Source organism: Rousettus aegyptiacus, unplaced genomic scaffold (assembly GCF_014176215.1).
Source record: "Rousettus aegyptiacus isolate mRouAeg1 unplaced genomic scaffold, mRouAeg1.p scaffold_m13_p_10, whole genome shotgun sequence".
In the NCBI taxonomy this organism is placed as follows: domain Eukaryota; kingdom Metazoa; phylum Chordata; class Mammalia; order Chiroptera; family Pteropodidae; genus Rousettus; species Rousettus aegyptiacus.
Genome location: NW_023416285.1, coordinates 48,700,449 through 48,772,537, shown reverse-complemented (window position 1 = coordinate 48,772,537; position 72,089 = coordinate 48,700,449). Strand labels below are relative to the sequence as shown.

The window sequence follows — 72,089 nt, the reverse complement described above, 5'->3', positions numbered from 1 at the left end:
AATTTTTCTGACATGAGTAGAAAAATGCTTCCTACTGCTTTTCTAATAACTAGGATGTTGGCCTTCAGGCTTTACTAGGTTTTATGTTTTTGTAAATTATGTCTTCCCCAAGGGAAAAATCAAAATGTCATCATCATCAAGAAACTCTGTCTCCTGTCAATTATTTTGTGCTTTTATTCTCCTTATTTCCCCTTACTTTGAACTTACAAATGTACCTCTCCTTACACTTTCTTAAGTATTCTTAGGAAATATTTAAAGTTTCCACTTTCCTACGTATTCTTAAATGCTCTCCTTTATTCTAAGTTCCTATTAAGATTTTAGTGGATCTATCTCACCACCCAGGCCTCTGTTTATTGACCTTGGTGTAGATTCACTATGCATTGGTTTACCCATCATCTCCTAAATCTGTTCTGTGCTCTTCTCCTGGATTTATGTCAGGTTCCAATATATGTGGAGAGAACCATCTCAAAGGTCGCTTAATGATGACCTTATTTAGGATACTGAGTAGGTTGTTGAAACAACAGAGTCAAAAATACAGAGATACCTAAGTAGTGGCTCTATAACATAGAGAATCTAGCTGCCTCTCGCTTGTTGCTTTCCCATCCTTAGGGAGTTGGCTTCATTTTTGTGCCTGAAAATGGCTCACTGCCACATTCTGATTCCAGCCCACTTCAAGGGAAAAGAATGAAGGAAGCACCTGACCTGTAAGTTGCATACATCACTTCAGCTTACATTCCACTTACTGTGCTATATTTGGATCCAGCTTAAACCATTATTAGTATGGGAGATAAAAGATATTGAGAGGACAGTTAGCAAGCTGTGCTACACACTAATATGATCCAGATCTATTAAAAATATGTTTTTTAAAAGCAACAACTAGCAGTTGGTGCTTTGGCTGATACATCACTTCCATCCTAGTTTTCTTGAAGTTCTTAGTATTTGGAGCAGGACATGGAAGCAATAAGAAAAAAAGTAAAAAAAAAAACTTTTAAATCTGATTTTAGTCTACTGTGCGGTATTATGCCTGTGCTGACTATAACGGCACTCTGCACAGTGTCACAAGGAACCAGATAATGATTCTGATCACCATGCCTTGAATATACATTAATACTATACCATACTAAAGATATAATTAATATGGGTAAGACTATGAAGCTGAATGTAGTCCTTTCCTCTGTAGCTAAAATCTCAATAATTTGAATGCCCTTCACCTCACACTTTGTAGCTAGGGGGTCTTCCTGTTTGGGGTCTTCATTACCATACCTTCATGCTGGGTCGACTTTCAACCTCTTGCTTCCTTGATGCCCACCAGACTGAGCTTCAGCACTCTACTTGCATCCCAAAGGAAGTTCTGCAGTCTTTAACACATTCTACAGGATGTGCTTCCTTCCTTAACTACTCCGAAAACTGTGGCTGATAAGCACACTATTGTCTTGGCTAAGCATCTCTGCTGATGGGAACAGAAACTCCTCAACTCAGCTTTGTGGGTGTAAGTGGAAAGATATTTATTGAAGGGATTCAAGGAATGTCAGGGAATCTAATTTCAGAATATAGAGTCCTATTTCACAGGAAGTGGAATGTCACTCGAGAGCTACACTTTCTGGGATCAGATGATCACTCATTTCTGCTTCTCTGGGTATGTCCATTTGTTTCTTCTCTTGCCCCTCTATTTCTGGTCTTTCTAAGGCTTTTGAGGTACACTCAAGTATCACCTTAGGCTTCGATTTGCCATGGTGTTGTGTTTGCCTCAATGCTCCTGTAACTAAGAGCTCCTCTGCACAATATGAACAGCCTCAATCTCTGTATTTTGGTTCACCTTCTGAAATGGGAATATCTAGTTGGCTTAGCCTGAATCGGGTGTCTACTCCTGGTTCAATCAGTTATAGCCAGGAAAGTAGAGTCATCTGAGATAAGCATAACCAAAGTGTAGAAGGCAGATTCTTTTAAAATGAGTTGTGAGTGGAAAGATAACAAATACACCTGGTATAAACAAATTCTTTTCTATTTTTTGACCCCATCTCAAATTTTGGCTGAGCAGAGTTAGTCTTGGAATAGTGTTAGAGTTAAACATCTGGTTAGTTACAAAATACCATCTGACCAGATACCATAACTGGTACCAGGGATGACTCCCCCAGTGAGCACTACAGGTCAGTGCTTCTCATAACCAGATAACTTGCTTCATCCACTCATGCTCGAGAATTGCAAGATGCAGACAATTCCACAGTGATATCAGCTTCTGGAAATCTGGTGCATCTAAACCCTTGGATTCCTTCTTATTTTGAATATAGCTTCTTTACATCTCCTTTTGAAATCTTTCATGCTTTTCATCACGTTCCTTTGAATTACATGATCTGTGGGTATTATTCAGAAATGACACTACACATTACAAATCTACCTACAACAGGAGTAGATTGAAGTTTCTGTGGGTCTTGAGGCTCATACAGTTTTAGAGACTTTTAAAAAAAAATTATCAAGACAAACAATGTGAAATTGATTCTCAATTTCACATGAGAAAAGAAACAGAATAGGTATCTTTTAAATAAATGGTTCTTAAATTTCATTGGGCATAAAAATAATGTGGCAATCTTATTAAAATACAGATTCCTAGACAAGGATGCTCACTCTCACCACCTTTATGCAACAGCACACTGGAAGTCCTAGCCAGAGCAATTAGTAAGAAAAAGAAATAAAGGTATCTAAATCAGAAAGGAAGAAGTAAAATGGCCTCCATTACAGATGCCATGGTATTATATATAGAAAACCCTAAAGACTCCACTAAAAAACCTGCTAGACCTAATAAATGAATTCAGTAAGCTTATGGGATACAAAATCAATATACAAAAGTCAGTTGCATTTCTATACAATAACAATGAACTATTGGAAAGAGAAATTAAGAAAACAATTCCATTTATAATAGCATCAAAAAGAATAAAATACTTGGTAATAAATTTAACCAAGGAGTGAAAGATCTATACACCGAAAACTATAAAACACTGATGACAGAAATTAAAGGAGACACAAATAAGTGGAAAGATATTCTGTGTTCATGGGTTAGAAAAATTAATATTATTAAAATGTTCATGTTACCCAAAGTGATCTACAAATTCAGTGCAATCTCTATCAAAATTCCAATGATATTTTTCACAGAAATAGAACAAACAATTCTAAAATTTGTATGGAACCACAAAAGACCCCAAATAGGCAAAACAGCTTTGAGAAAGAAGAACAAAGCTGGAGACATCATGCTTTCTGATTTCAAAATATATTACATTGCTATAGTAATCAAAACAGTATGATATTGGCATAAAAACAGACACATAGATCAGTAGAACAGAATGGAGAGCCCAGAATTAAATCCATGCATATATGGAGAAAGAATAGTCTCTTCAATAAATGGTGTTGGAAAAACTGGATATTCATATGCAAAAGAATAAACCTGGACCCCTATCTAACACCATACACAAAAATCAACTCAAAATGGGTTAAAGACTTGAACATAAGACCTGAAACTGTAACACTTCTATTTAAAACTTGAATGTAACACCTGAAACTATAAGAAGAAAACATAGGGAGAAAGCTCCTTGATATTTATCTTAGCAAGGATTTTTTTTGGATTTGATACCAAAAGCAAAAACAACAAAAGCAAACAAATAAAATAAACAAAAACAAGCGAGATTTCATTAAACTAAAACATTGTGCAGCAAAAGAAACCATCAACAAAATGAAAAGGCAACCTACAGAATGGGAAAAAACACATGTTCAATAAGGGGTTGATATCTAAAATACATAAGGAACTCAACTCAATAGCAAAAAATCCCCCAAACCAAAACAACGACAATAAAACAACCAAATAACCCAATTAAAAAATGGGCAAAGGACCCAAATAGACATTTTTCCAAAGAAGACATGCAAATGGAGAACTGGTTCCTGAAAAGGTGCTCAACATTACTAATCACCAGGGAAATGCAAATCAAGACCACAATGAGCTGTCACCTCACATCTGTTATGATATCTATTATCAAAAAGACAGGATAAATGCTGGTGAGATGTGAAGAAAAGGGAATCCTTGTACACTGTTGGTGGAAATGAAGATTGGTACAGATACTGTGGAAAGCAGAATGGAGAGTCTCAAGAATTAAACAATAAAACTACCATATGAGCCAGAAATCCCACTTCTGGGTATATATCCAAAGGAAATGAAAATAGGATCTCAAAAAGGTATCTACACACCCATGTTTATTGCAGCATTATTCATAACAGACAAGGTCTGGAAACAACTTAGTGTGTCGACAGATGATGGATGTAAAAAATTTTATACACACACACACACGTATTACAATGCAATATTACTCAGCCTTAAAAAAATAAGGAAATCCTGACATTTGGATTAAACTGGAGGGCACTATGCTAAGCAAAATAAGCCAGACAGAGAAAGACAAATACGACATGACATCACTTACATGTGGAATCTTAAAAAAAAAAGAAAAAGTTAAAACTCACAGAGACAGAGTAGAATGGTGGTTAGCAGAGATTGGAGTGTGGGAGGAATGGAGAGAGGTTGGTGAAAGGGCACAAATTTTCAATTATAAGATGAATAAGTTCTGAGGATGTATAACATGGTCACTATAGTTGATAATACTTTATTATATAATTAGAATTTGTTTAGAGAGTAGAACTTAAGTGTTCTCACCAAAAATAAAAAATAAAAAATGTAAATATATGAGGTGATGGATGTGTTAATCAACTTGCATGTGGGAATCTTTTCACAATGTGTACCTATATCAAATCACATTATGCTCTTGAAATATATTACAATTTTATTTGTCAATTACAACTCAATAAAGCTGGGGGGGACCCCACACACATAAAAAGAGATGTTCGTAAGAGTGTTATTTGCTTGCTACATTAAAAAAATAAAACGAAATTCCTGGGTTCACTCCCAACCTACTGAATCAGAATTTCTGAGGTGAGATCCTGAGTCTACATTTTAGTACCTGCATACCCAGGTAGTCTAAACTCCACATTTTGAGATAACATAAGTTATCAATCATTATCACTATGTGAAAGAAAGAATACAAATTCTGTATACAGGTTTAAGGGGAACTTGTCATTAACTTATATTTTTATTTAGCTGTTTTACAACCAGAAACAATAAGCCATTGAAGAGAAGGAAAATTGGAAGCTTCAAAAGATAAAGAATATCACAATATTTCATAGGATATTTACATTATTTAGTGGAGAAGATGCCCCATGGATGTCATTTTTCCATATCAAAAAATAAGAAGCACATGAATACTAATTATAACTTTTTAAAAAATGAGATCTATTTTTAAAATCATTCCAAATAACACAAGGATATTTTATAAAATGTTCTATATTTGTTTAACAAAAGCTTATGATATATATATAATGCATATACACATACACTGATTTAACAATAATATAAATAAACTGGTCAATCTTATGAGTTAAGAGTACTTTTTTGAGTGAATTAATGTCTTATCACACTAATTTATTGCTAATATGAATAAACAAAACGTACATATCTGAAGAAATTACCTACAAATTTGTGATAGAAAAAAATCAGTTAATGGAGTTTACTGGATTAAATTTAAAAACTAAATTGACAGCCTAAATTGTAGTATGCAAGCAAAATCTCTGTGGAATTCATATTTACAAGTAAAACATTCCTGAGTTAAGAAAAAAAAGTAGCCTGACTTTATAGCTTCAGGGAAATACTGTTAAGTAAATTTAGGGGACTTCCAGAGGAGGAAAAATGAGGTGGGGCAAAGCACAGAATTATCACACTTTTCTGACTATTGGAGCTCAAACTCTTGGGACGTAGCCATATAATTTCTATCCGGGACCAGTTCCTCCTGAGGGTCCAGGTCCTTCAGAACCTTGAAAATAAAAGGCAAAGTCATCACCTCAGAATTGGGAATCAAAAAACAGGGGTTTGGGAGGCATAAGTCAGCCAAGGATACAGAGCTTTCTTGGGACATGAATCATGTTTATTTTAGACACAAAACTTTCAAGCTCGAAATGGAAAAAAAAAAAAGTTCTTAACTTTGTAAAAATTGTCTCTCTGCCAGAATGTTAGGAAACAGCCCTGTTGTCAGAGCCCTGAGGCTCTGTGCTCATTTGCAGTTTCCCTGCTTCACCTGCCATCAGTGCCTCTCTGACCCTGTGCCAGGCCCAGGTTCTCAGTTCTGTCATTGTGCTAAGGACAAAACCATGTCTGGAGTGTAGGCTGCGTTCATTCTCCAGTGAGTTTGATTACCTACTCCAGGTAGGTCAGTAGTCCCAAGAGAATCCTTGGGACACAGAGAGCATATTGTGCTGGATGAAAGCAGCCCTGTTTAGGCCTGCCTCACTACCTGCCATTAGACAATACCATAGCTCTGTGCTCCTGGAAAGGTTCTTACATGAATTTTAAAGCTGTAACATGATTTACAACCTTATTAATTTTAGTTGCAAACTTGAGCACATACAGAATGCTTCATTTAAAGCACTAATAAACCTACACTACAGTGAGTGGAGTTGTGGTCATTTGCAAAGTTGTACTTCTCCATAGTGTTGTAAGGTTAAATTCCACGCTCTCAAACAAAAATTTGCAAATGTGGTGCCTATTTCCGCAGGGCCTCTCTTAGACAGTACCCATATATTTAGAATTGATTTCCAATAGAGTTTGAGGCTCTGGAACTGGAATAATCTAATTTGTCTTCTAAGACACAGAAATGGAAATACACAGTAGCCTTCATATAGAACAGGGTCCCTCAACCTCAGCACCGTTGGTATTTTGGGCTGAGTTGTTCTTTATCAAAAGAGTTGTCTTGTATGTTGAAGGATGTTTAGCAGTATCTCTGGTTTCCTATAGGCCTGAGGGTTGCTAAGCTAAATGGTATAGCTCAGTCTAAAGTCTACAACAGTTTGTTTTGCAATATATATACACTTTCAAGCAGTAAGAGCTGGTCTCTGGACCCTTCCCTTAAATGGAACGCTTTGAGCCCATTTGCCCTTTAGGACCTCTAATCTAATCACTGGCAACTTCTGAACGTGAGCTTTCGCAGGGCAGGAGCTTCAACCCAGTCCTTTACATTTCTGTTTTTTATTTCTATTCTGTGAGCTAACCCATATCTAATGAATTCATTTCATGCTAATGATTCTGTCCCTCCCCCCACCCCCACTAGTTCAGTAAATAGCAACTCCATTCTTCCAGTTGCTCAGACCAGAAACTTTGGAGTCATCTTTGAGTCCTCATTTTTCTCACATCCTGTGTCAGGGGGTTGGAGACCTCTCACTGGGGATATATACAGATAGTACACCAAAGAGGTATCTGAGGAAAATTCAATTTATTATTTACAAACGTGTGGTCAGGTCAAGGGAAACTAATAAATGGTGAAGCACCCAAGAGGTAGTCACAGTAGCAAGCCATTACTACCTGTAGTCTGGAAGGAGCCAGGGGTGGGGAGGGTTTAGTAGAACTAGCAAGAGCTATAGTTATAATGGAGAAGGGCAGCCATTGCCAAACTGTAGCCTTGCAGGAATGAGTCAGGAGAACTCATATGCCAGTCTTATTCTTCTCCTGCCCTCCAGTCTCCTACTAGTTCATTTCAGTGTCTGGACCCAGCCAAAAGAGGACAGGAGAACCCAGGTGTGTGATCTGTGGAGGTCAGGCTTCTAGGATAGGCCATGGTAAGGAATGGGGAGTAGATGTGAAGGGGCAGGCAGAGAATCCCTGTGCACTTACATGAGCAAATCTGTCAGCTCTACCTTGAAATATATCCAGAATTCAACATTTACTCACTACCTCCCATGTCACCACCCTACTCCAAGCCACTATTCCTCACCTGGACAATTGCATTAGCTTCCTACCTCTAGCCCTCTACCCAGCCCTAGGAAGCTGATCCACAAGATTGCAAAAACCTGGCTCCCTTGCAGCTTTCTAGCTTCCAACTGGGTTCGGCTAATGGCTTTAGCTGAAATCTGGAGGACGAGAGTGAGTTCAGATTACTTATTCTCCCAGGTTGACTATGTCCTTTTACCTAAAGGCCACAGTTTCTATCAGGTGGTCCTCTCCAAACAGCTTTCTCTGGGTTCCAGAAAGTGCTCCTTTTGCTTCTTCAGGCCTAGGGATAGTTCCCCCCCACCCCTTACTAGGCCTGGGGTAATGCACCATCTTTGTTCTTTTTCCCAATCCTTGTTCACAACTCTATAAACTTCTCAAATTACCCACTTCAAGTGTTCCATATATTTTCTTCCAAGGTCTCAACTAAGCGTTCGACCCCATTCTCTTCCATTCACTCTCATTGTGCTTAGTTGTCCTGTCTCTTTAGTTTTCTTCAATTTAGAATAGCTCCTCACCCTTCTTTTGATTTTCATTTCCTTGATCTGTTTGAAGATCACAAATAACTATTTTGTAAAATGTCCCACACTATAGGTTTGTTGGATGTTTTCTCATGACTGGATTCAAGTCATGCATCTTTGGTTGGTATATTATAGAAACAATGTTGTATCCTATCAGGTGACACATGATTTTAATTTGTTCCATCACTGGTGTTGCTAACTTTGATCACTTTATTAAGGTGGTGTTTGACAGGTTTTTCTACTGCACGGTTACTCTTTTCTCCTCTTATAATTAATAAATATTTTGTAGGGAGATACTTGGAAACTATGTAAATCGTCAATCCTTTTCAAATAGTCAATTAGTCCATTTGTTTATAACATGTGAGGTAGTATGGACTAATGTTATTTTAATTTAGTCAATGATGTATATGTCTTTTTGAGATGTTCCCATTATTTTCTAAACTCACCCTTAAATTCTGGCAAAAGATGCTCCAGCCTCTTTGTACATTCCCAGCCCCAGCACCAGAATCAGCAATTTCTTCAAAGAGCCCTGGTTCCTTTTAGCAGAGAAGAATATTTAGAAACCAGCATCTGGGCACTAGTGAGCTCATTGCCGTTGGAGTAACACTGATTCCAGACCCCCAGAATAGACATATATATGTATACATACATGCATTTATCTATGCTTACTTTAATTTTTATATTTCTTTATATTGAAAGCCATGAGTTCACACCAATATACTCAATTCTAAGACAACACCTCATTCTTATTTTTTCTCTTTCTATAATTTTAACTACTTTTGCAGTGAGAAATCTGGCTCCCTTATCCTAAATATATTTACTTATTTGACAAATCCCCTGTAGAAAACCAGTTCTGACAGCCACCATTCTCTACCCCTGTAGATGCCCTCCTCTCCCTAATTGGGCTATGACACCCTGCTCTGGGGTCCCCTTCTACCCTCTCACAGATGCTCTCCTCTTACTCCTGGGGCTCCTGCATCCCGAGCTGAGTAGCTCCCCTGCCGTGATGCTTTTCTTACTCCAATGATATTCTGCCATCCCATGTGGGCTACCATGGCTCTTCCCCTATTCACCCATGGGGACACCTATCTTGCTGAGCCCCAGTCTAACGGGTTTCAGACTGAATTGCTCAGGAAGTAAACAATTGAATGAGGAAAGCAAAAGAGGGAAAGGAAAACAGAAGAAGAGCATTTCTAATTTTTAAACAACATATATTTCAATAACATTCGCTTTTTATACTTGAATCCTTATAATTAATTCCAATTATTTTCTAAGACAAATTTCCAGAAAGGGAATCACTAGGTCAAACGTTACAAACCAAATAACTTGTCTTAATTTTTATTTCCGCCAGCAGTACACGACAGTACATGACAGCTTTGAGTATTATATTTAATTTAAAAAATTTTTTGTTAATTTTATATATGAAAATATGTATTGTTTTATTTTCTATTTCTTTGATTGCTAATGAGGTAGAACATTTTTTTATTTTTTTATTTAGTCATTTTTAGCTTCTCTGTCATAAATTATCTACTTTCCTGTCCATTTACATTTTGGGATTTTAGTATTTATCTTAGATGGAAACATTAATGATATTACACGTAATCATATTTACTACAAGATAGATTAGTTTTTAAATCGTAATTAGCTTCCCCTGGCCACCCTCTACTTTTGTACTTGTCTTTCTTTGCTGCCAATCAATATATTCTCAGGTAAATGCAAACAAAGGGTAATATTACTCTAAGAAAACATAAAATTAGAAAAGTTAATGACCTGTTATGAAGCCATTTAAATATATGGTGTACTTTTTTAAAAGTTATTTGTAGGTCATTCTTATCTGTTTCATAACAAGGTTGTGTATGCAAAGTGGCCCTCAAATGTCCTTGGAAGGAGAAGCCAAAGAATGAAGCAAACAAGTTCAGCTTGTTGGTTTAAAGAGTTTTAATAGGGAACTTACAGAAACGCAGGACCAAATGGATCCTGGCCCCATTCCCCGCTCGCCGCCCCACCCCCGACCCCCACACACCTGTTTTCTATCCCCTAACAAATTGGAAAGGAATGCAGAGATAATCCAAGGGAGCAAAGGGACCAGATACCAGGTGCTCTTGCAGCAGGATCAATTAAAATATAGGTAACACTGAAGGTGCTGATGGCACCTGCAGTATGGACTAAACAGTGGAGGAAGGGTTAATGGTAGTCTCTGTACCCATTCCAGTGTGCACCTAGGGGAAATGGGCGGGGTCAAGGGTTCGAGAGTTAAAGTGGAGTCAGCTTTTCAAGATGGAGTCAGCTGCACGTTGTCTTTTTTACTTTCCATTAGTTTGATAGATGTATCTAATTCTTTCGACTTTTTCTACTTCATGTAATTTGAAGCTATGGTAGTAATATTACTGGTGAAGCGAACTTTTCATCATGTATCTCTTTAATCTCTAATATATATGTATTTTTATCTTACAGTCTATTTTAGTATCGTGACGTCAGCTTCTGTGGGGAGAAGGGTTGTATTTGCATGCTATAACATTTCTAACCTCTTATTTTTAACCTTTCAGTATTCTTATATTCTAGGTGTATCTTCTGTTGTGAGTCGGGATCCTGGCAGGAAATAAACAGGCTGTCCACTCAAAAATGTTAACTGAAGAGAGTTTAAGGAAGAAATCCTTAAGAGGTTCCCTTAAGGAAACCTATAAAAGATGGTGAAATACTCAGGCACTACAAACAAGAGAAAGCATTTATACCCTAGCCCTGAAGGATCGATCGAAGAGAGGGATAAATGTTACTGGAACCCAGCATAAGCTGTTGCTGGGAGAAGGGGCACCTGCAAGATCTGTGGTTTTAAGAAGAGATAACACAATTACTGAAAAAAACCTGGTGGCTACTTCTCTCTCCTCCCACCCTGTGATCACCTGCCACTATCTGCTATTGGCCAAATCCAACCAAAAATTAGAAGACAAAGGCTGTCAGAGGTTGCAGAACATAGAGCTTGGGCCCAGAGCCAGGCAGAGAAGAGTGGAGAAGAGCCTTCACACATAGCTCATAGCTGAATTTTGTTGTTATCCAATCTGATAGCTTGCTTGCTTGCTTGCTTGCTTGCTTGCTTCCTTCCTTCCTTCCTTCCTTCCTTCCTTCCTTCCTTCCTTCCTTCCTTCTTTCCGTCCTTTTCCTTCCTTCCTTCCTTCCTTCCTTCCTTCCTTCCTTCCTTCCTTCCTTCCTTCCTTCCTTCCTTCCTTCCTTTCTTTCTTTCCTTCTTTCTTTCTTCTTAATGGAGCATTTAGCCCATATCCTTACATTTATTGAGATTACTAGTGTAATTTATTTCTAAGATATTCTATGTCTCACATTATCTACACTGCTTTCTCCTGTCATAACCACTTTTTGATTATTTGAGCAATTTTTCTTATTCCATTCATTCCATTTATATTATTTTAGTGGTTACTTTAGAAATTTAACATTTATCTTTAACTTTCTCCTAAACAATAGAAAGATCTTCAGAACTCTTTGGCTCTTATTATCCCTCTCCTGACTAATATGCAATTGTTGGGTATTTTTAAACCAATAAGATATCGTTGTTTAGATGTAACAAATACATAACATGTAGTCAATATTTATTCAGATTTACCTAATTTTTTTCCCCTTCTTTTAACCTTTTGAAATATCTTCTGTTAAGATCTGCTTTCTTGTTTCTGAAAATGTCTTTACTTCACCCTCATTATTGAATGACATTTTTGCCAGGTATATAATTTTAGGTCGACATCTTTAAAGATATTATTCTACTGCCTTAGGGCTTTTGTATATTTATTGAGAACTCTGATGTCAGCATAATTGTTACTCCTGGGAAGGATTGATTTTAAAATATTTTCTTTGCTTCTAGATTGCTTCAGTGTCATTGTGATATATCTAGGTGTGGATTTCCTCTTACATATCCTGCTTAGGATTCATGGATAATTCTAAAACTGTCAACTGGTATCTTTTATTGGTTCATAAAAATTACCAGGTTTTATCTCTTCAAATATCTCTTCTACTTCATTCCCTCTCTCTTCTCCTTATTGAACTCTGAGTAGGTGTATATTAGACCTTTCCCTCTATCCTCCATGTTGTTTAGTCTCTCTTTCATATTTTTCATCCTTTGACTCTTGTGACACATTCTGGTTAATTTCCTCAGATCTATCTTCCAGTTCATGATTTTTTTTTTCTTAACTGAGGCTGACTGCTGTTTAGCTTGTTAACCGAGTTTCAACTTTTAAGCCCATATTTTTCATTTTTAGAAATACTGGTTGGTCCTTTTTCAAATCTGCTTGGTCATTTTTATAGTCTTTTTCATATTCATTTTTTTAAACCTTTTTTTATCCTTTGGCCATATTAAGCATATTTATTTTATTTTATGCGTCGAATAACTCCAATATCTGAAGGTTTGTGGGTCTGAGTCTTCTGTTCATTTTTTCTGGTGGCTCTTGCATGAAATGCCTTCTTTCTTTATGGATTGTATATATTTTATGATTCTTGTCCTCCTACTCTTTGTAACTTTATATGGGGAAATTTTGAGGCCTGAGTTGAAAATATGCTCTTCCAGAATTTGTATGTGCTTCTGCATGGTAAATTGTATGTTCTAAAGATGGTGACAACAATATCTTTCATCCTTTATGCTCTTCTTACAATGTGACTTTGACACTCTTCCCATTGAGAAGTGGAGTCTAAATTCTTGCTCCTTGAAACTGGGAGAACTTGCGACTAGAGTGGAAGAGATTCAATGTGACTTCCAAATCTGGAAGATAAAAGGGAATATAGTTCCCCTCTAGTTCTCTTGGGATGCTTTACACTTGGAACCAGCCAACACACTGTGAAAAGCCATGCAGCCACATAGAAAGGTCATAATGTAGGTATTCTCACCAATAGCCTCAGTTGAAGCCCTAGCCAACAGTCTGTATCAACCACCAGACATGCAGTTAAGTTAGCTAAAGATAATTCCTGCTTCTAGCCCTTGAGTTACCTCCTAGTCTTTAAGACTTCTCAGATAGGCACTAGACACGTGGAGCAAAGACAAGTTGTCTCTGTTGTGCACTTTTTAATTCTTGACCCATAGAATCCATGATATTTTTGTTGTTTTGTGATACTGAATTTTTTGGACCATGGATTCTTATTTAGCAATTAATAACAGAATACTTCTACCATATACCTAGGGACAAGACAAACCTAAGACTACTTGAAATTAAATTCTAGGCTTTAGGGTTTGGGGGCAACAAAAAGTAGTATAAATTCAGGTTATGAACATACTTGAGGCTGGTTTGTAGCTATGAAATATTAGAAAAAATTTTTTTTCACCCTCCAGAATGCCATGGTTCAAGAGTGGCACTGTTTCTTTGTAGTCACATGGTTTGGCAGTATGACAGGTTTATGTCTAGATCATGCTTACACTGAGTATTTATCTCTTTGGAGGAGATTTTTTAGATTCTTCACTTTTGAGAAAGTCTTGGGTTTCATTTCCTGTTCTTTGCTCTCTGTGAATTAAAGAAAAAAAAAAGGAGACTTAAGTTCACTGGGCTTCGACAGTGCCCTCAAAGGGAAATGAGTTTCATGACTCCCCTTATTTTGTTTTTGGTCTGTGGGTATATCTTTTTCCTTCTTAGCTCTTTGATGCATTTAAAAAGATGTTTTTCAAAGAATAAGCAAGCAAACAAAATAAGATGTTTTTAATGTTATATATGGAATTTTGGGTGGTTTTCAGCAGGTGGCTTTAAATAGGTGACTAAGTTAAAATGAGTCATTAGAGTGGGCTCTGTGCCAATATGACCAGTGTTTTTTTTAGAAGAGGAAATTAGGACACAAATATACAAAGGGAAGATGATGAGGAAATACAGGGAGAAGACAGCCAGCCATCTACAAGCCAAGGAGAGAAACCTCAAGGGAAACCAATTCTGTCTACACCTTGATCTTGGATTTCTAGACTCTAGAACTGTGAGAAAATAAATTTTTGTGGTTTAAGCTATCCAGTCTATGGCACTTCATTATGATAGCTGTAGCAAACTAATGCAGGAACTCCTTACCCATTTATTTGTTTGGTTAATCAGTAGTTGAGAACACCATTAATACCAATTTATTAAGGGACCGACTGTTCGATTTGTATTTTTTGCAATTTCTATGTTTCTTCTGACTTCTCTCTTGCTGTCTCCTTTTTGAACATTTCATTGTTTAACACTCCCAAACAACATGAGAGAGAAATATAGAGGCAATAAAAATACCAATTCTTTTTTTGTAATTTCTAGTTAACATCTCAGGTTACTAATGTGATTTTAGAGGAAAGGAAACTTTAGGCTAAGTCAAGATTTTGCATAACTCCATGTATTACTCCATGTGACTCTAAACATTATAATAATTCAGCCTCTTGTATTGTTTATAAATAATACTACATAGATCAATGTATAATCTGTTAAAAAAAAACATCCAGTGGAGTACATTTTAAAGATCTTATTGGCTTTATTCATTTATTCATGAATCAGGCATTATCCAATCTAGCAGATAGGAAAGAGCTTTAAGGAGCTATACAAAATGAACGATTTTTATGGGCAGAAGAGAAAGGGAACAAGAAAGTTATACTAGACAAAAAAGCAGATTGGTTATGGTACAGTCACTTTCATTTAGGGCAGGGGTCCCCAACCTCCGGACTGTGGAAATGAATGGTAGACAGGCAAGCAATGCTTCATCCATATTTGCAGCTGTTCCCCAGTGCTAGCATCACCACCTCAGCTCCACCTCAGATCAACAGGCATTAGCTTCTCATAGAAGCATTGGTACCTGGTTTCAAAAAGGTTGGGGGCTGGTTTAGGGGATGACGGGCTATCAGGCAGACCTAACTAGTGGCGATTAGGCAATTTCTGGTTGACCGATTTAAAATTCCATATCTGGGAGAGCTGAAACTGTAATTAAGTCTTGGTTTGGTCACTTGGGGTTAGCATAAGTAACTCCATTTTGGGCCTGTTGTCTTGTTTTAACATCTACAATATATTGCATGTTGCCTGAGATTCATGAAGGTTCTAAGCTACTCATATAACAGCAACAAAAGTTGCAACAGGAAATCCATCAGAGTGGCTATATTAAGATAGTTTTTAAAAATTTAAACCACCTATTAGTCTATCTAATTTTTAGAATTTTAGTTCCAAAAATAAATACTTAGAAAACTTGAAAGAACCATTATTTGTTACTCAAATTAGTTCACAATTTATAACATAGACAATGAATCAATTTTCCTCAACGGAAATCTTATGAAGCCTTTTCTAAAGATTTCGAATTATTTTTGGAGATAATAAGATGTAACACAGGAACAGATGAAGAATCAAAAAAAATATTTGTTTTTTCAAAGTAAATTGGAATTGGGTTCAAGTACCAAGTAAATCACAGTTTCTGTTCTTTTAGACCAATTTAACTTTATTATAATTACCCAGGTTTAATGAAAGAGTCCTCACAACATGACTGCAATATTGTGATTTATAAGAAATAATATTTGGTCATTTAGATGACCAAATATATATTTCTCATATATATTCAAAATTCCAAATATATATTTATATGAAATTCCAAATGTATATTTATATTTGGAATTTTGAATATATACATATATATATGTTTATATATATTTGGTCTTTATCCATAGTTCCCAGGTCACAGGTCCCAAAACCCTTGGAATTTCCTGTGTTGAGAGTGTCTTTTGTTATATTAATGAATGAATTTTGAAAAGCACCTAAGAATGGGAACTAGTTACCAATGAAGCCAACCATGTGATTATTTTAGTCAAATCCCCCCAACCCCAACTTGCCACCCCTGACCTCGGTGGTAAGAGGGGCTGGAATTTAAACCAATTGCCAAAGGCCTATGTAATGAAGCCTCCACAAAAATCTAAAAGGACAGGGTTCAGAAAGCTTCAGGGTTGGTGAACACGCAAAGATCTGGGGAGAATAGTGTACTATAAGAGGGAATGGAAGCTCCACCCTTTCCCTACACCTTGCCCTCTGCATATCTTCCACCTGGCTGTTTCTGAATTATATCCTTTTATAAGAAACTGGTGATCCAGTAGGTAAAATGTTTCTCTGAGTTCTATGAACTACTATAGCAAATTAATCACATGCTCTCTGAGGCAGGTTAGAGGCTAAGAAAGCAGAGGGTATGGATAATGGGCATAATATATGGAAAGGAACTAAATCTCTCAATGGTTAAGATTTCATGCTTGAGAAGGGACAAGCCAGCAGAAACCAATCTTCCTTTTCCCAAACCTATCTATCATCCAGCCCTATCATGGTATGATAGATGGAGTAATAGAGTTCTCCATCTGGCCCTGCCACTGCATAATAATGAGGGGTGTGCAATTTATTCCTATGAGAAGAGAATCTGTCTTCTACTTAGTCCTTGAGAGTAGAATAGATAGCAATGTAGGAAATTTTTTTAAATACTTAAGATTTACCTTTAGAGGTCTATGACCTTTCTGTTTACTTGCTTCTAAAAGTAGCCTATTCCTCTTTATTCCTGCCTCCCAACCCCAATTTTCCCTCCTATTTCACACTTTTAGTTATCCACACTTACAGTGAAAACATACACACATGCAGAGTCCACTTAGGAAATTTTCTCCCTGAGTCATTTTCTAAAGCCCGTCTTTTCTTCCACAAGTCCAACCTTTCTCAGCTCTGACAGAGCCACATGACTATTCATGAGGTAAATACTTCATATAATTTGTGGTTATAAAAAGCCTTTATTAGTACATAATTTGATTCAGATGAAATTTAGGAGCAAACATTTTAATTAGGCTATTAATTTCATTAGAGTGTATGGGTTTATATATCTTATGTAATAAGATCTTTGTACTTTCCTTATGGTCCTTAGTCCTCAATTTTCTATAATTTAATGCCTTCAGTTACATGGTTTCAATATCAAGGTATTTTGAGCAATGTATCTCCATCCCTTTTTTAAAAAGTAGGGCTTTCTTGGACATGATCCAGTCTTCTACGCTGTGTACATGTATGACTAGATGATTACAGACAGGAATAAAGGTTGGATGAAACCTAAAGGAAAATTAAAGAGGCATTTGCAGGGGCCCAGTGCCCCCTCGATTGAGGGAGAGCAATGTCCATTTGCTAGTAACCTCATTGGATTCCACCCCTCAGATCTCTCTTGCCTATCTTCTGTGTATATGCACATACAGAATGAGATCAGTTTGCCCATGTGCATTAAGGTGGATGAGCAAAGACAAGCTTATCTTAGCTCTTCTCTATCTACAACAGAGTGTGCAAGCCCAGCATCTCAGGATTCGAAGGTTCCAGGAATGTGTTTCGTAAACATCACCACTTCCAGACTTTTATCTCCAGCAGGAAGATGTGTTTTAGATAGTTCTCATTCACAATGCATAACACAAACAGGCTTAACATAAAAAGAAGTGTGAAAGATGCAGCTAATCTGAAGTAAAACAGACCATTTTAAGGATTTACTGTTCTCCTTTCCCAAAACTGGAGGCTTCGAGAAGTTTAGCGACTTCACATGGGCATTCAGCAAGAGATCGGCAAGGCTAGGATCTCTGGGTTCTCACGTCACTCTTCAGACCATAAGACCACATTTCCTTCCTCTCCTATTGATATACGGAGAAAAATGTAAAATATAGGCAGCCTGGGTAGTGAATGAAACACCATGATGTTACTTAAGGAGAGTACAAAATAAAATCTAATTTAGATGGCTCTTTTAAGAAATTGCTTTGTAAATTCAATAGAAGGCTCTCAATGTCTAATTTTAATGAATCAAACAATTTAGTAAAAACCTACCATCTGCTAGGCACTATGTTAACTGTCCACAAAATGAAGTTCCCACTGTTATGTGTTAAAAATCATTACTGAAGAACGATAAAGAGCTGTGTGATAGATATTGCTGCCCAGCCCAGATCCCCTTTGTAGGCTGAGGCAGCCATCCTTCAGCTGCTGTGAGTGCCTTGGCTAAGAGCTCATACCTGTGACTTTCTCCAGAAACTTGACCTTGGCTAAGTTCTGGAGAAACTTAGCCAAGAACATTTTCCATATTCTTTCCCAAATTTTTACTTGGAGCCATATCCTCACTCATCTCTTTCTTATCCTGCTTCTTCTCCTCCTCATAGGTTTTTCCTAAAGTGCATTCACTTAGTAAAGTTCATACACTAGAACCCCTTTCTTAGGTTCTGCATCTACAAAACCCAGTCTAAGACAACTGGTGTTGCTTTAGGTCACTGAGCAATTTCTTAGATGCATTGTTTAGGGTAGAATTAATAATATTAAGCAGTTCTACAAAAGTTTTAATAGACCCAGACATTTTCTGCAAACATTTCTATAGACATTTAACATACTAACCCACATTTCCTTTATTTTTCTTTTAAACACTAAACAATCTAGTTTTTAATGTGGACTTTTAATTAATATTTTTTGGTACTTAAGAGACATTCTTTGGGGAATGGATTATTATGTTTAATAGAACATTAAATGTGTATGAATCTACACGAATGATATATGTTTCAGCACTTTCCCACAATTGTGTGATCATTAAAGGCCATTTCTGTCAAAAATTTTTTTCCACAATCCTTACAGAATAATTGAATAAAACTAAGGGAAAACGGGTAGCCTTACTGTAGCGGCGATCATCCTTAGTAAAGCTCTAACAAGGCGTTGGGAGTTTCAGCTATTGTGTTCCTTATTCATGCATCTCAGCAAGCGAGCTTATGAGCTTGTGACTGTGTGATAAAGAACAATATTAATGCAAATGTTATTAAAATTAAATTTATTTTATTATAATACTAATTTGTATGGTGGACAATTCTTGCTCTCCATTCGCCTAAGTCTTACAGACTGGTCCCCCTAAGCAATCATAGTCTCCTTTTTTATTCTCCTATGTAGTTAAGCCTTAATATTCTATTACCAACACCTTAAATATTAATAAATTAGGTTAATTTATTAGAGACAAGATCAAAATATTAGAGCCATCTCTAAAATATGCCTCTCCTTCCACACTACACAAGAGATGACTAATTATTTAAAGACAAAGACAGGGCAGTGTTAAGGAAAAAATTATTTATGACTTGTTGAAGATGGTAAGGCAGACTTTATTCAAAAGGGGATACCTTAATGGGGATTTGTAGTAGGGGAGAAAGATCTGACTCCAACAAGGACAAGTGGGGATTTATAGCCAAGTTGGTGGGTAGAGGTCAGTAGGTGAAAATTACTCAGGGATAAGGAGGATTCTTGCTACAAAACTCAACAGAATTCCTGCTGAAGGCAGGCCAGAGTGATAAGTTATCAAGGTGGGGGATTTTTGCTAGACTACTTTAGCAGGATTCTTGCTCAAATGGATTCTACAGGGACAGAGAAGGAAGCCCAAGTTCTGGCCTTGTCCAGCTGAGAGATCACAGGAGCCTGGTTAAAATTAGGTCAAGTAGAAAGTCTTCATTAGTAGTAACCAAGAATCGATGGAGGTTATAAAGTTAGTGCAATAATAACTAACCTTCAGTATGGCCAATTGCTGTTTTAAAAGCTTTGCAATATTAATTTATTTAATCTTCATAATGATCATATGAATAGATAACATTATTATCCTCATTTTACAAGTGAGGAAATTGGGGCACGGATAACTTAAACAACTTTCCCAGTCTCCCAACTATTGACCGAAGGATTTAAACCTAGACAATCTGGTTACTGAAAACACTATCTAATCAGTAAGACATATTGTCTTTTTGTGCAGGAGATAAGGAGAATTAAAGCCTAAAATCTGGGCATAGATTTTACAGCTGAGAGAGCGAGCTGGAAATTATTCTGATGGAATAATTAATAATCTCATCTCACTGGTTACCGTAACATAGTTACAGACAGAATTTTAGATTAAGTAGTTCAGTTTCTAAAATGTTTTGCAGCCCATTAAATAAAAAGGGAGCTGAAAAATGAGTAGTACTTATTAAAATGCATGTAAACACCAATGTTTTCTTAAAAACAAACAAACAAAAACAGTTCTTACCAGATGTTTGTTTATTTGCATTTTAAGAGGACATTAATTGCAAATTTTAGAAAACTCTCATCTTTGAAAACTCTCTTAGGACTCATTAAAAACTGAATTTGTTTATTCTTTAGGGTTTTAGAATGTGTTGCACAAATGTGGGCTCCTTAGGATTTTGCATTTAGTGCCTCTGGTTTATAATATTATTTATTATGCAAAAAACACAGTACAATGGCTACAACGTGAAAACTCAGACAGCAGTTACACAGTAGGTCTGGAAAACTCCTACATTTTAAGAGAATTGAGTTGCATGGTATGTAGTAGTACAGTGGTGAACCTCTTTTCTTAAAATATCTTTTTCCCCCCCCAAATTGGCTCAAGGCTGTTGCTATCATCAGAACTCCTCTTCTAAAATATGAAATTATATCTAATAAACATTTATCTTATTTGGAATGGTTAGGATATCAGACCATTAAAGCTCTAATGATGACTTTTCTGGCTCTTATCATGGAGCAAAAGAATGTAATCTGGAACAGATAGATTTTGCTTAAGTGAAAGGAAAGGAAAAGAACAGGTCTGGACTGTGGGGATGGCTGCCCCAGGTCTAGTGACAAAGAGCGCTCTGAGATACATAGGCGCATGGTAGGTGGAGATCAGTGAAGAGAGACATTTCTCAAAATATATTTGACATCATTGCTTAGGTTCAGCAGGGTTTGTTTTGTTTTGTCTTGTTTTGTTTTGTTTGAGGGTGGTGAATCTGCAATGTCCTTTTCCAAGGTCATGAGATGGAGCCTCATCCATTTGGGATCACTTAAGGGTTGTTTTTGCTTAATATGATAGAGGTATATGGTTTGTCCTATGTAGTAGATGGACATCTTTTGGAATTAGCCAACTATTAATAAACGGCCCCCACCTGCCCCCACCTAACTGCCCCAATCTGGTGATCTAAGGTGATAGAACCAACCACTCCCCAAAACCCACATTATTACTCCACCATTTTATGTAAGGTGGTTCCTTGACTCTGCCTCTCAGCCGCAGTTGAATATTTGACCCAAGCTGGACCAATCAGAGCACTTGCCCTATGAATTTGGAATGGAGGTGGATGAGGAAAAGAAGGAAGGAAGAAGGGAGGGTAGGAAGAGATTGATTCAATTTCTCTGTGAGGTAGCTGGCCACCTGCAAATTCAGGAATTGTGGGGAGCCTTATTCTGCCAGACACAGACAGGAAAACAGGAAGCTAGGGTACATGGACCAAAGAACGCAGAGATTACTCAAAGTCACAGAGACACAGAGGAAATCTAGGTGTGGCTCTTTCTGAGGTTGAGCATTTCTTAATGCTCCTGTGTAGTGTAGACTACCTTTGTAGTCTTACAATAAATTCTCCTTGTTTGCTTAATTTGATTTGACTGAATTTGCTTTTGTAACTAAAAGAATCCCAATTGGATACACCCTTTTCTTTTATGACCCTAATGCTATGTATTTTGTTTTTCTTTTTGAACCAGGAATTAAAAAACAACAAAATTTTTAACTACACAGTTCTCTCTGGCTGTGGTCTCTATATTATATATATATATCATTTGGCTTATAGAACATGAAAATCACATCCACTTTGTCAGTTCCCATTGTACCTGTTTTGTGGGATCATGGTTGATATAGATGCTTAAATAGAGACAGTTAAAATTTAGATAATGCCGCAAAATCACCTAGCATAATGTCTTCCTGAGTAGTTAGGAGTTAATTAGACCTCATTGGATAGAAAGAATAGAGACTCACCCAAGCTCCTTTTTGTTTTAAAAAGTGGATTTTTGGAAGGAAAAAGGAACCTCAGCTAAGAGCTGGGGCCTAGCAGGGCAATTCTAAGAATCGGATTTTCTAGTTAGCCTTTCAGCAGAAGAAGTTTGTTGACCCTCCATCATCATGGTGACTTGGTTCCTCTTTGTCTCTGCTTTTGCAGCTTCTGCTTCTACTAACCAACTTGCTCATACTCTCTTCAGCCCCCTTCTCTAACTCATTGTTTTTCCTAACTCATTGTGTCTCCTTTCTTGTAGCTTTAGCTTTTCATGACTTTTGTGTGCCTGTGATCTATTAGAGCCCTGCTTACCTCATTTCCTATCTGGGTGTCATTTTCTCTCCTAGACTCTATGTTGCCTATACTTGACAGATTCTTCTTCTTCTTTCTTCTTTCTTCTTTCTTCTTCTTCTGAGGAGGAGGAGAAAGGAGGAGGAGGAAGGCAGGAGAGGAGAGGAGGCGGAGGCAGGAGGAGAGGCGGACGAAGAGGAAGAGGAGGAGGCGGAAGACGGAGGAAGACAGAGGAAGCAGGAGGGTGGAGGCGAAGAAGACGCACAGAAGAAGAGACGGAGGTGGCAGGACGGAGGCAGCCGCGGATGCTGACAGAGGATCTGAGTTCTCTCTGCCGACGCGGGAAGAAAGGACATGGAGGCCTCGCCTACGCTTCTTCTTCTCTGCTTTTCTGTCCGTTCTCTTCTTCCTCCTCCTCCTCCTTCTTGGGCTCGCGTCCTCGTGGCGGCTCGCCTCTCCCTCTCCCTCTCCCTCTCCCTCTCCCTCCTCCCTTCTTCTTCTTCTTTTGTAATTTCTTTTAAATTTGGAATGAAGAAATCTCATTTCTCTAGTTACTCTTTGTTTGAGAAGAGCTCTTGCATTAATGTCTTCATAATATCTTTATTTCTATGAGCCTCTATATTGGATGCCCTCAGTCCAGATTCAGAGCTGGATGGTAACAGGGATGGTAGGTGTTATGAAAGAGTCATATGGGCTCATGGTAAATTGAAGGACTATGGATATGATTTACTTGTTTAATATAGCTCTCAATAAGTCTTTCTTTTCTTTCTTCCTTTTCTTTCTTTTCATCTTTTTTTTCCAGCATACTGACCTGTGAAAATATCTTTCCAGAAATGTTCAATCTTTCACATTTGTATGGTCCATATATATATATGCAAACTTCCCAGAAGAAGACTTGGGACTAGATAGTTTTTCAGTTATCTTGTACAGCACTTCTCAAAGTATGATCAATGAACTCTTGGGGAGATCCTCTTTGGAGTCTGTGACGTCAAAATTATTTTTATTATAATATTAAAATAGTACATTCTTACAACACTGTTTCTCTGTGTTGACATTTGCACTAATGGTGTGAAGCCATGGTGATTAAATTTGCTTGGCATCTCAGTACAACTCAAGGCAGCGACACCAAATTGTACTAAGAGTCATTGTATTTTCTCGATGTCATTCACTTGCAGTAAAAACCAAACCATGGGGGAAAAAGCCAGTTTACCTTAAGAAAGTCCTTGATGGAGCAGTAAAATTATTAATTTTATTACATCTTGACACTTGATTATACATTTTCATAGTCTATGTAAAAAATGGGAAATATGCATAAACACTATTGCTGCATACTAAAAAGTACAGTAGTTGTCTTGAGTCAAAGTACTTGTATGATTGAGATACAAACTGAACTAGCAACTTTTCTTGTGGAACATTATTTTTACTTGAAAAAATGGCTGACAGAAAACCATAATTATTCATACCTGGGCATTTGGAAGACAAATATCTTATTAAAAAATGCATGAAGTGAAACTGTTGCTTCAAGGAAAATAACTGACAGTATTTATTGACTATGAAAAAAAATTGGAGTGAAAATTAGGATTTTGGGAAACTTGTATCCATCACTGTCAGCTTGATAGTTTCTCAATACTTAAAAGACTTTACTGTTGAGATTGATGGTGATATTAGTGAAAATAATTTTTGACATTGTATAATGAAGTATGTCAACATTTGGAAGATCTGCATAAGTCAGTGAAGCAATACTTTCCAAATAACCAATGTTTTATGTCACGAAATCATGCTGGTAAAAGATCCACTCAAAATGCAATATAGGCCAACGGGCTTTATTGTAATAGAATTTAAATGTTCATGATATGCTTTCAGATTCCACATTATAACTAATTTTTAAGAAACTACCACTTTTTGAGTTTTAGTGTAGTATCGAAGAAAACTATCCACAATTATCCAAAATGGTAATTAAAATACACACTCCTCCCTTTTCTAATAACATATCTGTGTGGAGCCAGATTTTCTTCATATACTGTACTTAAATCAAAACAACTTATCACAACAGAATGAATGTAGAAAGAGATATGAGAAGCCAGTTGTCTTCTGGTAATCCAGACAAAATGTAAAATGATGCTCCTCTTCTCACTAACTGTTTTTTGTTTTGGAAAATATAGTCATGTTTTATATAAATGTTATTTATGTTAATGAGTAGTGAGATTATTATTGTTATTTTAATAGAACTAACAAATCAAATTTTTAAGAATTTCTCAGTTTTAATTTCTAATGCTATAAATATTTATAGATATAATCCACATAAACTAAAGTTCTTTCAGGTCCTCAATAATATTTAATAAGGCAATAGTGTGTTGGAGCTGCCTGGCACTGGCTCATGAGAACAACTGTGTGGATCTCTTTCCAGCTTTGTGTTCAATGACATCAAGTTGATGGGCACACTCCAATGTGGTATATATTACCTCTAAAATCCCAAAAGGCCCACCTAGTGCTTCTTCTTTAGTGGTAGATTGTGCAACGTGCAGGAATTTATCTCTCATGTTGGAGGAGATATCTTGAAAGGTTCCAGACTATTTGATTCCCTTGAATTTTTATAGGGTTTATTGCCTATTATCTGGTTCATATACATCTTCCTAAATCATAGAAAATACGACTTCCTGTTCAATTCTTAATCATCAATAGGACATTGATTAGCACAACAAACCCATATATGAAAGGAAATACATTGTTTGGTCTGAAATAGAATGTGAGTGTATATTTTAGAGTCATTGAAACCCAAAGGTCATGTTTCCTCAGTTGCATTAACAGATAAACAGGTGTTTGATTCCTAATACTTATGCAACTGGCTGGGAAAAGATCAGAAGTTACCATGATTCAGTGGCTTCTGGGAACACACAGTGCTATGTCCTTATGGAGAAATAAAACAATTCTACTTGGTTTACATTACTGTTTTTCTATGTGCCACACACTGCAATGCACCAAAAATTTTATACTTTTCAACTGTGTGTCACTTTAGGGTTTTTTTTTTTTTTAATGGAATCACATAAAAGATTAGCATAATTTGGAGCAAGAATTATCCCATACAGCTGTCTGGTTTTCCTGGCATGTTGTCTATCTGAATTTGCGTCATCAGCATTTTGGAGATGTCTGACCTCAAGGGCTGTGGGGGAAAGTGATGTAAGCTTGTGAGAGGTAGCACATCACTTTTCTCCATAGTGACCCACTTTATTCACCTCTCAAAAAAACATGGAAAAAAAGACAGCTGGATGGAGACAAAGGCATCTAGTTGTAGAAATGAGAGATAAGGAAGTACAGAGTATAGATTTTCAAGGACAGAGTGATATAAAAACCAAAGCAAAGAGAGAGAAATAGGTCATATGATTGAAGGGGCCTTGTAAGAAATAAACAAGTAATGTTAATTCTTATTCAAACATTTTATGAGTGCAATATTCATCAGATTATACTGATGCTGATTTTTGGGCTTTGCAGCAATATTCTTTGCATGTGACATTTGTTTATGTAATTTGTGTCCAGGTTGGTTCACCCAGAGGCCTAATGAGGACAAGGGTCAGTTTTCACATTAGCTCTATACAGAGAAAATACTTGTTCTTTTGCCATCCAGTTCCATTCTCTTCCAAGTTTGGTATAATCTATTATCGTTACTGGAAGAATGACTTAAAGCATTTTTTCTTTTGATGCGGGTAATAGTATAAGTAACAATAAGAAATAATAGTTACCCTTATCAAGTTCTTGCCAATTACTCTGTGCTTAAGCTTTCTGTGTGTATTTTCTCATATAATTCTCATAAACTGCCATTCTCAGATAAGGGAAATAAAATTTAAAAAGTTAAGTAGCTTACTATATAAGCCATATAGATATTAAATAATAAAGCTGGACTTTGAACCAATGAATAATAATAATAAACATCTGCTTAGCTTCTTATGGTTTACTAATGGCATTTACATACATTCTTTCCCTTAATTTACCAGTTTTTAGAGACAGTCAGGATGCGGGAAAAAAGGCTTTAAGAAGTCACTCAGCTGGTAGGTATCAGGGACAATATTCAAAACTAAATGTGCTGGTTCTAGATTTCCCAACTATTACACAATTAAGGTCAGGTTTATTTGTATTTATTGTGAAGTTAAAGTCTGTACAGTACAAAAAGAAATATAGATTTCATAATTATCCAGATTATTCAGGCCTTTCAGGGCCCGGCCACTTCATTTATGCTTATTAAATTAAATCCATAAGTATTATCAATAAAAATATTTTAAATATGAGATGCAATAGAATACCTCGGATATGATACTAGAAAGCTTATATTCTCTGCTACTTATTTCCTTGTGTTTTCTAACTGGTGGAACATAACTTCTCAGCAATTGAAGTATTTGAAAATAATTATTTACTAATAATTCTCAAAATTATTAGATAACAAACTCATTTGTACTCTTTTTAATGTACTATCATTTAGTAACCATTTAAATTTTAGGTAAAATTATATATTTGACTCAAAAGAAATGACTTCATTCTTCTTTTAGAACCTTAATTTAAATGTTTATATTTTGCTGATTTCGAAATGTTTAAGTTGCACAAATACATGCTTTTTATTTTTAAGAATCTCAAAGTTTCTCTTGAGATTGCATTGACAGATGAATGAAAGGTTTATATTTTATAACAAAGCTGAAAATCTGTCACAGATGGAGAAAAAGGTAAATTTAGAGTTTTAAGTAATTACTGAAGCCCTATTTCTGCTTAGATGGGTGCATATTTAAGCTCACTTTAAACTATGTGTTTTTAATTTGATTTTTGCACAAATTGGCAACTGAGAACCTCTAATCAGTGGTTCTGAATGATGAGTTTCTGAAGTGAATTATTATGTTCAGGTGACAGTGTTTTAAAATCCATTTTATTCTCAGGTGAAAATATCTAAAGTGGTACACACAATCATACACACACGCACACACATATGTCCACACACCATATGGGTGTGTGTGTGCATGTAAGGAAAACTTTTAGGATATCTCTTTGCAACTAAAGAAATACTATTTCCTTGCCCCCATTTTTTGTGTTAATAAACAAGTATTATATATTTATGTGTTTCCATGTGTGCGCTCATGTCTGAAAATGTTTATGTATGTATGTATTAATTGTTTAAAAAAGCAAAGCTTTCTCCTGTGTTCGGAAATAATAACTGTATGTTTAAGTACATTACCATCTTTAACTTTATAGAATATAGTCTTCAAAATCAAGCGACCAAAAAATTTTTACTGAGCATCTGCTCTGTATTTAGCTTTATATAAAGAGGATGATACAGCGGTATGTCATTCTGGCCCTTGTTTCGAAGTATTATGAAAATAGGTAATGTGTTGGTAAGGATGTGTTATTGTAAGACTTCTTACCAAGAGCTGATGGGAGTAGAAATAGGTTCAGGTGGCCTGAAAACCAATCAATGCTACTCAGTCCAGTAGGTCTGAGACCCAGAAGTTCCATTTCTAGGTATCTACTAGAGAGAAACTCTTGGATGTGTATACAAAAAGGAGGGGGGAAAACATGAATTGCAGCATTTTTTTTTTTTTTTGTAATAGTTAAACTGGAAAGATTTCCAAAGTCCACCCATAGTAGAATGGACAAATAGAGTGTGGTATTTTCATACAATGAAACATTAAATAACAATAAAAATCGCTATGGCTATTGGTAAAGACGAAGGAAGCTCCAAAATATAATGGGGAGCAAGGGAGGGCACCAAAAGCTGACAGCACCCGGTTTTGTCAGGTGGCTCTCATTCAGGTCCTCTCCCAAAAAGGAAACAAACCAACAAACCAACCATGAAGTTGGGGGGGGGGGGTCACAGAAAAATAAATTCAATATGATTTCACTTATATAAATTTCAAACACTAAACAATATATTATTAAGGGATACATATAATCTATTTTTTTAAAAAGGGGAACAATTAACTGAAAATTTGGTACTAGGGCTACTTGTAAGGAGAGAGATGCGATCCAAGAAAGGCATCCAGAAGTTTCGAAGATGTGTATTACACACTATTTATTAGCTTGGGTAGTGGATATATAAGCACTTGTTTTATCAATAGTCTTTAATGTACATATACTATGTATTTTTACTTGCTTATATGTATATTTCGCAATACAATTGAACAAAATATATTGGAAAAGAGACTAGAAGATATTATATCACCACAATAACATTAGTTGTGTTAGATTTCTTTTTCCACATTTTCTGTAATGTGTTTTTGTTATTTTCATAATTGAAATTTATTAAAGTAATCCATTTATAAGGAAATGGCAATATTCTGACAGCCTAAATAAGAAAATATAACTTAAAGTAGTTTTAGTTAGGAAATAAATTTCCACAAATCTCTGAGAAACACCCGTGTTAAAAAAATGTCCTGAGGTGGAAGTGCCAGTGACATATACTCTTAAGTGGCTCAGCCACTGCTAATCTGTTCTCAGGGCAGAAGCTGCTCACTTTAAAAAATGAACATAACATTCTGAGTTGAAGAGAAAAGACATAGTCACACAGTAGAAATAACTTTTTTAGAAGAAGCCAAGAACTACCTCTTCTGTACAGATTTCCCTAATCTCTCTCCCCATCCTGAGATAACTTTTCTCTCCCCATCTTTCTGCTATACTTTGTACTCATGCCTGTAGTTGCACAGATCACATAGTAATATTGCTATTTGTTGACTCAGCTCTCCCCATCTAGGCTCTGAGCTCCCTATGGACAGAGTCTGACCATAGTCACTTTGTATCTCCTATTTCCACAATTGTGACTCAAATGGAGTCAATGTTTATTAAACTGAACAAAAGAGGCAGCAAAAATTTCAAGATGCAATGTGTGTTGCATTTATAAAATACATAGCTACGGAAACCTGAATATTCTAGGAAGCTAATGATACAGAGTGATTCAATGTTTCTATAATGTTTAAATATAAGATCTAGAGATAATATTGTGTACATCATAAAAAGTTACAAACATTGTGCAACACGATAAGCACAATAAATTAGTAACTTCTGAGTAAAAACCAAGAGAAGGATATTCCACATATTGTATTTGTGCACCCCGCCCCCACCATTTCCACCTTCCTTCTGTCCAGCACAGGCTGTAAAGCTCAAACCTGCTATTTTTAGCAGTGAGCATCAGAGGGCTCTGACTTCCACTTAGCATGATGGTGTGCAGGTTCTGCCAATTGGAGAGCAGGACCAGCCATCATAGGGCAATCAAGAGTATTTACTGATTACAATATTCTGTTATAAAGACAAAAAAGGCTTCTGTGTCATCAGAAAACAGCTCAAATGTCTGCAAACAGTCTTTATCAGTGCTATTAAGAACATAGCAACAATTTCCCTCAGGCATGTAAATATTTGCAAACTACTGGTATGGCATAATCACATGATGTTTCAAAAGTCTTTAAGATGTCTCTCTGTGCTATTTAAGGAAAAGTAGAAAAGAAAGACTCCCTTTTTTCTCTGCCGCTTTCCTGGGATTTGAGTGGTGACACTGGGCTGAAACAATTGGCCCGCTTTGTTAGAAACACGTAAATAAATCCAAAACTTCAAGGAAAACTCAGTTAATCCTCATAGGCCTGGTCTGGCTGGACAATTTCTTTTCAGACTAGTTTGATAAAGAATATACTTTTTCTTAAAAAGTATATTCACTTTCTATGGAAGAAAAAACAAACAAAAGAAAACACACATAAAAGTATGCAAGTAAACAGTTTATTGATGAAATTTCCTAATGAAACATCCAAATCCAAATTACTTTGGTTTAGGCCAATCTAAACTACCCATATAACCATTTTCCATGAAATTAATGGAAAGAATAGCCAAATGGATCAGGCTTATGTCCAGTTTACAGTTTCATTTTCTTTCTCTCTGAATTCTAGAATCATTACAGCCATTAAGAGTGTGGGTCCTGGGGTGAGATTGTTTGCTATTGAGTGGTGATTCCACCACTGTCTCTTATGGGATCAAGTTACTTACACTCTCTTCATCTGTGCAATAATAGTACTTATCACTTCCATGGGTTATGGGCATTAACATTGTCAATATATAAATCACTTAGTACAGTGCTTGGCAGTAATTATTGATTACTAAGTGTGGATTTATTGTGAAACCAATAAAATTTAGTTTCAGGGCCCCTCACTCACACAGCATCCTTCTTAAATCTCAAGATGGCCTTGGCAGAATGTTCACATATGTGGGTTTTTTTGTTTTGTTTTGTCTTGTTTTTGCATTTTGTAAAAGTAAGACATTTAAACTGTAGTCAGCTAAGGCTGCTATCTCTCTCCACGTCAAATTCTATTGTACCCTTTTCCCTTGTGTTTGGAGGTGCTTGAGTGTCCACCATTATTTTTGGGATCTGGCCAAGGGGAAGTTGACTTTGGTGACTTAACATTTTACCTGAAATTTGGAAACACAATTTGGGATGTTTCAAAAAAACCACTGAGAAATTACTGACTCCTAATTAGGATGTAAAAGAAAGGTACATTCTTTATCATTTATAAATGCATTTATTAAAGAATTAAGAAAATTCTGGTAAAAATTAATGATATCAAATAAAAGTGATAAAAATACACATGATGAAATCAATGGAATGAAACAGATTTTTTTTGTAACAGATTTTTTTCCCCAAGTCATTTCAAAAGAAAGAAATTTTTAGTAGAACTAATAGGCTTTTCGATTGTTAGCTATTCTAGTTAGTAGAGAGAAAGGAATCATAGTATTTGGGAAAAAAAATAGAGATTTCTTGATGATTTGATACCAAATACTGATATTGAAAAAATAACATAAAACTCAAAATATGCTTCTGCAACAGACAACTAGCTCACTAATGAGTATGGCTAGTTTTCACTGATGCCCTGAATTTTTACAGGTCTTACATGAAAAACACTTGATAACATTTTTTACAAATCAGACATCAATCCTAAAATGTTAATAATAAGTTGTTAAACCTAAATAAAAAATTTTAAATATTAACAATTTAAAAAATTGATCAGTGTTGTAAGAAGAAAGATTAAATTAAAAAAAATTTATCTTTAGAAACTTACATTACAATATTATTATCTTATAAAGAGGTGATCAGAAAGTTTCCAGCCAAAAATATTGGCAAAAGTTTTATAGTAAGGTTTGAGGCAGTTTATCAACGAAAAATATCATGACATTTCCTAGAGTTTTTGATGTTTGTGAGTGTGGAAGATTTCATTTTCCAGAGATGATCCCTGCTGTATCTCCCATCCCACATGCTCTTCTTGCATGGTGATTGATACTTGTCTCATTTGAAGGTGGAGTCTATGTTCCTGCCCCTTGAGGCTTGAATCTAAGCAGATGTTTGACTGGGGCTGAAGCAAAATTGAATAAGGCAGAATAATGCCCACCCCACCAAAGATGTCCATGTTCTAATCCTCAGAACCTATGACTATGTTACATGGCAAGGAGGAATTAATATTGCAAATAGAATTAAGGTTGCTAACCAACCGACCTTGAGAAGGAGAGATTATCCTGGATTATCTGGGCAAGCCCAAGGTAGTCACAAGTGAAAAGGATGGCAGAAGAGTCACAACTGAGAAAGGTTTGAAGAACTATGATGCTGGATCTGAAAATGAAGGAAGGAGCCATGAGCCAAGGAATGTGGTGGTCCCTAGATCTGGAAAGGCAAGAAAATGCATCTTCCATAGAGCTTCTAAATGGAATGGAGCCCTGCTGATGACACCTTGCTTTTAGCCCAGTGATACCCATTTCAAACTTCTGATTCCCAAAACTGTAAGATAGTAAATTTGTGTTGTTTTAAGCCACTAAATTTGTGGTCACTTGTCATAATAGCAATATGAAATTGTGACTGTGTGACTGCCAAAACTGGTAAACTGGCTCATAAAAGAAAATACAGTGGTCACCTGTTTTTCTTTGAGTCTTGTTACCATGCCATGAGGAAGTGGAAAGACCACATGAAGAAGCCACATATGTAGGTGTTTCCGCCACCAGCCTCAGCTGAGGTCCCTACCCATGGTCAGCATCATCTGCAGACATGTTAGTATGTGAGCCACAAGATGACTCCAGCCCCAGCCACCATTTGAGTGCAATTTCATGAAAGACCCTCAGCAAGAACTGCCTACCTGAGCTCAGCCAACCACAGAACTGTGAGTGAGATAATAAAAATTTTTGTTGTTGTAAGCCACTAAGTTTTGGGTGATTCATTACACAATAGATTATTGGAACAATGAGTATACATCAACTTTTAAACATTTATAATTTTTCTTGATTTGTCTCCTTTAAAATTAAATATTCACTCTTATATGTAATTTTTATTTGTAAATTCTATTCTTTTTCCTAGATAGAATTGTTCCAAAACTAAAGCTCAATCACCCTCACCTGCCACTCCCAAATCTTGTTGTGCTACTGCATGTTGCCGCAATTTCTTTTTAAGTATGTGGTTGAAAAAAATAATAATATACATAATTAAAAAGAACCAAGGATCTTTGAAATAAAGCCATTTTTCTTTTCAAAAGTTAAAAACAACTTCATTTTGAACACACTTAAAAATGTTACTTAAAGCAAAATTAAGCTTGTATTACTTTTTCATGTCACTTTAAATGTCAATCATCTTTTCATTTGAGATCAAAATAAGAGATAATTACTTTCACAGAAAATAAAAACTTCCTTTATGAAGAAGATGATATATTCAACAGATGTCAAGAAAAGATAGGAAATATCGGATTTCAGTTATGGTTCTTGGAACACATCATAAAAGAATGTGTTATGTAAATAATAGTGTACAATGTCCCAGAATGCAGTCTGGTCCGCTTAACATATATTTGCTTTGAGACAGTCCCACCATTTTGAGATCATCAGCTCTGATTTCAGGAATCACCATAATCTCAGTTGCACTCTCCTTACCCAGTCTTTCCATAACATATCAAATCTACTCTATTTATTTCATTGGCTTTTTATAACAGAAGGAACTCTGGATACTAAAGTAATGAGTTGGGCCACAGAGTCAATTGAGTTCTCTGGTTTCACAGATAGTTTTGCACAAGGCTAACCTACTTGCAGGCTAGTAGAACTGGGAGGGGCTGACATGGTTGATTGGAGAAACTCCTGCTGTGGTCATTCATTTGGTCTCTACAGTGTGGATAATTCCCATGGTTCCAAAGCTGAGCACATCAATATGTGGGAATTAACTGTGTCATGAATATCACTAATTCTTGTATAGATAAACTAACACTCCCTGGGAAGGACACAGCAGTCTGTCATTAACAACAACAGGAACAAAATATCTATATGGTAAATAGATTGTAAAATGTTGGGTTTGCTTATTTCAGATTTAAGATCTTCTCCAGGAGAAAGTCAGAAAGAATATGTGAGATGTTTACTGATTGCTTGAACAAAGGGATTAATTTTGCATATAAATTGTCTCATTCTTTCAAGTTCAGATTTAAAAAATGAGCTTTTGGTTGAAAAATCTAAATCATTTCAAGATGGCACCCTGCACCTCTCCCTCCAACAAGCATTCCTGTCTTCTGTGCAGGTTCTGCTAGCAAGGTTCATTTAAGCAGGAAGTTTGGAGGTGTAAACCACCCTTACTAACAGAAAACCTGCTTAGGCAGGGAGCCAGACATGGTAGAGGGGAAGGAGTGAGGCCTTACGTCAGCTTTACCAGTTCTTTTGAGAGGTCAGGACCAATCTCTTATTTTCTCATCTTGAAGTCACAGCACTGTGAAAGTCTCAACAGCCTAGGCATATACAAGTAAAAGTGCTTTTACAAATGTTGGAATTTAATTTTTGCATGTGTAGTAGAAAACAACTACCCCCTGGGAAAACCCCCACTCCTCATTTGTTTGCTTTTTCAGATTAGAAAGCTGATGCTCAAAATAATTCAAGTTCTTCAAGATATTCAAGGTACTATCTCTACTGAACTGGAAAGCTGGACTCAACTTCAGGCATTCTGATCCCCCAGCTAGAGCTTTTGTTCTTACACCTCAGATGTGCCAGGGTATATTCTGGTACTGTGTTTTATTTATGTTTTTGTATCCCTGAGGCCTAGTACCATGCCTGGCATCTAGTGTGTATTCATTAACTGTCTGTTGAATAAAAAGCTAGGATTTTTGTCTAAAACTATCATCTGTGGGGAGAAAGATAGTCTTTGGAAAGTTGTTAGGGTATTTTGATGCTTCCTTAAAAAGTTTTGGGAAGTCCAAGTATTAGGCATTTAGGGAAGCACTGTAGCTGCCACTTGGGAATGCCCTATTTTCTTTGCAAGGTAGAAGCACAAGTATGAGTAGGTTTGAAGTACACGCCTCAGAGTCTACACTTCACTGAATGAAGGCATTGTTTTCTCTGTTATGCTGCTGCTTTTTCCTGCTCTGTGCCCACCTTTTAATTTCACAGTCTCAGATGTTACTGAGGACAACAGGTTCCCTGTCAGGCTTTCATGGAGTTATTGGGGGAAGAGTATCACCTAATCCTACTGTACCCCTATCGCTGTGCTGTAGAAGACCAAGTATCTTATAATGAAATAAATCCCTTCAAAGTTCTTTTTGGGAACTGCCAAGTTTCTGATTCCCTATTAGTATGTGTGCACCATGCAGAAAAGTCACCCAAGAAAAAGTTTAGGAAAGACTGAAAGGTAGCTGATAGGTAAAGCTAGGGGAGATTAGCCTAGGGAGAATGCCTACTTAAAGAAAACACCTAAAGCTGCAACGAAGTAAGCCAAGGTGAAAAGGACAGATAAATAGAGCCTGGAGAAGGACTGTCTTTAAACTATAAACGATGTTTTAAAAATTAAAAATAAGGAATATATTAACAACCAAACCCCTCCCCCCAAAAAATCAGCACAGTAAAGAGAAAAATTACCTCATTTTTTACCCCAGAATATCATCATTGTTAAAAGGAGGTATTTTGAAAAAAAGGATGTTATAACTTCTGAATCAATAGTTTTCAATGATTGCTTTCCTTTATCTTAAAAAGATGAGTGGATGAAAGTGGTAAAGGAGTACATATTAGACAATTTGATTATCTTTTCTGTACTGAACAGAGCCTGACAGGAGCAGGAAATTTAACATCACTTGGGAAGCTGTCTCCTCTTACTTCTAAGATAACTGCTCATTATTCAAGAGGCTTCCTGTTAAAAGATACATAAAATACTAGTTATAAAATATGTAGTATACATTTTGTATGACTATGTAACAGAAAACTAATTAAAGAACAATTTATCTCTTCTTTGTCTTACATCTCTATTATTTTAAAAATCTTCTACCACATAATTTTAAATTTCCTCTTTCAAATCACTTATTTTATATCTTATGTTCCTTTTCTATCTTTGATCTCCCACTGGGAAAAAAAGTCCCGTCTCCATGTTTTCCTCACAAACTCTCCTTTCTCTCATGATGTTTTCCATCCAGCTGCTTTCTGTCCTGGACAATGTCCACTGAGCCTCTTTATATACTACACAATGAGCTGTCATCTATGTAATTCTAATCTTAGCTATATTTTCCGTATTAGTTGCAGCCTCATGTTTTTTAGCATAGATTTCCAGCAAAAGATTTATGTCAAATAAGAGTTTTAATAATGTTTAAAAGATCAAAGAAGCATTGAATAAAATTACGTAACCTATAAATCACTTAAAATGAGTCTGTTAATGAAATTTTACTGATATTCTAAAACTCTGAACAAGGCCACGCCTCTATGATAATAGGATTAGCTCTTTGAGCTCCCCTTCCCACAGTTGCTCTGTGCTCCAGATGCCTGTGTCTAGTTCCAGTTAATATGCAAAGGGATCTATTTCTAAAATTCCTTTGCTGCTCTAGAAAGAAGAGAAAGCTGCTGCTAAAGCTGTTGTGCCTTCTCATATTTTACAAGCAACAAACGATTTACAGAAAACATGCAGACGAGCAGAAAAGAGAAATCTGTTCCTAGGGGCTATCTGATTTTTTAGATTAGAACTCATAGAATGTGCTCTTTACTGATTTGTGTGTTTGACGGCGGTGGGGAACAGGAGGGAGAAAGTAAAGAAAGTTAATTCTAAATGTGGAAAAGAAGTCTCTTACTTTCATCAAAGACATTCCCTGTGAAAGTCTCCAGCCTAAGGCATCCTTTGCTTTGCTTTTTGCCCCGCCTCAGGAGAGGTGTCACCTATTAATAATAACGCTAATTATAATGGAATTAAATAATTTACGGGTGACCACGGACCAAGAAGCCTCTTGGAGTCTTCATTAAAACAAACAGCACAATTACAACCTCTGGGGATACACTATTATAATTATTAGACATTTATGTGTCCTTGTCAATGTGCATCAGTAAATTTTTTTAAAGTCCCTTCATTAAACATTTTTTTATTTCGGAAAAATTTCAAAGTACACAGAAGCAGAAAAACCGTCTTGTACCCATCACTCACTTTTAACAACTCTTAACATTTTGTAAACGTCTTTCACCTATCCTCTCCATTTTTTCCTTCTTGGCCGGAAAAACTTTAAAGCAAATGCCAAAGACGATAGCTTTTTACTCGTAAATAGTTCAGTAAGCGTCCTGAAATTTTTATAACTAGATTGGTTGTCGCAAAGCGGACCCGCAAGACAAAATGAAAAGGTAACGTACAGAGCATGCCATTCCTCCCGGACCAGTGAAGGTGGCGGATGGAAGGGAGTAAGCCCCGGGGACAGGTCCTTGAATTCCTTCAAAGCGGCCCCCTCCAAAGGCATGCGCAATTCAGACTCCAGAGTTGCTAAGGCCCCAAGGAAGATTGAGGCTCAGGACATGGCGAAAACCAATCAGAGGGCTCAAAGACTAATCTCAGTTAGCCAATCCAGATTCGAGAGTGAAGCAGGTCCTCGGCTTTCTGCTCGCCCCACCAGTATCCAATCAGAGAGCCGGCTACTTTGGGCGGATTTTTCAAAACAGAGAAAACAAAACAAATCAGGGACCTTTAATAGGTGCAAAGCGGCAAGAAACCATCTCCTTCCGCTCCTCGCCCCTGTCACTCCCTTTCCTTTCCCTCCGGATCAATCTCAGAATAAAGCCGACCCCAGATTCCACCCTCTGGCCTGGAAGCGAGAGGAAGGAGTGGCTCAGTAAAGCAATGGCCAGCCGAGAAGGCTACAAAACTGGCTGGGGACATTGATGAGGTGCGGGACTCTTTTTCGAAATCTGTTGCGGCGATGGCGGATCCCTCCGCGGGGAGTCACGTGCCCCGCCCCCAAGGGGGGGCAAAACCTCAAAACAAAAACAAGGGGTTTGGTTGGCCCTCGGCAGTGGCGGTGGCGCCCATAGAGGGACAGGGCTCGAGGGGCCGGCGCTGCGCCCGGGCGGAGGGTGGGCGCGCGGGCAGCGGAATGAAGCCGGGGCTGTGAGGCCGAGGAGGCTGTGACTGGGAAGTGGGGCCGGATGCTGGTCCGGGGGCACCGCTGAGGCGGCGGGTGCTCGACCTCGGAGACAGGTCTGGACGCCCCCGCCGCGCCGAGTCCCCTTCAGACCGCGTCTCTGGCACGGTGAGTGGGCCTACCCGGGGTCGCGGGGTTTCTTTGTTCGTGGTCGAGACTGGGGTCGCGAGGAGGGTTGGCATCAGAGTGCCCACACCTCAGCCCCGGGAGCGGCTCCGGCCCTGTCCTCAGCCCCCTCCCGGGTAGTGGGCGCGTAGATATGGAGAGATGCTATTGAGATGGATGGAGAGTCGAGGAGGCCAAAGATAATTCTTTGGCTCCTTTCCCCCGCCCCAGTTTTGTCACAGGGGTTCGCTAGAGTGGTGCTATTTGAATTGACAGCCTCGGGGCTCCGCGCGGTTGCGGAACCGGAGCATCAGAGATTGGACCCTTGTTGTCAGGACACAGGGCGGACTGGACTTTTGTCCCCCACCGAGTGGGCCGCGCCACTCTACCGTTCTTTTGGACCGGGGACTTTGTCACGGGAGTACATCCGGCGTAGGCGCTGCCCAAGCGGATGGGGAAGGCTCGGGGGCTGCTCTCCTGCGAGAGGGGCTTTTGGAGCCGGGCTCCTGGAAGGGGCGGGGCTCCAGTCTCCTCCCTCCGGTTCTTTGTTCAGTCGCGAGATTTTCTTTCCCTTCCCCCTCTATTGTGCAAAGCCCGCACCCCGAAAACGCTGCTCCCCGGTCCTTTCCACGGGGTAGAAGCCTCTTTCCCTACGTCTTCAAGTGGGGCGGGCCCTCGGGACACCACCGTGCGGGGACAGTTTCCAGTTGGTGGAACGGCTAGGAAGACAGGGCTGGCCGGTCTGACCCAGAGCTGGCCAGCGGACGTGACCGCGTCTCTTCCCTATGCCACACCTCCCGGGTAGTAGGGTAGGATTGTGCTGGGGACGTGACTGAGCCCCTCACACTTTCCCCGCCCTTGTGTACTGGGGCGCCCCTCGTTGGAGTTATTGGCACCGGCTCTTTTCTGCCCTCTCCCTCCTACCCCCGCCCCTCCCCTCCTACTCACGCCTTCCCCAGGATACACTCTTAACTTCGTGGTGTCTTTGCTGCAGATGAAGGATTCGGGGGCAGAGTACTTGGCAGGTCGTGAAGGGGTTCAGCTCTTCGGATTGTTGAACCTCTATCTAGAACAGGAAGAGAGATTCCAACCTCGAGAAAAAGGGCTGAGCTTGATCGAGGCTACCTCGGAGGTAAGATCCCAGGAAAGATAACTTGCTCAAACAGCGGATAGGGCATGAAGAGGATAACTTTTTTTGTTTGGGTTGAATCAAGACTAAAGGCTTAAGTTTCTTAAGACTCAAACTGGTCTTCCTGGGGTACTAAGGAAAATCTTAATACTTAGGTCAAGTTTTGGTTTCTTAGCAAAAATGAGAGTGATAATAACTCTAGGGAAGTGTTACTTCAAATGTGACGTTCCAGCCTGCAGCTTCTGGATGGGAGACTCCCTGGGCATTGAGCAGTTCTTTTGTGGAAATATCCTCTTCCTATGAAATACTTACTGTTGTAGGCTCTTAAATGGTTAAAAAACAAACAGGCAAACAAACAAAAAAACACAAACAAGCAAGGAATGAATCCTCTATGTCCACTACAAGGAATCGAACCATATTTGCTATAATCCTCTGGAAGTGTGGCAACAGTTCACTTTATACTGAATTTCCACAGTTCTTTTATGATGTATATTTTTAAAAAGAAATAATATATACACATTTTGTTTCTGAAAAAGTGTAGTACTTTAGTTAAATGATACTATTTCCCCTGTGTTGTTGAAGATTAAGGAAAAAGATCACTTTATGTGAATCTATGTGTATTATCCATCTAGTTCTAAGAAAATCATGAATTGTGGCTCTTGGTTTTTATTGCAGAATGATAATACTTTGTGTCCAAGATTGAGAAATGCCAAAGTAGAAGATTTAAGGAGTTTAACCAACTTTTTTGGATCTTGCACTGAAACTTTTGTTCTGGCTGTCAATATTTTGGATAGATTCTTGGCTCTTATGAAGGTATTTAATTATTCTTATAATACATCTTCACTAACCAGTGCTTAGTACAATGCCTAGCATAGAAGGGTTCAATAAATATTTGGCAAGTGAATGTAATTATGTCATTATCCATAAACGCTTTTAATAATTGGAATTGTTATCTTGAGTGCCAGATTAAAAGACTGCAAAATAAGCGTATTGTATTTTAAGTTAGGTTTTCCTGTACCTCTTATATACCTTCTCTTCAAAGATGTGACAAAATGAAGACTACTGTTTTTTAGGTATTCTTTAGAGATGTATAGTCTTCAGAATAAGGTTTTCATATTTTGTCTGTCATCATATTTTTGCTGGAGCCTAGATGTTTTTAATACTGAAACAACTGGAAGTATAGTGGTCTGTTAAAGGTGGCCTATTGCCTTTCCTGTGAGAAGTCTTCAAAGCAGGGAGCCACAGTCTTATTAACAATTACCAGCACCTGTTAGAAAAATGTGGTGATTATTCGGCCAATAGGATTACTGTCAGCTGCTGGGTCAGTTTTCAGGGCACTGAAAAGAAAGGGCAGCCATCTGTCCATGGCGGCTTTTACATATGCTCTACTCTGCACAACTGATGTAATATTTCTCCTTAGCAAATTTCCATTGAAGTATAGGATGATTCTTAAAGGTAAATAGGGTAAGAAGATAGTGGAATGTATTATTTTTATATTCAAAGAATGGTATATTTTCTAGATGTTGAAAGCTTTGTTATTTTGGGAGAGATTGTACTATTATGAATGTCGTAAGTTTGAAATTCAAGGTGTACTCATTGTTCAACACCTAGCTGTTGAACTTGCATTAAAAGTTTTTAATCTGCATTTTGCTTTTTTAAATTGTGAAAATGATTACTGAGATAAGGGTAAGCAGCTTGATTGTGTTTTGTCTTAACAGTAGGGGCATTATTAGGATATTCTTTTAAGTGTCTGCTTTGCTAAATCAAAGTGACAGTTGTTAGAAGGAGCCTTTTTTGTTTTCCAGGTGAAACCTAAACATTTGTCTTGCATTGGAGTCTGTTGTTTTTTGCTGGCTGCTAGAATAGTTGAAGAAGAACGCAATGTTCCATCTACTCATGATGTAATCCGGATTAGTCAATGTAAATGTACTGCTTCTGACATAAAACGGATGGAAAAAATAATTTCAGAAAAATTGCACTATGAATTGGAAGCTACTACTGCCTTAAACTTTTTGCACTTATACCATACTATTGTACTTTATCATACTTCAGAAAGGTCAGTGGGTTTAAAAATAAAAATTTTGTACTTTAGCATTGCTATAACTAACAATAAAGATTTCGAATGCCAGTGAAATTTATATTTTTACCCCCTCCAGACTTGCAACTTGCACTTTTAATGTTAAGTCCTTAAAATCATTTAAATCTTTGATATTTTAACGAATATTTTGTCCTTTCTATTGTATAGAAAAGAAATACTGAGCCTTGATAAACTAGAAGCTCAGCTGAAAGCTTGCAACTGCCGACTTACCTTTTCAAAAGCAAAAGTAAGTCAATTTCTTGCTTATGTATGTATCACAGTTTCTATTTTGAATTTCAATTTTTTTTTTCCTTTTTTTTCTTGTAGCCATCTGTATTAGCTTTGTGCCTTCTCAATTTGGAAATAGAAACGTTGCAATCCATTGAATTATTGGAAATTCTCCTGCTTGTTAAAAAACATTCCAAGGTAAATAACTTCAGTTTTAGTGTGTAAAGTAGGTTTCTTTCTGACTTTTTTTCTCTGTGGTGACTTAAACATTGAGTAATAATTTATGGAGTTCTTAACTTTTATACTCGTGTTTTCTTGTATCTCAAGTGCTGAAGTTCTCAAAATGCAGCTTTGACTCAGAAAGTATTAAGCTAGAAGGGAACGCAGTCACTTAGCTTAGTTTCTTTCTGCATTCAACTGTTCCTTCTCAAGTGTTCTTGGTGGTTGGTAATACAATGGTCCATGGTACCCCATGCATACTGTTCTAAAATGCATACTAGGAAGTAGATTTAGTAAATACACTCCTATTACATCTTTAGGGCTGAAACATCCTATTAGTAGCATTACCTAAATAATAGCTATGTTTTTCTTTAAAAACAACAACAACAAAAAAAACAAATAAAACCCCCTTAGGATAGCCCAGTAAGTTTTTATAGTCATAAAAAGGTAAAACAACAAAAGGCACAGTCCTTTATCTTAAACTAATAGTATTAGTGAGAGTACGTGGAATTTAACATGAGGTGATGTATTTTGTCATTTATTATTCTGTGTCTGAGTGCCAGATAATACTGAATATGAGGAGTAGCTTGGGGTTTTGTTTGCAGAGAAGTAAGGCAGACGGAGAGAGGCACTATGACTGAGAGCCTGGTTGAACCAAATGAGTTTTAGGCAGTGAAAATTTGGGCAGCAAAGGCTTATGGCCAGAAAGCTAATGTACTACAGAGTTTAGGAATATTTTAGGGTAGGCTTGTAGATAGAATATCTAGGTGATAGTCCCAAGCGGGAGTGAGGATATCCAGCTCAAATAGTGGTGTGAAAGCCAAGCATGGAAATGAGGCAAGGAGTCACAAAGGACCAAGATTTGGACCTACCAATGGAGAGAATATTGGTACTGTTAAGGGAAATTTGAGAGAAGGCGATTTGCGATCAAAGTATGATTTTACCTTCCAGGGAGGTAGAAGTCTAGCAGATATTTGGCAGTCTGGAATGAAAATTCAGAAGATAAACCATAGCTGGCATTCAAGATTTGCAATTTCTTACGATGGAATAGTAGTTGAGACTATAAGAAACTTGTGGGAGTCCTTTGTTGAGAGATTAGTTGAAACTGGATTTTCAGTGTTGGCCATCTTCCCATCAGGAGCAGAGTGAAAGAGGATTAAGCGAGATAAATAAGAGCACTGTCAGGTTGGGAAGAGGTTTTTGAGAAAGAGGTAGTCAGGAGTATTCAATTTTGATGAGAGGCCCAGTATAATGAGAATTGAAGGAGGTCATTGGATACCTAAGAGATGATGTCAGTAGAATGAAAGGAGAGGTAGAAGCCAGAATGCAAGAGGGTTAAGATGTATAGCTGGATTAAGTGGAAATGGAGGCCAAGGTGATAATAAATTCTCTTTGTGGTGAAAGTATTTAATTATTTTCTTTTTAACAGCTAACGTATAGCTTGTGTTTTAATCACAAATTTGTTAGTTTTAATCTAAACCTTTTATAGTAATGTTATCTGGAAACATTTTCAGGGAAAGTTGATTACTTGAAGTAAATTGGGGCATTCCCCAGTGGTAGAGGACCTAAGCTCTGTTGGGGAAATTCCTCTTCTCCCATACCGCTAACTTCTCCATTAGTGTATGTCGGATTCTTAATGTATATGCATATATTTTTTTTAGCCATCCTAACAATGCTTTGTTAACAAAAATCCTAAAATATTTTAAATTCCTTTACACTGGGATAGTGTAAAAGAATTCCTTTAACAGACTTGGTGTTTTTAGGTCATGTTTTCTTAATAAGCAAAACTTTCTATGTATTGAATCCTGTGTAAATTATTTAAACTGAAGGCACTCCTCTCCTAAACCAGTGGTTACCAAATTTCGACTGCACATTAGTGTCACCTAGGGAGCTTGTTTTAATCTTGATGCCCAGGTCACACCCCATATCAACTAAATAAGAATATCTAGGGATGGGAGCCAGACATCAGCGTTTTTTGAGGAATACAGGATAATTCCAAGGTATAGCAAGATTTGGGAACCACTGTTGTAACTTCTTCTTTAAAATACTTTTTTTTCAGGTTAATGACACTGAATTTATTTACTGGAGGGAGTTAGTTTCTAAATGCCTAGCCGAATATTCTTCTCCCGAGTGTTGCAAACCGGATCTTAAGAAATTAGTTTGGATTGTTTCAAGGCGCACAGCCCAGAACCTCCACAACAGCTACTATAGTGTCCCTGAGCTGCCAACCATCCCAGAGGGGGGTGGTTTTGACGAGAGTGAAAGGTAAGCAGAATCCTTGACAAATTAGACTTCCTCAGACTAAATATTACTGATTTTATACTCAAAATGGAACCCAATAATATTATGGGGCATCAGAGAAAACCCCTACTCTACAAGCATTATTACTTCAGGTGAGAAAATTAACGAAAAGTAGTTAATAATTACGTAATAATTCAGAAGTGTGCCCCTCTCTTATTTTTTTAAAAAAGGGTAAACACCATGCCGTACATTTATCCCTAGGACTTATAACTGGAAGTTTACCTTTTGACCACTTTCACCACTCTCCCACCCCCAACTTTTTTGGCAACTACCAGTCTGTTCTCTGCATCTATGAGTTCTGTTGTTTTGTTTTGTTTTTAGATTCCACATGGAAGTGAGATCATACTGTATTTGTCTTTCCTCTGTCTGACATTTCACTCCTCCCCTTTTAAAAAACTGATTGTTTCCCATCTCCTTTGCTTTTTGAAATTCAGCGTACTTAAAAAAAAAGTGAAACAGTATTCTGGGCTTTTCAGTGTTAGTTTGGATTCCCAATGTACATGGGAAGAGGCTGTGAGTTAAATGCTTGAAAAATAAAGGGAATCACTACTCGTGTCAGACTTCTGTAGTTATGTTTACAGTTTGTCAAATGCCATTGTCTTATTTAGAGTTAATTTGTGTTTGTAAAATGAATTAATTTTATTAGATTAGATTGTTTTATACTGTAGGGAAAAAGGACCAGAAGTTCCATTTTCACAGTTCATTGGTTTCTTGGTTTGATACTTGAAAGTATCAGTGATGGAATTACTGATGCAAAAAAGACATCAAAACCGCGTGATAGGAGCTGCGTTGTCCTTAGTCAGCATTTACTGGGTTTAAAATACTTAGAATTCTACAATCGGTTGCTGATATTAATTAGTACAAGAATAATAGTTTGGCAAGTAGCAATTCGTTTAAACTTCTTAACCATCTATTATTTTCTAAGACGATTATAATAGACTTCACTTTAGGCAGTCCTTATAAGTTAAATTTTCTCTGTAAAGTTAAAATTTTGAATATAAGAATAATGAGAATGTAGATACTTGTTTAGCAATTTTATTTTTCCTATAAAACATTTCATTGTCTTCTAAATAATGGAATCCTCTTCTTTGTCTTTTTTTTTTCCCTTTAGTGAGGACTCTTGTGAAGATATGAGTTGTGGAGAAGAGAGTCTCAGCAGCTCTCCTCCCAGTGATCAAGAGTGCACTTTCTTTTTCAACTTGAAAGTGGCACAGACACTGTGCTTTCCATCTTAGAAATCTTATGGTTCTGTGTCAGAATGCAAAGAGTGTGTACAGGTTTCCAAGCAATAAATGGGGGAGTAGGTAGTTTTCTGGTCCAGCCCCCATGTAGGCAGGAATTGCATAGACTGGAATACCTACCTTCTGTTTATTATTCACATCAGATCTGGCCTATTTTCATATTTAATCCTAAGCCATCAAATGGGTTAGTGCCTATTAAACAATTAACAATACTTTAGATGTTGGCACTTTATTTTTCTTGTTGATATTTAGCTACTTGGGGGAGGAGGGAAGGTGCTGATACCTTCAATTTATCACTTTTCAAGAATTTTTAAAGAAGAATAGTGTAGCTAGTCTTAAACTTTTTATAAAGCCTTCAGGTGTCTTTATTTAAACAGACTGGGAGTGTGGAAGTGCTTCCTTAGCAGGGACTGAATAACCCTTTAGTGGTTCATCTTCCATCTCCCTCTCCTGCTCCCCCATGCTCAGAAGAGAGAATATACGCTTAAATGTCAAACACTTTTTTTTTTTTAACAATTACTATCTGATGCAGACTCCATAAACTTAGAAATTATTGCCATTTCTGTGAATTTTAGTATGTAATGTGTTAGTTGGGATTTCTGCTAAAGCAGAAATAATCAACAGGCTATGGTTGTTAGATAGTTGCATTCCTAATGCCTAAGTATTGTCAGACTATAGTATTATTTTAATGTTATTAAAACAGTCCATAATCTGCTAGTTTTGCATGCACCTGTATGAAAGCATTACAGGAAGTTGAACAGAACTAGGTAACTATGGAATTGATAAATGTTGATCTAGTAGCACATTTTATCTAATTTTCTTAAAGTCTGCATGATTATGTTTTCTTTGTAATTCACATTTCAAAAATAATGGTATTAGTATATGGGTGCCAAGAGTAAATATGAAGTTTAAAAAAAACTAGTATTATGGTTTTAAGCATATCTTTGTGGTGGTACATCCATGAGAATAGGGATTTATAAGCTCTGTACACGTGAAATTTTGTACAGAGAAGTTTTTTAACTTTGTAAACTGTATATGAAAATGTAAATCTTAAAAAATGTACATAAAATATGGTATTTTTTTACCTTGTGTGTGTGATAGTCTAGTCATTGCATGTAAATATAATTTATTGTGTATTCTGTATGATGAATCACACATTGATGACATTTTTAGTGGTAAGTCATCCATTGGATGTTTCTGAAGTGGATCTTTTTGAAGTAATAATAGATTACAACTCAAAATAAAGATAATGAATTGTACTCCTTGTTTGCAGTCACATCTTAATTTTTTGGTAAAAGAAAGAAAGTGCTTCTTTGGTAAAAGAAAGAAGTGAGGCTAGAGTGCCTCCAGATAAGCCTGCTATCTGGTTACCAGAGTCCTCTAGGTAATATTTCCTTACACAGCCTGGCGCATAGCCTTGGAGATAGCAAAAGCGAGTCTGTCATTTGAAAATTGACCTCTCTGTGAAATGGACTCATATGAAACAAAATGCCTGTTAATTCATAGTAAAAGGCAACAGGTATCAAGTTGACCAGGATACTCAGGTTGGCAGATCAGTTCAATTTCTATAGACAAACCGTATTCTAATCAGAAGGTTACTTGGTGAATAAGCACTTCAGGGGTGTTGGTTGTGACTGGACCCTGCCAGCCTCTACCTCTTAGGACCTCTTTTTGTAAGCTTTAGGCCTATTTTGCAAGGGGTGATGGTTTTTGTTTGTGTATTTTTTGGGCGTAGGTCTTCTAGTTTGATTATAGACTTTTGTTTTCTCTAGTTGGTTAGAAAATCAGATATACTATTTTCCCTTGGAGATAAGGGCATGTTTTCCTAGTGGAGAATCTCTGCTCGAGGATGACCTTTTCTATCTTATTACATCGTTGTGGTAAATAGTATACAGTATATTCTGCTTTTCAGTTTTTGACTTGTGAGGTGTAAAAGTTACTTGTGGCTTTCCAAATCTTGAAACCTTCAGTTCCTTTAGGGTTTATTGCTTTTCTTACTAGATGCTCTTTCTGCATGAATCTGTCCACACATACTTCATCTGTTCCCCTTTATGGTTTTTAGTATCTAGTCCAGACCTCTTTACCTCGCTCCTAACCTGTTTGTTCTCAACTGGCTATCCTGCTTGGAAGTTTCTGATTACTCCCAAACCTGCTCTTCCTGTATAGCTATCTTGGTGAAAGGTATTCTGTCTACTCAAGTTGGAAACTTAGGTCATAATTTCATCTCTCAACTGTTTCTGGAAGTCTCCATTTATCACTGAGGTGGCTTCGTTTATACTATGTAGCTTTACTCTGTCTCTTCGCTGCTCCTGGCGTGGTTCACAGTTGCACTCTTTATTAGCAGGGTTGCTGCAGTTTTAGTATCTCACATCCTCCAGGCTTGCTCCTGATCCCCCTGCTATCTGTTCAGTAGGTACCTCAATCAGGATAAAGTCTATATCATGACACATAAGCCTTTTTCCTAATCAGAACACTACACCTATCTCTGGCCTTTTTTTTTTTTCTTACCATTATTTTAAGAGCTAGGAAATGGATGTTACGCAAGGTAACTGGCAGCTATGGGGAAGATGGCCTAGAGCAGGTAGAGATTAGGAGGGACCCTGGTCAGGAGTCCTACAAAAATCCAAGAGGTGATGAAGGACTGAAGGTGGGGGAAGTGGAGATGAAGAAGAGACAAGTCCAGGAGCCTGGTTATGTCCTTGGGCCATTCAACCAGGTGACTTCCCTATGACTGAAATTGAGATTTCAGCCTCCTGCATCATTCAGAGCAGAGTGAGGAAGAGGCTACCATTTTGGTCACATACTTGCTCCTTGGCAAGAGATTTGGGTTTTCAGGTTTTGATTTTGTCATTTCTTAGGACATGGTATGCATTCTTTGCTGCTTCTGCAGTTATGCATGCTGAAGTATCACTCTGCCTAGTCATGGGTTTCCACCCATTTGACCGTCAGAGAGATTGGACGAATAATGTGTTTTAATCAGAGTTAATACTCAGGTTAACTGTAAAGGCAATGTAGAATACTTTTCACAACATTTTTAACCATTTTCTTTGTCTAGGATCTGATTTCTTCCTTTAAGTCTTTTTATTCCAATATTGAGTTTTAAATATGATCCTCTCTGCTTTCTACCTTCCTCTGTACACATGCAATTGTCAGCTTATTTAGGTTACCTACTTACAAGATTCTTATATGGACAAAGACCACGTACTTTGCATTTGCTACTTTTGAATTCAGTTTTTCTAATTATTTGTAGCAGAAATGGCCAACAACGTACTATCTTTGTGTTTAGCAAATCAGTGTGGTGGATAGTTTCCTAATAGCCAGTGAGCCTTCCCATCCCTGTGTGCACATGCCGCTCTTCCCCTTAAGAGGAGGAGTCTATTCTCGAATTTTAGTTGGCCTTGTGCCTGGATTTGCCTACTAAAGTGCAGTGGAAGACATTCATTGCATGTCTAAGCTTTAAGAGCACTGGCAGGTTCCTCTTATCCTTGGAATCCAGCCGCTGTGCAGCAAAAATTGCTCAGGTTGGATCTCTGAAAAGATGCGAGGCTGTGTGGAGAGAGGCTCCTGAGGATGAGAGGCCATCCTGGGTGTTCCCACCTCAGCTAAGCTCCCAGCTGAGTGAAGTTTACATGAGAATCCTCAGCTACACCACATAGAGCAGAGGAACCACCCAGCTGGTCCCAATCAACCCAGAGATTCATGAAAAATAAATCAGTGTTTCAGGCCACAAGGTTTTGGGAGGGTTTGTTATACATCAATAGATAACTGAGATGGGTTCCTTGTGATTTACGGTAAAATGGTGGTCATATCTGAATGGTAAGATTACAGGTGATTTTTTTCTGACAGCATCATTTCTATGGGTGAGAACACTTAAAAATTGAACAATAGGAGAATACTGTGGTTTATTTTTACTGGTATTCTGAGTAGAATATTCCTTATAAGAACTTTTACTATTTCATTCATTCTATAACTTTAATGAGTACCATCAATGTTTAGCTAATAATTTAGCATTGTGGTTAAATGTAAGGTTTGGCAGACAGGCTTGGTTTGAATTATTGCCCTGCTACCTACCAAATCTATGTCAAAAGTACTTCTCTAATCCTTAGTTTCTTCATATGTAAATGGAACTAATAGCAGTACTTGTCTTGTGGTGAGGATTGAATAATTCACAGAAAGTGCTTGGAACATATTAAGTAGTTGTTACCAGTAACCACATGAGAAAGGGGATTTGTGGCCAGATACTATGCTGGGTACCAGGAATTCAACAATGAACAAGAAAAATAGCCTCTACCTTCCCAGAGCAGACAGGTAAGGTAAGCGGACAAAGAAGACAGACAAACAAGGTGTTAACTGCTAGGATTTAAAAAAAAATTTTTATGGAGACATGCAGCACTGACAAGGAGAAGAAAATCAGGGGGTTCCAGCAGATTTCTTGGAAGAAAACATTACTACAACCTTAAATGTTGTATTTGCCGTGAACTATTTGGTTCCGCCACTAGAATGTAAATTGCATGAAGGCAGGGACATTGTGCATTGTGTTTAGTTTTATATAACATTAAAATTTAAAATTTATCATCACCCAAGAGCCACATATGGTAATGTACAAATTTAAGGCAGTTTAATGGTAGAGAAGATGAAGGCTCATCAAAAGCTGGAGATTTTAATTTACCCTGGAAACTTATTTGCACTCAGGCTTGTGGGCCCTTCCCAACTCCTGTATATCTAGTTCCTTTTACACTTAGGTTATACTTTATCATTATCCTGGGTTCCAAGGTCCACAGTCATTTGGCATTAATGGGGGTGGAACTTTGTAAAAATATAGAGGACTGTTTTGTTAAAGGCTTGCTTGCCCTTTGCCCGTTTTACTATTATCCAACATAGCAATCATTTGTCACTTACTCATTGACAGTTCTGGGATTTTTCCAATAATTACTTCACATGTCTGTGGTTCATCCCCTTGCTGAAACTCTGAGCTTCTCATGAGAAGAAACTATGTTCTGGTTCCTTTATATACTTCCTTTATATCCTTCAAGGTGCCTAGCATAATGCTGGGTAAAAACATGTGTCAACATTTTTCTACATATATCACATCTGACAGTGTCTTCTCCATTTCTGGTTGCAGAGATTCATAGTTCATAAAGATGAACTACCATGCATGCAAGGATAAATTCATCCTCTCCAATGTTAGGATTTTGGGTGTGCATGAGGCCAGAGCTCACTGCTATAATGATCTGCACCTTATTCAAGAGTATGTGGTAGTCATCAGGAATACAGGCTCTCTAACCAGACTGTCAGTGTTTGATCCTGGTTTGGCCCTCACTATCTGACCTGACTGACTGGCTATTAACTAAAGTGTTTGTGCCTCAGTTTCTTCATCTGTATTAAGGGGTAAATAACATTAGCTACCTGCGAGGGACATGGAAATTTGCTACCAGATGCCCGGCTGGTGGGAATGCTTTTGGCCCACAGCCTTCAGCTAACAGCCTCTTTAGGGGCTGCCCACGTGGAGAGCAGCCTGACCCAAGATCATGCCTGCCCAGGATGCCCAAATCTAATGACTTACTGAGGTGGAAGGAGGTATAAAGGCTTGGTCACTTTGGTCCAACATAGGACAGCTCAGATGGATTGTTTTGGTCCCAGAGCTCCCCATGGGGTTGGCTGAGGCTGCTGTTGAGCCCGCATTGCGGCTCAATTCTCTCCATCCCAACTTTGCTTCCTTCCCCACCCTTCCATGTATGTTGATCCCAAAGGCTCTTCATAATGAACATCCTGCACCCTTAACTTTGTCTCGAATCTGCTTCCTGTTTAACACTACCTGCAATGCTGCCTCATGGGGTTACAGTGTGTTTTGAATGATATGATGATACATGATAAAGAATTTGGAACAGTGCCTGGTATGCACCAAGTAAATATTGGCTGCAATAATTATTACCTAATCTTTGTCCCTACCCTCTTACTTCCCTGCTGAGAGAAGACTCAATTATTTATTCAACTATTATTGAGATACTGTGATGTACTGAGTTTTGTTCTAGACCCTGAGTATGCAAAAGAAAAGCACAGATCTTACTGTTAAGGAGCTTGTATTCTAAAGCAGCGGTCCCCAACCTTTTTGGCACCAGGGGCCAGTGCTCCTATGAGAATCTAATGCCAAATTATCTGGGGTGGAGCTGAGGCAGTGATGCTCGTACTGGGGAGTGGCTGCAAATACAGATGAAGCTTCCCTTGCTTGCTGCTCACCTTCTGTGCAGCCCGGTTCCTAACAGGCCACAGACTGGTACTGGTTCACAGCCCGGTGGTTGGGGACCCCTGCTGTAAAGGGGGAGGCAGACATACCAATTACCATGCAAAGTAAGAAGCACAATCATAGAAATATCTCCAAGGCCCTGTGTTAGTGTCCTGGCCTTGCCTCTTCATGGCTTCTCTAAACTTCTATATGGAACTGAAGACCACTTTGTGTGATTTCAGTCATTCCAGGAAGGGCCTGGTGGTCTGTCTTCTCCCCAGTGCCTCTCACATCTCTATTTCCCTCTAGCTCATTCTGTCTTTCACATTTCTAGAAGGTCTTTCCTTTAGATAAATATTTTGAGTCTGGTGAAAATGCAAATATCTCCAATAGGGTTTACACCTTAATAAAGTTTAGAAACTATGGTTTGAGTCAGAGGTTGAGCACCTATTTCCTGTGAGTATAGTTTTGGACAAGCCACATGTGTTATTTTGTGTGCCTCAGGAAGCAAATACTGTGGTGAAGTCAGAAACGCAATAGGTTTGTTTTGGGTGATGCCTGCGAATAACAAATGGGGAGGAAGGAGAGTTAGACAGGGAGAGCCTTGGACTGTGATGTGGATCTGACAGGATGCAGCCAGCCTGGGACTTGGAAGAGTGCCATGTGGGTAGAAGTGGTCAGGCCTAGCATGGCAGGTACTCGGTTGCTGGCTCAAGGTTATTCAGCAAGAGCATGGCTTCAGCTGGAATGCAGAAGTGGCTCCTGAAGGGACTGCAGCTGGAAGCTGACAGCTACTTCCCCTCCCCTCCTCTGAGGAGATGTCGGTGTGGTACACCTTCTCTGAGAACTAGTTTTTTAATCTGAAAAGGGGAGATACGGAGAACTGCAAAAACTTTTGGCAAGAACACTCTATACAAACTCCTGCACTAAAAGACTTGACAAAACTTTTACACAGTTTCTAGCAGCCTCAGGTGGAATCCCTGGCATAACCTGAGATTCCTGTCTGGAGAAGCTGAGGGCTGTGAACAGAAGTCACTGTTGTAGGCAACACCTGACCTCTCTTTCCTAGGGCATTTACTAAAAAGGGCTTACAACTGTGAAAGCTTTTCCTGTCCCTCATAGTTGTATATGTATTTCGTATAACTCAGAAGTATCTTTCTCGAGATCTGAAAGTCATTCCTTTGAGATGTTATCGTCGGGAGGATAGGGCCTCTGTCTCCCAGTCTCCGTGGGAAGATAGAATCCTAACGTTCATAATTGCCAGCTAGTAGACATGGCCTGTCACATTCATATTCGCCAACTCTCTGTAATTTTTCACCGAGCCTTCACTTGCTTGCCCACCCTTCATCCTCATTCTCCCTTTAAAACATCCAAATCAGAATGGAGCTCAGCTCTTTTCCCCTCTTGGTCTTTGACAATGCTAAGATCTGCCTTCCTACTTACTAGGGCTATGAGGACTGAACAAGTTAATGGAGAAAATAAAAGCTTTTTACAAATACAAGTGGTTGTCAGTGTGAAGGCATTGCATGTACTTTCCTGAGAGTTTTGAAAAATATATCAAAATATTTTTTTCTATTATATTGCCTTTCTAAAAATGTAAACAGTATAGAGAAGGTGGATAATGCCTACAGTGCTACCCCTCAGAGATACTGTCAACAGAATGATATTTATCATTTCATTCTTTTTAAATCAAATATAAACTGCTTTTTTAAAAAGATATTTGTGATCTTACTCTTTATACTCTTCTATAATCTACTTTTCTCAATTAACAATATATTGGAATATGTTCAGTGTCCACTGATGTGGATCTACTTTATGTAGAGTATTTCATTGAATACTTATGTAGTAATTCAAGATCCCCTTCTAATGAATGCTTACATTGTTTCCAATTGTTTAATACTTTTTTCTCCCCTCTTTAATCCAACCCCTCCCCCCACTTCACCCCTGACCTATGGATGTTGCCGTTTTCCCTGTAAGAACTGGATCTCTGAAGGCAGGGTGTCTCCTCCCACACACTTGTGGTGTGCACCCGGAGTACTTGGGGGGCCTGGCACACCTGGCTTACGCTTGGTGCACCTGGTGCACCTGGCCTACTCAGCCTACTGGGCCTATTCGGTGCACCTGGGGTGCTAACCCAGGACTTTTTGCATGTAAAGCAGACATACTAACTACTACATTATGGAGCCACCATCACCAATTGTTCAGTATTTCTAATCAAAGCATCGGTTTTTGTACATACACTTCTGCTTACCCATGCAATAATTTCTTTGGGATATATTTCTACAAGTGAAATTCCTGGGTCTATTCTAAGAGAATACGCATTGAAAATTTATATATTGTTTACCTGCTCTCCTGAAAGATTATGTAGATTTACAGTCCCATCAATAATGCATGTCAGTGACAGTTTCCTTATTTCTCTGCACCAGAGGATTTTGATGGGAATGGGGGAGGAGGGCTCAGAAAAGGCAAATGGGGATCATTAAATTTCTAAAGGGCTCAAAGGAAGGCATCACTGAAGGGGATGAGGGGAAGCATAGAACCCAAAAGCTGGGCTTGGAAAGTAATCTGCTGCCTTCCATTTGGGTTAGGCCCACTCATCCTAAGCCACTGGGCTGTTGGGACTCCTCTTCATAGGATGTGTCAGGCAAGCAGCTGCAGCAACTCCCCTTGGCCTGGGCAGGCAAAAACCTTTCTGCATGATGTTGGAGAAAGCCCTGCCTGCAGCTATGCCTGCCTGGCCCTAGCTCTTGTCCCATCTTGCACATTAAAGAGGAGCAAGGTTGACGTGTCCCATGAAGAAAAGGTGTTCAAAGGCTAAACAACCTGCCAACTCTCAGCAGTGGTGCTGTGCCTGAACTTGGGACCTGGCTCCAGGAGCAGACATTTATTTTGGTTGCTTCAAGGAAAGCTTTCATATTCTTTTTGGGTGGGGAAGGAGGTGAGGATGACGAGGAGTCATATTTTACTGTCTCTGTTCCTGTGTTGTATAAACTTCCCTTTCCTTTTTTTTTTCTTATTAATTTTTTCTTAAATTGAAAAGATTTGAGTGTATAATTCTTATCCTAAATTTAAAATCCAAATCTAAATCTCGTCCATCATGTATTCATTCTGATGCCACAAATGTCTCCATGATATACATTACCTGCCAGTTGTTGTCACAGGGCTTTGTATATTTCACATAACTTCAGAGAGCTAGTCCCTTTCCTTTGCATCTTACACTAAGCTTTAGGACACAATGGCGCAGCTGCTGAACAGCTGTTGCCTGGATTTAGGGCGGGAGCCCTGTCTGAAGTCCAGTGACATAGCTCCTTTGTGTAGTTTCCAGGACGCTGAGTTCTGGGAACAGACAGGGCTGCTCAAGCAAGAAGTGAAATGACCCTATCAGAAGTGCTTCTTCATTGTCTGGGCATGGAGAGAATGTGTGTTTGCTTTCCCAGGGTCGGCCACTGCAGGTTCTCAGGATGGCTTTCCCTACCCTTCTCAATGCTGTTAAAAGAACGTGAAAAAAAAAAAAAAAAATGGCACAGAGGGAAGCAGACTTAATTATCCATTTCCTCAAATCAACAGTATCCACTAGTCCTGGTTTGTTTAAATCAACCAAATTGTCCGCTTTTGAAGGGCAAATAACCTATCATAGCCAAGCCATGCAATTATACTCAATAGATATTTGTTATTTTATCAACTTGCAGAAGCTAGTGAAGGCCCCAACATACTAAAGAGGGAAGCTGCCTGGACATTAGAGCAGAACTGATGGTTACAATACTTTCATGGGGTCACCAGAATTTAAAGTCAGAACCTCAGCTCTGCAGGCCCAGAGCTAGAGCCTAACATGTGGAGAAGAACAGTCTTTCAGTGGGTGGAAATGGGGGTACCAACTAATTAATTTATATTGGAAGATTTCCCTTCCTTGGATCCAGAATGTCGGCCATCAAAATCGTGCCCTTCCTGCTAGCAGAATAGATGGAAAACAAATAGTAATCAGAGAGTCCAAGCTTAGGATGGACAGAGAATGAACAGTTGGTTTGGTTCTGTGCATCATCCCATCTAGACCTGATGAAATATGGTACATCAGCTTGCCCCCAAACAGCTTTCTCCAGTTAATGTAATGGGACTTAGTTTGTCTTGGTTGTTTGTTTATTTTTTATTCTCCTCAGTCATTCATTTCCATTGCTATTACAGAGAGTTAATATCATGCATTTCGTTTTGATCTGATTATATTAGAGAAGACTGTAATTTCCCTATAGGAATTTTATATCTTTTCTTGAAGTCCTGAGGGTCCCGAAGAATCACTTCAAAACCTAGTCTGCCATTTCACATTCTGGAAGTGCTTTAGTATTAAGTCTTGGGAATTTGGTAGTATTATTTTCCCAGTAGACTTTATAGTGTATTTATAGAATTGTAATTTTAAAGATAGTTCAGAATTTCTATATACATCAAACTTTTTAATGTAGAAGACACAAAGAAAGATGTGCATTCTGGTTCTCTTCCCTTACTGACAGCAAAGACAAAAAAATAAAGGCTTCAGGAAGAAGGAACACAAGGGCAGACTGGATTGTAAAAAATCCTGTGGAGGGAGAAGCAAGAGGGAAGAAAAGGAAGCTGCAGGGGGCGAAAGATGAAAAAGGGGTGTGGTGGGGATTAAATATGGAAGGAGAAGAATTGGTTGTGGAAAACAGGGAGATGAGGCAAATTCAGTGTGGAACAGCTGTTCGAAAGAGCCTGGATGGGGAGTAAGAAATTTTGAGTTTTAGTTCTAATTCTGTCAAAGCTGACTGCTCTGGAGCAAATTTTTCCTCTTTATAAAATGAGTGTGTTGTGCTAAGTGACTTTCTGAGGTCCATTGCAGCTTTGCCATTCTCATTCCAAAATTTAGAAGAAAACTCAAAGCAACCCAAGACACTTGTCTTCTGGGAAAGCATTTCCTAAATCCTAGACTAGAGGACTATCATTATTTCTAGTTGCAATCTTTTTAAAGATTACATCTAGTCTGTAATCCAGTCAAGTCTCTTTTAAGCTTTGGATTACATCCAGTCAGGTCTGTCCTGAGCTTTGTTATGTTAATTTTTACCAAAAAGGATAGAACTGATAAATAAATGATCGTATTAATAATCATGGTGGGAAATGGAGTTAGAAACATTAATGAATGGGAATGAGTGTATTCAGCATAATATAATCTGAAACCAAGACAAGGATGACAACCTTAACACAGACATACTTGGGAATGTGCTCCAAGTTTCTGTGCAGAAATAGTCACCATTATTTTTCAAGCCCTCATGAGAGGAAAGCCATTTTAGGAAGGCAGTCCTATCAGCAGAGGGGATCTGAAGGTGGCATCAGACAGTGACAAGCAGCATAAATTGACAAAAAATAAGCCAAAACCATGTTTAATATCCAGTGCCTTAGAGAAGCTATGCTGGTCTGAAAATCTCTGGAGTTGTGTCTCATGGAGGATGGAAAGCTTAAAATATTTAGGTTGGAGAAAAGCTCTGATGAGTGATTCATTCTACACTTGGCTTACATCTCACCTCTTCTGACTTTTTTTTTCTAGCTTCATTTAACTTAAAAACAGCTACCATGAGCTTCTTTGGGAGAGTGCCTGTGTCTTCTTCATTGTTGCACACCCAGCACCTACTGGACTCCTGTCACATGCAGGTGCTTTATAAATGAAGACTGAATGGATAAATAAACAAATGAAGCTACTTGCAATTTCCTCAGAAGAAATTATGCTCTAGAACTGATGCTATTTCAAAGACAGTAAGATTGTATAAGAAGTAAAAGGGAGTAGCAGTGAGGCTTTTTCAGAACTCTGAGTATTGAAATTGTAAAGTCAACTCAGAATGGAAGAAAGCAGACATTTGGAGAATTTGCCTTAAAGAAAAACTAAATGAGCAAACAAAGAAAGAAAAAAGAAAACAAAATGTATTCTGAGCTCCAAGGTGGGAAAAACGGGACCTGAATATAGCATTTTATATTGGAATCAACATGGCTAAGAAAGCATAAACCAACAGAACAGGCATGATTTGGAGACAGAACAGGAGTCAGAACATCAGTGATCAACTTTGTCAGCGTTTACTAGTGAAAGCCAGGGGCATGGATATTCTTTCTGAAATAAGAGAGAAAAGCACCCACATTAGGAGTATCCTTAAAGTGAAAATGGATTAGTCAGAGTAGCCTAGCTTGTTGTGATCCTATATTCTTTTAGCACAAATATTTGCTTTCCATGGAGATTTCCTTATAGGGAACAGTTATGCTGATGTAGCCTTTTGATGTAAATTTAGCTACTCTAGGAAGCAGATGCTGAGATGGAGTTAGGAGTACATAGATTTATTGGGGGTAGGGCTGGGTAATGGCCATGTAAGATAAAGGGGGAAGAAACAAGATCGGGGAGGAAAAAAATCTTCAGACCACAGTGCAGATCTGACGCCGTGAAAGGAAAGGGGAAAGCAGCAGAGTTGGGCAAACAGAGCTTCAGACCGTGCTGAGGAACAATATTTAGAAGTGAAAATGGACTGTTTTGATTTTTCTCATCTGTATCAGTCAGTGTTCTCAGGGAAACAGATGATATACTCAAATTGGGATAATTTGAAGGGGGTTTAATAAAAGGACTATTTTCAAAGGTGAAGGTAGGGTGTAGGAAAAGCACAAGGAATAGTGTAGTGAGCCAGAGCTAGAAACAGCAAAGCTGTAACCAAATTAGGCCCAAAGAGATGAAAGGAGGATATGCTTGCTGGAACCTAAAAGGAGAGAGTTGTGTAGAAAACTTGAGAGAGGATCTGTGACTTTTGTTGAGGGGGCATAGCTCACCTGAGTGTGGGAGCCAGGGGAATAAATATCCCGATTTTGCAGTCCTCCCTCCTTTCAAACTCTGTAAGGGATCCCCATTGGCTCAACCAGAAGCCAGAGAGCAGAGCTCTGCCGATCAATCTGTTTCTGGATAGAAAGCACAGTGAGAGGAGCCAAGGTTGGATCCGAAGGACAAAGAGAAGATACCCTGTCCTTTCCTTTGTTTATCCCTTTGCAGAGATGGTGCTGAACATCTCTGGGATGAAGACAAGGAAAAGGGAGATAAAGAAACTGGGTCTGGATCATGTGCAGATGGTGTAGAGCAAAGGAATAGGTGAGAAAGAAAGAAGGGCTTAAACTAGGGTAGTGGCAGAGTAGATGCTGAGGCAAGAGGGACTCAAGAGAAAGTGTACTTGGGTAGGTTTTTTACAAAATCACTTGCAGCTGCTTTCTCGTGTTTTGGCAGGAGATATAAAAATATAGGCAAGGCAAGGAATTGAAAAGTTCTAGGTCTATTTATATTCTAAAATACACTTGTACATTCTGCAGTTCACAATCATATTAAAAGATCAATTAGATAATCTGATACCTCTGTGTATGTAATACCACCAGCCCTATCCAAGTAATGAGTTACAGAGTAACAATTCCAGCTTCCAAAGGTCAGACCACACCGCACAGAGGTCTTTCAGCTGTGCTGGCCCGAATGGTGTTCCCTTGGCTGTCTTTGTTCTTCAAAGAACAGACCCAGGATCCAGGAAGACATCAGAATGCAGTGTGAGGGTCAGTTAGTTCTGGTGAATTAGTCCTATTCAGAATGAGTTGAGAGCTCTTTCTCTGTCATCGTAGTGTGAGCTGCTGACTCTTCTTCACCATATCTTCTCCAAGACTGTCAGGGTCAAGTGGCTCCTGGCCAAGAAACAAAAGCAGAATCAGCCCATTCCCCAATGGATTTGGATGGAAACTGGTACGACTTTTGGATTTTGGATAAAATAAGGTACGACTCCAAGAGGAGACATTGGAGAAGAATCAAGTGGGTCTGTGATGAGTTGCGCCATCACAGATGCTGTAACTGGGTTGCTTGGATCTCACCAAAGCACTGAAAAGATCACTACTATCTGGACAGTTGGGTGTGTTTTATTGGGAATATTAGAAAAATGATTTTCCTCTTTGTTAATGTTTTGGCACTAGTAGATTGGTTCAGTAATAAATATGTGAGGCCTTAAAAAAAGAATACGAGTGCAGAAAGCTAAAACTGGAATTGTTTTTTACACAAACCCTGTTTCCCCTCCTTGTTTCCTCCTCCACCAACTCACGTTTGGGGGTAGGGGTGGGGAAATAAGGCAGCAGACAAAAAGCATGGGTAGGATTAGGATTCTGCAGCAGTTTGCCTTGGCTCAAAAGTAACAGAACTGAAATAAAGCTGTTGAAATAAAAATTGGAGTGCTTTCCCCACATCTCTCTGTGCTTCTGTCCATAAGGATAGCTCTTATGGCAGAAGAACATTTTTGTCTTTCTTCTCTTGTGGGTTTCAGGAATCTCTCATTAAAAAAAAGAAAAGTAGAGCCATGACAACTTGTTGCTGGCTCTGCCAGCCCAATACAGCTCTTCAAACTCACTTTATTGAAACCTCATTATTGTAGCAATTAGTGATTAGGAACAGGGCCTTGAAATTTGAACAGCCTGGATTAAATCTGGCTCCACCTCTTGCTATATGTGTAATGTGGGGAAAGTTGCTTAAACCTTCTGAACCTGAGTTTTTTAAATTCATGAATGGGAATATCAATATTTATATCATGGAAGTCAAAGAGGGGATTAAGTGAGCCAAAGCATGTAGATTACCTGGCTCAGAATAGTGACTCAAAGAGGGATAATTTCAAATTTGTGGATAGTAAATTAGAAATGGGGGGTGGTCAGATTAGGTGCCCAAGCTGAGCCTCTACTTCGGTGGTTGCCAGCTACTCAGGCTGGGAGCAGTGTGAACCTTCAAGAACATTGCCTCAGGCTGGGGGTGGCTTTTGCATGGAAGAATAATGATTAATTCTGGAATGTTGGCTGACTTCTTTACAGTGAAGATTGAACTAATTTTAAACTATACTATCTGGTATTCGAGCCTTCTGTCCAGGAAATCAACTAAGAAAAGGCTGAGATAAGCATGCAGGGTGGGTGGTAGGGAGCTTCTCTTGTTCGATAAGCTTTACATTTATAGTGTTATATATGACTTCTGGAGGAATGTTCTCACCGACTTTCGGGCCTGCACAAGCAAATGCTGCCATTTTAACTGGCTGTCGGACAAGAATTTGGTATTGTTTCCAATTCATTCCTGCATTTACACATTTGCAATGCCACAGTAGGGCTGACCATTTCCCTTCTATACGGTACCTTCTTTTTTGGACCTGCCAGCATGTTATGTCCCCTTTCTTCTTCCTTCCTTTCTGATAACAGAAGAGGCAATGCAATTGGCTGGCTAAAAGCAAAGATTCTAGAGCCAGAGGGCCTGGGTGTGACTCAAGCTCCTGTACTTACAGCTGTGTGTTACACCTTAGGCAATTGTTTATCCTCCTGTGGCTCAGAGTCCTCACCTGGAATATAAAGACTAATAATAGGATTGTTGTGAGGATTAAATGAGTCAATATGTATAGCATGTAGAACAGTTCTGAGTAATAGTAAGTTCTGTATGTGTTTGTGTCATGAACTATTTTAGACACTTTTCATACATATTATCAATCAATCCTCACAACAATCTCATGAGCAAGCACTATTTTTATGTCTTTTACAGATGAGGAAAATGAACCTTAGAGAGGTTAGTGTGAGATCACATAGCTAGTAAACAGTAGAGAATTAAACTCAAGTTCATCAACCTAAAAAGTCCATGTTCTTAACTATTGCTTATCCCATCTCCCATGTTGTATTTTGTTTTCGTTTTTGTTTTTTTTTAATTTTTTTTTTTAAACACACTGTTCTCAAGCATATTTGGCATTTTTTGTTGATGCTATGTGGCTACCTTAAAAGAGGATCTCCTTTCTTCTGACTGCAGATATGTGAATACTCAAGATGAAAGTGGATGGCTGGACATAGAAAATTCCCAGAAAGCATTGGTAGCAATCACAGGAATAAATAAGTCAATTTGTTCCTGATTATCTACTGACATATTGCCTTGGACTTGGTTACCTCTCAGCTCTATTTCAGCTGACATCTCAGTCCCAAGACTTAACTTCTCACATCTATCCTTCAAGCTACTATGGAATTATCTAGCTAAACATGCTGGTCCTAAATTACCTCTAACAATGAAAAGTGCTTCAGCAAGTGTGAGGGAGGCATAGTTTAAAGCATTCTGTTATAAGCATAAGATTTCTTTGAAGGTTCACAATTTATCTTAAAAATTCATGCAGGTTTTGCAATTGTTTCCTTTTTTCTTTTATGTAAATGTTTTATTTAGGAATTATTTTGGATTTATGGAAAAGTTACCAGGTTATTAAATAGAATTCCCTATTTTATTTACCCAGTTTTCCTAATTGTTAACATCTTACATGCCTGCCAAAACTAAATGATTCACAGTTACATGTTATTAAACTCCAAACTTTATTGGGATTGCACTATTTTTTCCACTAATATCTTCCCTTTTTCCAGGACTCCATCCAGGGGATCATATTGCATTTAGTTGTCATATCTCCTTTTGCTCTGATGGTCTGGGACAGCTTCTCAATCTTTTCTTATTTTTCATGACCTTGATTAACTATTTTGAAGATTACTGGTCAGGATTTTGTAGAATGTTTCTCAACTTGCTTTTGTCTGATGTTTTCTGCATGATTAAATTGGGGCTATGGGTTTTGAGGAAGAATTCCGTGGAGTGAAGTGCTCATCTCATCACATCTGGTGGTACATAATAGCAACATGACTTTTCCTTGGTGATGTTAACCCGGATCACTCGGTTAAGGCAATGTTTGCCAGGTTTCTTCACTGTAAAATTATGATTTTTCCCTTTCCACACTCTGTCCTTTAGAAGTGTGAGTCACTAAGTCCAGACCGCACACAAGGGAAGGTATATTAAACTCCACACTTTGGATGGGGGAGTATGGACATATCCTATTTGAAATTCTTCTGTAAGGAAGACTTGTCTCTTCCCTCCTATTTATTAAACAAATCATTTATTTATATCAATTTGGATTGCTATTTTCTTAATGTAAAACAATGCTTTTTACCCCCCACATCCACAAGTGGAATTGACTTTCAAGAAACATGTGTATCCTGAGGATTCTCATACACCTAACATGAAGTTTGAGAAGCACAGACAAAACCCAAGCGCCCTAGGTCACTTTCTTGTTTCCTTTTAATCACAGTCTTTAATAATACTTGTAAACGAAAGATTAATAACACACATAGATGAGCGATAAAGATCATTAGTGTTGTTTGAGGGTAAAGGTGTTTGTCTCTACCACCAGCATCTGACCAAATGCAAGCATTCTTCGGAGATATTGTGAGTTTGGTTTCAGACCACTGTAATAAAACAAGTATCACAATAAAGTTAGCCTTAATCATTTTGCTAGTGGAGGGTCAGTTGGTAATTAAAGCTAAACCTGTGAAGCAGAAACACAGTATGCCTGTAGCTACTCATATTTCTCCTTTTGAAATTCTTTAAAGCACCCTTAAAAGCTTCCATATTAAGACTAAGTGTTTGAGAGGAAGTTGATTCAGCCACTTTTCGAAGATGTCTTGACTACTCCCTCAAAGCACGTCTTTAACAATGCGGAAGCCTTTACAAGGTAGAAAAAAGCAGGTGGAGCAGTCAGGCATCCGCAGGCTTGTTTTCACCTGCCAGAAGTCAAAGACCAATTGTAGAGCTTAAGTAGTTCCTGAGCGTTCTCATTGGTCCACACCCACGAAGAAGGCGGGGCTTTGAGTATAAAAGAGAAGGCAGGAAGCTGTTGATTGCTCTGTTGCTGGAAGTGGTCTGGGGTATGGGGAGGTGGATGATGTAGTCCAAAATTTTACGGGAGTTCTGGTGCTAAAAAGTCTTCTAGTGAGTAGGAGGGGTGGGTGGAAAGAACCAAACTTTTTGTAGACCTCAAGGGGAATCTTGGTTAGCTTACTTTAGAAGTGAAAGGCCAACGAAAGAAAAAGAGAAAGGGCATCTAAGTAAAACAAATTAAGGAACCGGAAAGAAGAGAAACTAATGTTCTATGCAAACAAAAAATAGGAGGTCATTTAGCTTCCTGAAGTCATTTTACTAGGTATGTCTTCTCGTCCTCGAAATATAGATAGAAGAGAAACTTTTCTAACTACTGTGGTCTCTAAAGGGAGTTCATTCTTGAGCTTAAGATTAAATCCTGAATTTTGAAAGTTCTCTCATGCTGAAATCTTAATTGATTAGATGGGTAGTAGTAGACGGCAATGGTTTTGCTTTTTACCGATTTCCCTTTAACCTCTAGCATAAAAGATACTTCAGCAAAATCACTTATGTAAATCTCCTTTAAAAGAAATACATAAGTTTAGAGCTTCTATGCTTACTCATTATCTTGCTTTCTTCACAAAAAGTGTCTCAATGGCTTCCTTCAAGCCTTCCACTGGAACCCTAAAATCTCTATTGGAGAGAAACTCCTATTTAGAATAATGGCAGGAAGTGAGGAACAACTATTCCCTCTTCCCTGCTTCAAGATTAAAGGTTGAACCAGCTTGGGTGAAAACCATGGGATAAAAGCTTTTTGGATTAGACTTATTTGAGGGAAGGAAATGTCCTTTGTGATAATGAAGAGAATTGAAGTGAACTTCAAGCATCATGTAATATTTGAGCCCTCTTACCAGGGAGTTAAGTTCTTAACCAAGTTCCTTTTGAAAGCAGCTCTTTAATCTGAAGATAACAGAAAACCTGTGGGTGGAGGAAATTTATTACCTCATTTGGTGTCATATTTGCTCACCTGAAAGCACATCTCTGAAGATGAATAGGAGAAGCTTTTGCATTTGGGATAGCGAGGAAACTAGCTGGTCAGATGGTGGTTACCCAGAACACTAAGGATTTGGAGGCTTCCTTGAGCTTATTGAAACAAAAATGTCATAGGGAAAAGGGGTAATGTGGCATCTTTGTGAGACTTAAGAACATACCATGTGATGGGTATGTTTATGATCCTGACTATGATTTCATAAGTGCTATAAAATTGTGTTAGTTTCTGTGTGTCAACTACATAAACAAGTTTTTCTCTTAAAAATCACACTATACTCAAAAGCCTAAGTCTACCTGCTTTAAGAAACCTTAAAAATGGAGGAAAAAGTACAAGAACCAGGACATAAACATTCGTTCATCGTCATCAGTGGGGAATTATTTGTTTACATGGTTCTTTGTAAAGAAACAAGGTTCAAGGAAAAGAGCAAAGATAATCTGCTCAAGAGATATGTAGTTCTTGGTTGCAACTTGTTTGACAGAGTTATTTGGCAGAGGAGATTTGGGATCTTGAGAGTCACTGCTAGTTAAAGGTTATAACTAGAAGTGAGGTGTTGGGGCATGTGTTGTGGGGAGGTCTGGTAGGATGAAGCCCAGGGGCAGGAATGGGTGACTGTTTCTCCATGGCAGTCTAATGACACTGAAAAACAATTTTCTGTTTACTCATCTTGTAGGGTTCTCAAGATGAGTAACTGTTCCTTTACTGAGCAAAAATTCCAGGAATTCCAAAAGTGGGTATACTAGTGACTTAATTGTCAGCCTAGTTAAGTTTCGGTTTGAATTCTAAGATGCTAAGTGCCTGGCCTGCTTTGTTTACTAACCCCCTTTCCATTTCTGTAAAGATATTTAACCATAAAAACCAAGAAAAGCCAGCCAACCTACATATACATCTTTACTTCAAATTTACAAAATACCCCAATGAATTATTGGGCAAAGAAAATATTCTAATGTATGGTCAGTACTAATAGTGGAGGTAATGAAAAGTTCCTTTCACACCATAGATATACTGGACAAAACTATTGCTGTCTACTTCTATCTATCTAATCAATTAGGGGACTCGACTGCAGGAGAGTCCTATAAAACTGGTGGCTACAGGTGTTACTGCCCAGGCCTCTGGAGAAACACATGACTCTAAATATCGAACTATGTATAATGGATTAGGAGACAAGTTTACAGCTAAAACCGTAACTGGAAAGATGAGAGAAAAGGTTGAATAACAAGCTTAATTGTAAATGTTCTTTTAGAACAAGACATGGAAGAGTGTAGGATTACCCTCTGCCACTGGGAATCTGGCCATACCTTGGGCCTTTTCTATGTGGATTCCTCCCTGAACTTTGGTCTGAAGTGCTTTCTGCTTTCTGCCCACTGCGCATAATTCAGCCTGAACCTCTTCTTACACTTTCTCAAAACTTGTCTGACTAGCTCTTGCTAGCTCAAACCCTGAGTAATCCTCAGGGTGGCCTTATCTGAAAGTCCTCAGCTGGGCTAAGGCAGTTGTGGGTTCAACTCATTCTGTAGGTTTCTGCTTAGAATCCAGTGTTCACCTAGAGCACGAAGGTCCTGTGGCTACTTTCTGGTTAGCTATGTATTAAATTTCCTAGCACCAAATCATCTAAAACTGCCCATGGTTGAAGACTACCATGTCTTAATTGTAATTAAGTATACCCACTTTTGGAAGTCCTGGAATTTTTGCTCAGTGATAGAAACTGGAGCCAGGTGAACTAAAAAACCTTGCCTCTGGGAGAAGCTGTTTGTTTCTTCAGAGATTTGTTAAAGTAGCTGTGATTATAACTCCCATCCCCATAAATCTACATGTGGGTGGGCCAGTATTAGATGTAACTCAGGCCTGTGGCTTTTGAACCTCTTGTGGAATACTACATAGCGAAATAAGGAAAGCCTGCTGTTGGAACAGCAGGAGAGAATGTATGCAGACCCCTTATTTCTAGCCTACTGCCTCAACAGGCCCAGAGAATATCCAAGGTACTTGGGAATGCAGTTTCAATACAACTCTTCATCTTATTGAAAGATAATCATGCTTACTTCGGCAGTACGTACATTAAAATTAGAACGATACAGAGTAGATTGGCATGGCCCCTGCACAAAGATGACATGTAAATTCATAAAGTGTTCCACAGTAAAAAAAAAAAAAAAAAAAAAAAAAACCATTAGTTGTCAAAAAGAATCCCTGTTAAGGAAGGCACCTAAAGGTTGTATCTGGTTATGGCATTCTCCAAATTCTTAGAGAAACTCCTTACCTAGGCCTAATCTCATTTCTTGTGGCGAACTTAAGCTTAAGTAGAATGGAACACTCTCGGTCTCATGACTTCCATGATGTCTATTTCAGTACTGTTGTAGCTGCCAGCCCCCAAAAGACACACGGACCACCAGAACTCAGTGAGTTATAGGAAACACTCTTTATTTAGCCAGCTGGGTCTGCCAGGGGTACGTAGACCCCAAATTAAGCAGCACCAAAATGTAGAGGTACAGGGTTTTTAAGCCCAAAATCCCATTCTTCATTCTGTCTAAACACAAAAGTCTATTTTTCTTCTATTCATTACCTGTCGACCCACAGGTCGGGTGTGCAAGTGGGGGTGCAGAAGCAGAAAGCTTGTTATTAGAATGTTATGTTCCTATAATTAAAAGCCTACGTTCCTACGGCAATAGGCAAACAGTAATTTGCTGCAAGTAATTTCTAGCAGCCATTTTTCAGCTACCACACTGTTAGATCTGAGACCTTCAATGGGATGGAGGTGAAGTTGGAGAAAGTGCTCTCACTTGGGAGCTCTGTCCTTCAATAACTCGAATGGCTGGCATTTCTCCCTCTGAGGAACCAATCCTTTAAAAGCCTGTGGGTGAGAGCTGAGGTAGGTTTCCCCACACCCACCTCCCAAACTAAAGCCATGGCCATGAGCCTGGTGACTAGAGCAAGTGATTGGCTGGCAGCAAACAAACAGTTCTCCTCTGAAACTTGCTTCATGTGAGAGTGGTCTGAAGATGACTGATGTCAACGCCCCTGGAAAGGAGGCCTTGTCCTGCAGGAGCCTGCAACACAGCTTAAGGAAAAGACACCCAGTTGTGACTCAAGGTGCTTAATCAATGGCAATGTACAAATCACCACAGTAAAGAATGAGGGGAAAGCTGGCTGGGAATTTGAACTTTCTTCAAGTCTGTTTTTTTGAATTAACTTAAATGATGCTGGAGTGGACTTCATATTTGGCCTAAACTTCCCATCATAATGCCCCACCCCTCCAAAACATAGTCTTTTCATGGTAGAAATTCTATGCCTCTTATTACACTCATGGGCTCAGTGCTTTTTCAGCGATGTGCTATGTTAAGGAGTATAAACCTGCTTAAGTGACTAATTGGAATCTGAGATGATGCTATGCCTGTGTAAGGCCCGATGTAAGTGAATATCACATTGAATTAAGTTCTCTAGAGAGTAGGTGGGGGGAATCTTCTTTACAACACAATTCCTCACTTAACTCTAGGTGAACTGATTCAGGCTGGCTTGGAATTCAGAACAGCTGGGTTGACTTTCCACAGGTGTTTATATTCACTGGAGGTTTTGCCAGGGTGTAGCTTTTGTTTTGGGAGCAGGAAGGTAGAGAAGAGAGAAGGGTGTGTGCTCCTTAATCCTGCTTCAGAGAGCTGTGGTGAGGCTGAAGGGCATGAGAGACTGAGCCCCAGACTCAAGCTGGGCTGTTGAACAGGCCGAGGTGTATGAGTAAGGAAGTCAGGTGATAGTACTATCTGTTCAATTATCATAGTTAGGTTCTCACATGGTGAAATGGAGAGAATGCAGATCACTTTGGTTCATTTAGAAGATAAGAAGTTCATAATAGTAGTACTTCCCTCAGGGGTTTTTGGGCAGTTGACATTTACTTACCAACAGAACCTAGACCAACTTTTCCTTCAGCTCATCTGGGGCCCAGATAAAACTGGGGGCACTTTGAGGCCTTGCTGTAGTGGATGGTGGTGGTGGTAGATATGAGCGAGCAATTTGGACTTTGATGCTAGTATGATCTCCTTAGTCATAGGGGGCCGAAACAGGAGAAAATTCGTGTTTATTTTATAGATATAACACCCCAAATAATGCAAAGCTTTCTGTGTGAAATGTTTGAGGAGTGAAAGGACAGAAGCAGAGTCAGTATGCTCTACTATCCTGGTGTTAATTAAGGAAATACTTCATCGGTAAAAGCTACCTACTTGCTAAGACTGCAAGTCCCCTAGTGGTGCTGGCCAGCAGAAGTCCCAAAGCTGGGGAATGGGAACCTAGGAGCTTGGCCAGTACAGATGTTGGTGGTCTGGGTGGCTGCTAGTATACGGGGAGATTGAGTGGGTGTGTAGCATTTTTGGAATTTTGTAGGAATTTTGCAGCGTTGGCAGTGGGGAGGCATGCTGGTGGCACTTTCAGGCGGTGCTGAGGTACAGGCTTCAGAATCTAGACCTTGTTTTGATTGCTTGCATGCAAATACACAACTTGTCACATCTCCTGTGCAGAATGCCCAGCCACCCTCCAGCTGTAACACATCTTCAGAGGTCCTATAATTACGCAAATGGAGAAGTCATCTGGAGGTAACTTTGTTTAATCATAGCTAGGTGGGAGCATCATTCAGTGACTAGTAGCAAAACTATAAAACTCATTGACTTGGAGTTATTAAAATGTTTTGAATAACTTATACTACATTAATTGGTGGCACTATTACTATAAAATCATTAATTTGGTTGCTATGTATCTTTTAAAAATGTTTCAGGTATACAGTACATTTGTTAGACATTTAGTTCATGAAATGATCCCCCAATTACTCTATGACTCATCTGGTTCTACACATAGCTGTTATACTACTACTGACTATAATCCTCTGCTGTATTCTACATCCTTGTGACAATTTTTAAATGAATTTGTTCTTCAACTCTTCACCTTTTTCTTCCAGACCTCCAAGCCCTCTCCCCTTTGGCAGTCACCAGATTGTCCTCTGTGAGTCTGTTTTTGTTTAACTTGTTTCTTAGATTCTGTGCATAAGTGAAATCACTTGGTATTTCTGACGTATTTCACTCAATATAATAACCTCGGTCATCCATGTCATTGCAAATAGTAGGATTTCATTTTTTTTATGGCTGAGTAATTTTCCATAGTATGTAAACCATAACTCTATCCAATCACCTATCGATGGGGGTTGCTATGTTTCTTGAATATCGACCCTAGCTGAGAATTATTTTATGCCTATAAGAATGTTAATTATATCTGAGGAAGCTAGGATCCTATTTACCTTGTCACAGTTATAACTCCAATGACTTGGAAGCTCAGGTGCTTCTTTGCTGCTGCCTCTCTGTGATGCTGGAGTATTTCTTGTGTGATAGTAAGGGTAATTAAGAACCTCAATAGGTACTGATTGTTGTGGCTTTGGTGCAGTTTTAAATCATATACAATACTTAGAACACTTTCCAAATGAGTTCGTAACCACTTAGCTTGTAGAATGGACTGGGCCAACTTGTGACTCAGACAATTGTGATACAAGAGCTGTTTTCTTCACCTTGTAGGATACCAGTGGTTAAGCTGTTAGAGAGGCAACTAATCCTTCATGGTAACTGGAAGGGTTCCTAGAATCTGATGCCTTGTCAAGTTACCTTAACCTCTGAGGAGTTACTGTTCTTACAGGCAGCATTCGCTTTGTGTGTTCTTCCAATAATTTGGAGAGGTTCAAATCGCAGAACAAGTGGCCTCAATCCAGTTTTAAGACAGGCTTTGAGTCTTTCTCCAGCTGAGATGTCTGTAAACACCAATTGTGGTCTTGAGCTAATATGTGATTACTCTGAAATCCAAGAGACTGGCCAGAGACACGTGACTTAATGGTGAAAGCATTTCTTACACATGTACGCATATAACCACCCTTGCATATTGAAACAGAACTGGTCTTGATGTAAGCGGCTACACCCATAATAGACAAAGGAGAAACTAGTATCTGACTGGACTCAACACTTAATAGGCTATAAAAAACTTGGCCTGCTGTACTCCCAGATGTCAAATACCCAGTTTGTCACCTCAGTCAGGAAATGCTAACAAATGAAATCCAGTCAATATTTTGCCTTGTCCAAGAATCTACAGGGTTTCAGCAAAAGAGTAATGACCTTGTTTGGTAATAGATGTTTTCTTAGATTCTTATATCATAACCATAATTCACAGGGCTTTTTTCATTTATTTTTTTTGAGGTAACATTTGGTTAATAATATCATAAGTTTCGGATGTGGCTATAGGATGTTTTTTGGAGTTTAAAAACTAGAAAACTTGGAATTATATTTTATAGGGCTTGTTTTAATTTATGATCAGGTATTAAATGAATTGCCTGAACTCTTGCAACTTGGTTGGTAGTTAACAGAACCCTGTGGTTCTGTGGGGACTCCTACTAACAACTTGAACTAACAGGTTCACCAGTTAGTTCAGAAAGGGCTTACAGAAATTTTCTGAAGTATTAGCTACTGTATGCCTTCCTGTTCTCCATCCATCCACATTGTTTGTAGGAATTGGGGGTATTTTGGGTTTACTTTAGAATGTTTTCTAGATTCCTATACCTCTTACAGAGGTGAGGAAGACTTATCAAATCAATAGATGACACAGATCCCCAGATGAACTGGAAAGTAGGACTACCGAAACAATGCTATGGGTACCTATAACAGACTATGCTTGTGTTCACTAGTATTTTCGTGGTTCCATTCTTGTGTTCATGCTAGTTACTCTTACCTAGTTTTACACCACTTTTTCCCCTCACTTATCTTAAGCATTTATGTTCACATTCTATTCCCTGTCCTTAATCCATATTGACCACTTGGCTTTCATCTCAAGCAGATGATTATGGTTCCCCCTTTTCCTTATAAGTATTCTTAGTCTATATACATGTCTATTGCTTAAATATGTACAACTATAGCGATGGTTATGTGAACAGAAGATCAAGGTTATGACTAATCCTAAAACACGTGTGGATATAGAAAAATAGTAGCAACAGTAGCTAAAACTTGATATCATTGTACTGCTTCACATATTCATAGTAAATACCTTATGGGGTAGTTTCATTATTTCATAGAGAAAACCGGAAGCCCAGAGGTTAAGTCACTTCCTTAATCTCAACTTTACAAATTATTCATTTTTAGATTGTTTTCTGTGTACAGCTAAACTGTCCTTAGGACTTGCTATAACATGACGATAGAACAACTATTTCACCTAATGCTTAATATTATAGTTAAGGGTTAGGTGTCACATAAATATCGAACTGCATCTCTAAAATAAACCAAAACCACACATAATCGGGTAGAAATCATTCTTACCTTGCTCAGCATGAAACTAGATGTCTTGGGGGAACAGCCACTTCCCACATCAGTCTGTTTACTTGGCTCTTGTCATACAATGACTCAAATGTCAACTCTGGGTAACATGGGGCTTCTGTCATTACGTGAATGGAAGCTTTTGGTGTGGCAAGATGACTGGTTAAGTGTCATTCACTTAGTCATGTACGTGTTTGCATCAGATTAAATGATGACGGAGACATAAAAAGGTGGAACAAATGTCATAAAAACATAGAACATCTCTTGCTGTTTTCTCTTTCTTTCTTTCTTTTTTTTTTTTTAGTGGCTTAACTCTAATCTCTGGGCTATTTCAATAACTTTGAATGCTTGTCATTCATATATAGTTAACACATGTATATACTTCTACTTAAGTATTCTGTTGAGTCTAGATTTTACTATTATCTAATTCAGTGAAGCAATCAGTACCTGTCACTTGATAAACTAGAATTGATGTAGAAATCTTACTGAGGTATTACAATAGTCAGTTTCTACTTCCACTGACTTACTCAAGAAAGAGCTTACGTACTGGCTCACTGCCAGATAAATGAGTTGCAAGTACTCAGTCCCAGGTAGTTATTAACTTTTATAACTGCCCAATGTCTCTTCTATAAGAACTGGGATTTTTGAACCCAAGATCTGCTTCCAAAGCCAGATGCTAGTTCTGAGTGAAGAGGTGATGAGATGTTCATGGAAACTCCACTCTC

The 72,089-nt window shown here is 38.3% G+C and overlaps 1 protein-coding gene and 1 non-coding gene across 7 annotated transcripts; both read left to right on the top strand.

Moving 5' to 3' along the window:
- Positions 1–37,533: 37,533 nt before the first annotated feature.
- On the top strand, positions 37,534–63,975 carry CCNG2 (cyclin G2). Of its 6 annotated transcripts, none has more exons than XM_036227820.1 (8): positions 37,534–37,554; positions 38,909–39,046; positions 39,719–39,856; positions 40,849–41,099; positions 41,289–41,367; positions 41,448–41,546; positions 43,627–43,832; positions 44,980–46,368. In XM_036227820.1, exons 2-8 carry the CDS (start codon positions 38,909–38,911, stop codon positions 45,101–45,103), a joined length of 1,035 nt encoding a protein of 344 aa, XP_036083713.1. In that variant the 5' UTR covers positions 37,534–37,554; the 3' UTR covers positions 45,104–46,368. The 6 variants fall into 6 exon arrangements, with proteins under 6 accessions (XP_036083713.1, XP_036083712.1, XP_036083710.1 ...); XM_036227819.1 differs by lacking the exon at positions 37,534–37,554 and adding an exon at positions 37,664–37,917; XM_036227817.1 differs by lacking the exons at positions 37,534–37,554; positions 44,980–46,368 and adding exons at positions 37,939–38,548; positions 56,881–63,975.
- Positions 63,976–66,083: 2,108 nt separating this feature from the next.
- Positions 66,084–66,186, top strand: LOC118608813. The gene has a single exon (XR_004953192.1). It is a non-coding gene; the product is annotated as a U6 spliceosomal RNA (small nuclear RNA).
- The last annotated feature ends 5,903 nt before the right edge of the window (positions 66,187–72,089 follow it).

Bases quoted from the DNA above. Each gene is read 5' to 3' on its own strand.
- CCNG2 (XM_036227816.1), top strand. From the start codon at position 38,366: ATGGGGAAGGCTCGGGGGCTGCTCTCCTGCGAGAGGGGCTTTTGGAGC. The intron at 39,047-39,718 runs GTAAGATCCCAG...TTTTTATTGCAG, and splicing joins TGATCGAGGCTACCTCGGAG to AATGATAATACTTTGTGTCC. The intron at 39,857-40,848 runs GTATTTAATTAT...TTTGTTTTCCAG, and splicing joins GATTCTTGGCTCTTATGAAG to GTGAAACCTAAACATTTGTC.